Source organism: Mytilus californianus, unplaced genomic scaffold, assembly GCF_021869535.1.
Source record: "Mytilus californianus isolate M0D057914Y unplaced genomic scaffold, xbMytCali1.0.p SCAF_4, whole genome shotgun sequence".
NCBI classification, from domain to species: Eukaryota; Metazoa; Mollusca; class Bivalvia; order Mytilida; family Mytilidae; genus Mytilus; species Mytilus californianus.
Window position 1 is genome coordinate 75,477,068 of NW_026262690.1, and position 72,089 is coordinate 75,549,156.

At 32.4% G+C, this 72,089-nt stretch overlaps 3 protein-coding genes across 4 annotated transcripts; all 3 read left to right on the top strand.

Annotated features, from left to right (window-relative positions):
* Nucleotides 1-6,019: 6,019 nt before the first annotated feature.
* On the top strand, nt 6,020-12,374 carry LOC127738538 (uncharacterized). The gene is made up of 4 exons (XM_052249821.1): nt 6,020-6,786; nt 7,516-7,552; nt 8,305-8,367; nt 9,375-12,374. The coding sequence occupies exons 1-4, from the start codon at nt 6,133-6,135 to the stop codon at nt 9,761-9,763; spliced, it is 1,143 nt and encodes a 380-aa protein (XP_052105781.1). The 5' UTR covers nt 6,020-6,132; the 3' UTR covers nt 9,764-12,374.
* A 2,719-nt stretch (nt 12,375-15,093) lies between these two features.
* On the top strand, nt 15,094-32,931 carry LOC127738542 (uncharacterized). 2 transcript variants are annotated; one of them, XR_008000105.1, is made up of 5 exons: nt 15,094-15,263; nt 21,296-21,825; nt 25,653-25,692; nt 26,947-27,015; nt 29,453-32,931. XR_008000105.1 is itself a non-coding variant. In XM_052249826.1 (4 exons), the coding sequence occupies exons 1-4, from the start codon at nt 21,229-21,231 to the stop codon at nt 29,821-29,823; spliced, it is 1,077 nt and encodes a 358-aa protein (XP_052105786.1). In that variant the 5' UTR covers nt 20,764-21,228; the 3' UTR covers nt 29,824-32,931. The 2 variants fall into 2 exon arrangements, 1 of the variants encoding a protein (XP_052105786.1); XM_052249826.1 differs by lacking the exon at nt 15,094-15,263 and having other exon boundaries at nt 20,764-21,825.
* A 10,710-nt stretch (nt 32,932-43,641) lies between these two features.
* On the top strand, nt 43,642-48,521 carry LOC127738541 (uncharacterized). The gene is made up of 4 exons (XM_052249825.1): nt 43,642-44,503; nt 46,858-46,894; nt 47,425-47,505; nt 47,811-48,521. Exons 1-4 carry the CDS (start codon nt 43,898-43,900, stop codon nt 48,179-48,181), a joined length of 1,095 nt encoding a protein of 364 aa, XP_052105785.1. The 5' UTR covers nt 43,642-43,897; the 3' UTR covers nt 48,182-48,521.
* The last annotated feature ends 23,568 nt before the right edge of the window (nt 48,522-72,089 follow it).

Genomic DNA, 72,089 nt, shown 5'->3' on the forward strand with positions numbered 1-72,089 from the left:
CCTTAGATCAACTTTAAATTTTTTTTATTTTTTTTTATCTCAACTTGTAGTCATTAAAAATGCCATTTTTTGGAATTAATATTGATTCACTCATAGGGTCTTTGCATCGGGAATAAACACATTTATTCTAAAACCAGTTGTTGGCATGATACGGTTTATGTTCTTATATCGTATATTTTATGATGGTATGATACTAAACCCCCAGACGGGAGGAAATGTGCTTGATTATCATGTGATGAAGACAAAATCTTTCAATCAGTATGTATGAGGTCTGGAGCTTGCATGTCAATATAACTGCTAGTAGTCCTTTGTTAATTTATGTTGATTATTGTCATTTTGCTTAGTTTCTTCTGTTACCTTTTCTAACATCGGCCTCAACTTCTTTTAAACTGAATTTTACTGTGCGTATTGATGTGTGTTTGTTTATTCCACATTGGCTAAGGGTTGAGATCTCACAAAACATGTTTAACCCCGCCGCATTTTCAAGCCTGTCCCAAGTCAGAAACCTCTGGCCTTTGTTAGTCTTTTATATTTTATTTTAATTTTGTTTCATATATAAGTTTCGGAATTTAGTGTGGCGTCCATTTTCTCTGAACTAGTATACATCATAATTAGGGGCCGGCTGAAACCCGCCTCCGGGTGCGGGATTTTCTCGCTGTGTTGAAGACCCATAGGTGGCCTTGGGCTGTTTTATGCTCTTTGGTCGGGTTGTTGTCTCTTTGAGGCATTCCCCATTTCCATTCTCAATTTTATTTTAAGACGAATTCAAACACCTAAAATTTGTGAATGTGTTCAGCATAGACGAGACAACTTGACAGTATGGCATGGTATTGGTTGCAAAAATTTGATATTTTTCATTTAAATGCAATATTTTTCATTTAATTGGTATATTTTTTCATTTAAATGCAATATTTTTTATTCAAATGGTATAATTTTTCATTCAAATGGTATAATTTTTCATTCAAATGGTATAATTTTTCATTCAAATGGTATAATTTTTCATTCAAATGGTATAATTTTCATTCAAATGCAATAGTTTTTATTCAATTGGTATAAAATGTCATTTGAATGCGATATTTTTTATTCAATTGGTATAGTAGTTTTTTATTTATATGCAATAATTGCATTATGGGAAATTCTTTGACGTCATAAGGTCAAATTTGCAACAACGTTTGTGATTGGTCGGAAATTGTTTGGATGTCTCCCCTTTCTTTCTAAACATGGGTGACCAAGAATTAAAAAACGCGTCAGAATATCGCCCCTCTAACTAAATCTAACGTTCGTGCGAGTAATGCACTGGCTGTTAAAATAGATTAGACACCGTTGGTTTTCCCGTTTGAATGGTTTTACACTACTAATTTTTGGGGGCCCTTTATAGCTTGCTGTTCGGTTTGAGCCAAGGCTCCGTGTTGAAGACCGTACGTTGACCTTTAATGGTTTACCTATGATTTACAAATTATGACTTTGATGGAGAGTTGTCTCATCGGCACTCATACCACATCTTCTTATATGTATATTCAACGTAAACCAGACGTTTCTCAGACTGTTTTCTTTTTTTAATAAATCCTTTGCCGCGCGTTGTGTACTGATTGATAACTCGGTCTGGGAGAACAAGATTTATTTCAGTACCAGTTGTAATTAGGTTTGAGCAAACTTCCAGTAATTGCAAATACTCTTATGTCGGTGCTTTGTGTCTATTGTCTTAATGTTAGTTTTTGTGTGTGTCTCCTACCGATCTTTTGAGTAATTTGCTGATTTGTGCAGGTTGTTATTTTATTGTACCGTTACACCACTGTCCCAGCTTCGGGATGGGTTGCTCACAAACATGTTGTTGTACTGTTACACCGCTGTCCCAGATTAGGGGGAGGATTGGGATCCCGCTAACATGTTTAACCCCGCCACATTCTGTATGTATGTGCTTGTCCCAAGTTAGGAGCCTGTAACTCAGTGGTTGCCGTTTGTTGCTTTGTTATACATATTTGTGTTTCGTTCATTTTTTTGTACATTAATTCGGCCGTTAGTTTTCTCGATTGCATTGTTTTACATTTTTGATTTCGGGGCCTAATATAGCTGACTATGCGGTGTAGGCTTTGCTTATTGTCGAAGGCCGTACGGTGACTTATAGCTGTTGATTTCTGTGTCATTTGATCTCTTGTGGAGAGTTGTCTCATCTGCAATCATACCACATCTTCGTTTTTATATCCACCCTGCCATATTCTTTATTTGCCTGTCCCAGGGATGGAGCCTGTATAGTTTAATGGTTGTCGTTGGTTCCTGTCTCGACTCATATTTGATATTTTGTAAATTGTTTTGTTATGTATAATTAGGCTGTTAGTTTTTTCGTTTGAATTGTCAGTCACACTTTTAATGTAGGGCCTTTTATAGACGACTTTACAGTATCAGGTTTTTGTCATTGTTGAAGGCCTTACGATTGTCTACAAAAATCATTTGTCTACATGACGGCAAAAAGCTCTACAGAGCTCATGTTTGTAGTATTTCATGTAACCCGAATTAAAATAAATTTTTCTTATCTTATCTTATCTATAATTGCTTACATCCACTTCATATTTGAACTCCGGTGGATAGTTGCCTTATTAGCAATCATATTCCATCTCTTCATTTTTATATTATATACGTGACTTCTAAACTCGTGTTTTCCTGAACAAGCATGAAATAATTTTCACTGGGCGTTAAAATTAGCAACAAACAATCAATCAATTTAAACTTGTGTTAAATTAGAGGAAACCCATTTGATATTTATTTATTTGTTGGGTCGGGGGACAGAAGGATTTCATATATGAATATGGTTGCCTGGTAAGAGCTGAAAAATAGGCATGATTAGCGACAGATTGAAATGAATAATAATGCCCCCTCTCCCCTTCCCCATCCTTCATCTATAAATTTAAACTGACCACCACGGAATAATAGTGTTGAAAGTAGCGTAAAACACCAATCAATCAAAATCCCTTCCCTAGAATATCAAATAATCGTCCCTTAACTGTTATTGTCCGTGTAGTTCTTATATTTATCCAGCTTATCGTCCTACAGGGATGTCCTACTAAGGCTGTCATACCATAAAACGTTTATAAAACAGCTCACATTCTAATATATCTGCATTCATAAATTTATTAATTTCATTTAGACTAAACGACGCCATGTTTGTTATGTGCCTCTGCCGTCAACCTATCAAAAAAGAAGAGGTGGAAGAGAGCCAGAAGATCTTCCCAATGCAAAAAAAAACAGAAATGGACTTCTTCTGGCTCACTTCCGAAGAACAAAAAAAAACGCGTCCCACTGATATGTTTTAAAAACGCCTTGCCCCTACCTTTTTTCCAAAAAAATGGCATAATTAAATATATAAACATATATATAATCATCAAAATTAAAATGCTATTGTATTTTTATAAGACCTACTTTATTACATGACCTGGGACTAATGACATCTATCTATAAGTCCTAGCATACATTAATTATTATAATATGAATATGTTTCTTGTTTTAATAACCACATATGATGCTATGCATGAGTCACCATTTATCAGGACATGAATTGGGTTTACATAGAGAGGATAAGGGACGACATCAGAAAATCAATGAAGGATAAAAAACTTAATTCAAATAGTTGGGGGGGGGGGGGGGGGGGGTCAAAATTGCTGCAAGTTTTGTTTAATTAACATCGATTTTATATATATCCTTATTGGTCAATCAATTTTTCCCAAATTAAGAAATTAAATTAAGAGGGGGGGGGGGGGGGGGGGTGGGGGGGGGGGGGGGGAGGGGTAGGGGGTCAGTGAAAAAAACTATATGAATTATTTTTTTTTTATCCTACATTTAACTTTTGATGTCGTCCCTAATGTGCAAAAAAATAGATAAGGGGCGGGACCAAACCTATAGAAAACATAATAAAGAAATGATGAAATATACAGAATACGTTGATTGACTTTTGGTTGCCTTATGTCCAGTGGCAAATATGTCACGCATGTTTAGAACAAATATAATAGAGATCAAAGGATAAAGAATAGAGTGAAATGGTAAAAACTAAAAGATATAGAATTATAGAAACGATCTTTGATCTGAAACCCCCTACCCTCACACACACACCATAACCATTACTGCCAATACTCGCATATATACATCTCTATACAAATATCTTAATTTGAACCTACTCCCCCCCCCCCCTTTCTAGACACCGAGGTTTTGGATCCGCCCCTGTTAAATGTGTCTAATTATATACATTGTGTACGGGTCTAGATAATAGCTAAACGTACAATCATATAATTTGTTGGATACCTAATTATATTATATATTGTGTCACAAAATAAACTTGTATACCCCCCTTCCCAATGCAGTATTGAAAAGTAAATCATTTAAAAGTCCTGAAGATAAAATATGTTTTGAAATATGCCCTGCATACTTATTTATGCAAAGACATATAGTAATTATTGAACTACTGTGGGGCTTGAAAAAAAATCTATTTAAGGGATTCGGAGGCGAGAACAGTAAAAAAAAAGCTCAGCAACGAATCCTAAATGTAAAATGATTTGCAGCATAAGACATGAGAGCACATATCATAGATAGTATTAAATATGAAGTTCACGCCTCATATAGTGAAGTCCTATGTCATAGGACTATTGTTGTAACATGGGTTAGTAACTGGTTCCAATTTATCCTGAATTGTCTTTATTAAAGAATTAGTTCCGGAGTATAACAGCTTATTCTCTACTTGTGGGTTTCTAGTTCTGCTGTCGTAATTAGGTGATTTTTTTTCTACATGTAGTAAAAAAGAGGGGGCTTAGTCCAAATAATTGTAACGTCCTGGATGCTTTTTATTCTTTTTTCATGTGCCTTCCTGCAACGTCTCTGAGGATCAAGAAAAGTAAAAAATGATATAGCACTAAAGAACGTCATGATTACATGTATCTGGACTTAGAAGGGGAGGGGGGCTAGCTATGTATTTTTTTTTATTTCAATGTGTAGACTGTAGGAGAGTTTCTTCAGAAAAGGTTTTCATTGGAGGTGTTTTTGCCATGCACGCAGGCATCTGTTTCAGCGCTATCCATGAACAAGTTGTGTGTCAAATTAATTATTATTACTTGTCACTCGCATTTTTTGCTCGTCCTGGCCATTATTGGCATTAACAGCCAGTGCAGGACTCGCACGAACGTTAGATTTAGTTAGAGGGGCGATATTCTGACGCGTTTTTTAATTCTTGGTCACCCATGTTTAGAAAGAAAGGGGAGACATCCATACAATTTCCGACCAATCACAAACGTTGTTGCAAATTTGACCTTATGACGTCAAAGAATTTCCCATAATGCAATTATTGCATATAAATAAAAAACTACTATACCAATTGAATAAAAAATATCGCATTCAAATGACATTTTATACCAATTGAATAAAAACTATTGCATTTGAATGAAAATTATACCATTTGAATGAAAAATTATACCATTTGAATAAAAAATATTGCATTTAAATGAAAAAATATACCATATAAATGAAAAATTATACCATTAAAATAAAAAATATTGCATATAAATGAAAAAATATACCATTTAAATGAAAAAATATACCATACAAATGAAAAAATATTGCATATAAATGAAAAAATATTGCATATAAATGAAAAAATATACCAATTAAATGAAAAATATTGCATTTAAATGAAAAATATCAAATTTTTGCAACCAATACCATGCCATATGACAGTGACGTAATTAGCATACATGTACTTACGGTTAATTTTTAACAAAGACATTAATCCTGGATTTCAGGAGGATTTTAAAATACGATTTTAACAATACTTATATGAAACAAATAAAAACGATAAAACACAATTTAAATTATTTCATTTCATCAATCATTTTATAACATTATGTAATGTATGATCTCCCGAATAGTTCATTATTACCTCTTAGGCGCCTCAGTCTACAACAGTATACACTTACTGTATATATACAATGTACAGGTAAAAGGTCATACTTATATCCGGTTTCGTATCTATATATATTTATTTATGCGTCACAGGAAATTTAACGGAATTCCCACATTTATATGGTACATACATTTCACAACATGTCGGCAGTTTGAAGTTTACATGGCAATATTTTGACGAAAAATGTATTTTTCATGATTGTTAGTTCAAAAATGCCATCGCCAATTAATGGTTACCACCAAGACGAAACAGTGAAACCAGAAAATGAGATAATGGGTCGCGAAAATATCCAAACGACATCTGCAAGACCAACGTTAGTTCGACAGAGAAGTAATGTTCAGAAAGTTGAGGATTGTGCTGAAGACTTGTCAGATGGGGCCGATGGCACAAAGCCACATAAACCACACAGACCTGAAACGATAAACGGACGTTCAGAAACTGGACAAAAAAGTGTACATTTTGCCAACGGCGATTTCAACAATGGTGCTTGTGGTTCCGATGATGGGATAGACTATCGAAAACCAGAAACGCCAGAAGACGAAGAAACTTCACTCACAGACGATAAACATGGCAAAGTAAGACAAAGGCAAAAATGGAAAAAACAAAGGCGACAGCAATGGATAGCAATCTGTAGTTGTGGATTTTTTATTTTCTTAGTAGCTGCTGGAGCATTGTCCTTTGCCGTGTATAGTCATGTACAGCAAAAACAAAATCCCAACCACAAGCATGGTGTGTTGTTTTGTTATTCTTGTGATATTGTCAAAGCCGAAGACATCATTACATATAAAGAAGACTACAAAATGTGTTGTGTGGGAAAAGATGCCAAACTGAAGAACTCTGAAGTAAAGGTATGTGTTCTTTTTAATGCATGAATGTCAAGTTTTTATAATTGTACACAGACATTCACAAAAACAAGATAAAAAAAATCATAAGATAGAATTGAAGATTAACAAATCTTATTTTCTGGACTTTAGTTGTAAGTTGTTGAACGTCAAGGTATTATATGTAAATATTATTGTTATATTATTATAATTACACAACACTAGGTATTTATTTTAAAGTTTTACAGAAATGAAGAAAAAAAAACAATGAGACACAAAGCAACCAAAATATATCTTCGTGTCTAGAATTATCTGATGTTCTCTTAAATTAGCAAAGGATATACATTTGTACAACATGTAAAAATTAATGCAACAGACAATGGAAATGTAATACACTGATTTATTGAACAACAGATAATAATGTGTCAGTCAACAAACATTTCAATTCATGGGTGTATTATTTCCCATTCAAAACAACCTTGTCAATAGGTATAAGTCACCATACAAGTTGTTTTATGACCTTGTCGTTATTTTTGATGTCATGACATATTTAAACACTTGTTAGGGAGCAATTGTTTAATCTCCGTATTATTTTATGAGTTGTTTCTTCAAGACTATATGGCAGAGATTATTTAGCACAAATGTATTTATAATCAGAATATTCAACAAATTCTTGTCATTCATATATATTCTTCTATATATGCATAAAAATGTCAATATTTTTATATTCTGACGAAATTGTTATACTTTTTGTAGGCGTCACCATTAACTGCAGAGATAGAAGGAGAAAAAGGTAATTGAAATAAAAACATTACCCCCAACCCCTTTCCTCCAATATGGAAACATATATATATATATATTTAGATTATTTGATTATACATCCGTTCATTACTTGTCTGTCAATACCTTACAATGGAAACAAAGGGACATTATATATTCATATATAATATACATTAATAATGAGAGTTCCTAGAATTTAGTTTATCACAAACAATTGACTTCCAGGTAAATTATTTCGAGGTAATACTGAGAATATGTTTGTCATTATATTTTCTGGTAAAACAAAACAACCTTTCTGACCTTGCCCATCAGCAAACACACATGAAATCGCAAGAAATATGCAAATGTATAAGCAGGGGCGGATCCCGGATTTTAGGTTACGGGCGCAAAAAAAGTTACATTTTTTTTAGGTAAAACTATCGAAATATTCTTTATTAAGCTGAGGACAACCCATGCTTTGCAAATTTAAGGGGGGGGGGGGGGGCGCACGCCCGCCTCGCCCCCGCCTGAATCCGCCCCTGATAAGTAAGTAAGGAAGTAAGTAAGTAAGTAGTTTTTATGGAAATAAAGTCCGGACTATCATCAAATAGAACAATTACAAATGAACATATACATTCATGTGTTTGCAAAATGGAACGAAATTATAAAAACGACAATACATTGAACAGAACAGTTATCATCACTGATACCACTGCTGAGTCCCATGTTATGTATATGAATAGATTCCCTTCATCTATTGTACTCATTTAATTTTTTTTGTTCCAGAAAAAGAGAGCCACCGAGTGCAGTTCCAAGAAATTGGTATCGATGTAGCCCGATCAGAAGGAGGTTAGTTAATTGAAACCTTGACATTTACATGAGGGTGTGGGTGGGGCTTTATAAAAAAGAGAATAATGGGCAAAAAATATAAAGAATAGAGAAAAATGGACAAAAAAAATAAAGAATAGAAAATAATGAGGTGCTAAACTATAAAGAATAGAGAATAATGAGCAAAAAATATAAAGAAGAGAGAAAAATGGCATAAAAAGATAAAGAATATACAGAAATGAAAGAACCCATCCAGACCCTCTTACATAAATGATTCTTATGTAATTGATAGTGTAGTATGATCTGTGCAAGTGTGAATCTTTTAAAAATTTCTTTCTTGACAGATGAAAAATTTTAACAGGTTTATTTAGCATGTTTAGTTTTTTTAAACAACAAAGTCATCAGCATTGACAAATTTGAAAAAAAAATACTGCATTATCATTTTTCTTAAAACGATAGTGTACATCTGTGGAGTGTTTACTATACATATAATATGTATACAAAGTGTGACGTAGTCCTTGTAAGATTTGGTTGTTAAAGTATTGTATACCAATTTTAATCTCTTTTAAATTCTTATTATCAGGGTAGAATTGTGCATTTGAAATGAATATATATTTTATTATGATTTGGTTTTAAACTATGTCAGGCTAGAAATAAATAACACAATGTTTATTATTTTGATCCCCCCGCCCCAACCTATCTTTTATTTTCAGGTTACAAATCCATGAATTTGGTGGTTATTTTACTTTTAAGAGGATATATATAATTACAATTTGTATGTCAGTTTGTCAAATTGTATTACGACTAAGGGTAGTGTCAGGAAGCAATATACTTAAAAAAAAGTACAGTAAAACGCTATAATCGCAGTATATAATGATAGATCGGTAGCTATTTTCATGACCAATTTAACATTCATATTGGCTAAGAAATAGTTCAGTGGAAGAATAGATGATGAGTTTTGTTTGCCACTGGAAAAACTCTGCAAACTAGCGATTTTTTCGATTAATCATAAATATTTTTTTCTTCAGAATTCCTGGGTTTTAGAATGTTGTTTGCAGAATCTTCTAACAACCCAACATTTTTGCATTTAACGAACACTGCAAAAACGGAGATCTTAATCGAAGAATCTGGTCTGTACATGATGACAATGACACTGACAACACGTGCGCCAAGTTCAGAAAAACCAGGTAGTTACTTCCGGTTTATGGCTTGTCTGAAGTTCCAAAATGGCAACTTCCAAGATGATGAATGTCGAAAAATTACTCTGCTGCCCAATGTTGGAGACCCATTTGAAATTCACAAAACTATAAACCTTAATAAAGGAACAATTATACGGGCAACATCCACAGATACAAGCTTTTTAGAACGCAATGTTATTTTAAACAAAATGCAAATTGTTCAGTTGCACAAATCATAAATCATATTAATGTATTATATAAATTACTAGTATTTAGTTCGATTTTTCAATACCATCATATGGTAACAAATAGCGCTTGCAAATTTGCGACATGCCATTAGGAGACCGAGAAAGGGTTTTTGTATGTGTATAGGTGCTAAATGGAGTTGAATGAAAAGGGTCTTTGAAAAATGGTTTTCCTGTAAAATATCCTCCATGCTCTTTATCATGGCTGTCTGGTATTTTATTTGTCTTTGACTACTACAAATAAAATTTACGAAAGATGTATATCAGATAGGGCTATACAAAAAAGTATGTTTCAATGTGTTTATAGTTTCCGCCTGAATAAAACGTGTAAAAAAATGATATGTTGGCATTTTGAGGTATATTAGTACTGTTTTATTCAAGAAAATAAATTTGCGTTTTAAATTTTTGTTTTGGTCGAGTTGCATATTTATTGAAGTGTAATACCGCATATCACTTATTATCTATACTAATCTGTAGGACCTTAAAATAGTTATTCAAATGATTTTTGGGTATCATTAAACAAGTTGTACATGTACATAAGTTAAGTACATTGTATAAAGATATGATGTACCGTTAATGTTATTACAAATACCCAGAGCTTAGAGCCCAAAACAACCATCAAATCAAAATAAATTTATGTTTAAAAAAAAATGAATTAACTTTAGTTCGCCTCTAACTTGAATATTTTCATAACATTATAGCCCAGCCCTTCAATTAAACTTACAAATTTAAATGCATTGTCAGCTCCAATGTGCATGTTTTTTTCTAATTAAAAGTCTATGCATCTGATTACATAATTTCATATAGTTACGCTAAGAGGTTTTATGTCATGATTATAATACATCATATTTCTTACTTATCATTGAAATGATAACACACATACGAATACTTAAATACTCATTTTTAATCAAGTTTCATGAATTTTTATAATCTATGCATTTATAACACTTTTATAAAGCATTTATGCTGATAGCGTAAGGTATGTGCTTGACAATCTAATGATCTACAGATCTATGCAGAAATACATTGTTTGATAAAGAAGTCTTCCTAGTATGTGAATGCTCATTTTGTCATAAGAAACATTTTTATATAATAAATTTACAACATCCTAGAAGTATTTTGATATTGAAAAAACTGCATTCTGGGAAGAATGTTTTTGTTCATCATTTCTCAAAATAAATATTGAAATAATTTCTATTTGTATTTATATGTATATGTATATGTTCTTTCCAACATGCAAATGCCATGAGATTATCTGTGATATAATTATTGTGTTGTTATGGACAACGATTCCATAAAAAAATCGCCAAATATGAATCAGCATTTGAAAATACCATACCATACATACTATTGCTTCATTAAACTGCTTGTTTGATTTTTTTAAATCACAGTTTACGTTTTTTTTTATATATATTTGTAAATAATTTGTTACATTTTTGTTTATATTTGTTTGTTTATAATCATAAATATTAAGATGACTCAAGGGTGGAAAAAATGAAGTTGCCATTTTCGATCTGAAATGGTTGATAGATTTTTATTGAAACTTTCCATCTTAAAGTTAAAAATGCAATTCATTTGCATGCATTTTCCTTTATGAATTGATAGAAAAGGGAAGTTAACTCAGAGAATTAAGTTTTTACGTAAATTTACCTATTTCGTTTTGTTATGAATAAACGTGCTCGGTTATTTCCTTTTTTCTGTTTATTTTTGTGTGGAAGTATTTAATCATGTAATGACAACTATCTCCTTAAATTTAAAGTGCAAATTTTACTGTCAATTTCCTGCTTTTTCTTCTTATTCAAAGAAGATATATAAATTTCCTTATATGTATATACCAATTCATTGAATTTTGCTTGACCTGAAACATAAAACAGTTTGGATGACTTCATTGTCATTTTTGAACTGCATTGTTTAAACTACTTAAAAATAGAAAATGTTCTATCGTTTAAGTCTTGAAACCCCAATACAATGTTCAATGAGTTATCATTTTATATACTGGCTGTAGAATAGTTGCACCATGGTCATGTGTGTCAAGAATTGAGATCACTTTTTATCTATGCAAATTGGAACAAAAATATTGTTGAGAACATATTTGAAAGTGTTTGTTGCGTTCAAATTTGTTTGTTTATTTGATAAAGTTAAATGTTGACTATGATGGTAGAATATGCAATCATATAACATCTATATATCATCTCGTCCTAAAAATGCATGAAATATTTGCTACTGGACGTTAAGAGACCAACAATTAATCAATCAACCTTAAAATTATATACATTACAGGGTCTATTTCATTTGTTAGTCATATTTATTAAATTAAAAGGTTGTATGATATTTAACATTAGGAAATATACATCATAATTTTGAAAATACAAACAAAAACTAAAAATGAGCCGTTTCATTTATGCAAAGAATAGAGCTTTAACTCATAATTGTATACGTTCGTTAAACATTTAAGTTAAGGCATTTGCATTGTATCATACAAAGTCTTGTGACTGGAAATAAAGGATATGCATTTGCAAAATATGTCATAGGTTTTAGAAAACATTTAATGAATTTGTTTTATATTTTTATTGATATATATGAAATAAAAAGAATTTAATTTTAAGCGAGTTTATTTAATTAGTTGTGAATGTCCATGGCATATTTATACCTTTAATGCAGATGTGTATGACTGCAGCGAGGATAATTTTGCGAAAAATGACCTGAAGAGTGCGCTGTTTCTAACATTTCTCCTCGCTTCACTGAACAAATATATTGTCAATGTGATAACTCTCCACCAGAAACCAAATGACGTAGAAGTTAACAACTATATGTCACTGTATGGCCTTCAATAATGAGCAAAACCCGTACCGCATAGTAAGCTATAAAAGGCCATGAAATAACAAATGTAAAACAATTCAAACGAGAAGAAAACTAACGGCCTGATTATGTACAAAAAATAAAAAAAATTAATATATAGCAACAAAAAACGACAACCACTGAATTACCGGCTCCTGACTTGGGACAGGCACATACAGAATGTGGCGGGGTTGACCATTTTTACTATATCAGCATTAAATGTTGTTGTAGAATTCGTAGGAAATAAAAAAAGAGTGTGCTGTGAAAAAAGTTAATGTTAAAGTTGCCCTATATGTTTGCATTACTCTGTTGTATTAGAGTGGTTGAGTTAATATTTTAGTTGGTTTTCATTCTAAAAGAACGCAAAACGACCATTCTGTTTGAAAGCGAGTTATTCCTCTAGCTTTAACAATTTAGTAGGATTTTGGGCCAATTGATACAATATTGTAGAGCTCGAGTTTCATGATGTACGAATTTCTTTGATTGAGAGCTTTATTAATGAAGGAAGTTTTCAAACCGGGGTTTAGTTTTGTAAAGTTTTAAGTCATCTCTTCATTAGTTTACGGACACTATGATAACTTGATGGATTCGTTACAATATATTTGTGTCAAAGATGACCACGGATATGGATAATTTATCGTTACCGCAATCTCTTTCGCCTTCCTTCGCCAGATTTTAAATAATTTGTCGTGAGATTATCGACGGATGCTACTAGTGGAACATGATTGTCTTACTTCCGGAGCATCCTGAGTTATTCCAGATTGGCTTCGTATTGCTCAGTCTTAAGTATTTTGTACATAGTCTTTTGGATTATTGTTTTTGTAGACTTTGGGTTTTTCTCACGATCACGTTGCTGTCCAGACCCTTAGAATTTTATTCTTTTTTTCTATAGTATATAGTTTCTAATAAATTGGGTTTCTGCGGGAGTTCTTTGTACATTGTCTTTTCTCACGATCATGTTGCGGTCCAGATTTCTTTTATCGCCCCCTTGGTATCTTATTACTTTTTTCTATAGTAGTTACTAAAAATTTGGATTCTGATCAAGATATATTCGTTTATGGTTCGCCAATGCAAACACGATATTTTTTTAATTTGCGGTTATTTCCCTGTATTGAGTGTACGTTATGTGTTCTGTAATATTTGTATAGTCAATCAACATATGACTAATACGATACCAATGGTATTGTCCAGTCCGAGCATTGTTAAACGTTTCTTAGTCACAGCTTTCTTTGTGTAACTTTCTATGCATGTTGTACGTAAACAGATTCTTTTGTATAAATAATTCTCTAAGGAAATCATTATTATTAACTTAGGATACTCGAAGAAATATTTCCGCATAGAAAATTTGAATGAAAATAATTACCGAAAAAGGACTTAACATAAATAGAGACAAAATTGGAAATAGTCCAGGTTGTATCACTGTTAAGTATTTTGATGTATTACAACTATCAGTATAATGGGGAAACACCTGTCATTTATTAATCGAAAACACATATAAAGTGTAACCCCAGGGGTAGGAACTGTACACAAAAGATAACGGAAATTACTTCCGGTTTGTACATGATTCACCCTTAATTCTTTGACATCGTCAATAGTAAAGCTACACGTACTTTGTCCTTGATCTTAACCACAAACAGATAAATCAGATTTATAATTTTGGGGACCAGAAAATGAATGTGTTAATATGTCATTGGACCAAAAAATATGGAGAAATTGCAAAAATTAAAAAAAAAAATAGATAGATAAATCAGATTTATATTTTAGGGGACCAGAAAATTAATTTGTTGATTTGTTACAGTCTTACCAAATGAATTATTTTCAACTCGGGGTTGACTGGTTTATAGAAATATGGTCAACTCTGGACGTCTCCCATCCGACTGTAAACCCCTTCAAAGTGGGCGTTCGTTTGGTGATGCGGAGAGGTATAGATATGTAGCCACGTCCGATCGGAATGGGAAAACCCCCTGGAACAACTCTGAGCAAGACTGTTGCAAGGCAACATTTCTGACTATCTAAAATACCCTCTTTTTCAAATGGCAGACCATGTTTTCCACCCCCATCTCGATCGGTCTACCTTGCAGAATCTGCAAATATTGTATTTATTGTTTATTTGTTCTTGTTCTTATATGCTGGAAATGTTTGCTACTGGAATTATCCAATCAGTAAAGCATAAGCATTGCGTGTTAACTGATGTAATATAATATATCACAAAGTACCCGGTACAACAGTTTTACGTATATGCTTATGATTGATTAGCGTTAAACTACATTTAACATAAATTACCATTAAATGACTGATGTAAGTCAAGATAAATTTATAACTTTGGATTTTACGTGTGAATCATTTGATTAGATAAAAGTTCACTATATCCGTAATGCGTTGTTCCTAATATCATTGTGTCCTTGGTTACTTAGAATATTTACAAATTAAGTTAACCGAGTTCTATATTTTTACTATTAAAAATACTTTTAAATCTGTGTCAGATGTTCAACATTAGTATTAATGTTAACTTGATAATATTGTATTGCATTAAACAAGCAATAGGATTGGACACAAGTTATTACAACTTATATTGGTTTGGTGTCTTATTTGACCAAATATTTGCCACTGGACTTTAAGCAAGCAACAACCAGTCAAACAATCAATTAACGAAATTGTAAGTTATATCTTATTACGATTTTGGACTAACATGTCCATTGTCAGTTCTCCTTGCTAATATTGGTGTAGTATTGTTATTAGAAGTATAAGTGTAATTCTGACGTAATCATATATACGCATTGGGTTTTAAATGATTATGAAATTACTATTTTTGTTCTGACTTGTCCTCCGCTATCCCTTCAGATTTTGTGCTAGTATTCAATATTTTAAAATTGTGCCAAAAAGTAATTAAATGCCTCATATGGGTCTTGTTTCATTTGATTAACATAAATTTTATCTTTTATAGATATCATGTACATGAGGGGTCTCTAAATTCTGCATTCTTTAATTTTTGAAGCCATTATTCTCTATTCTTAATTTTTGAAGCCATTATTTCTTATTCTTTATATTTTATTGCCCATTATTCTCTTTTATTTATATTTTAACACCCTATTTATTCTCTATTCCTTAATTGTTCGCCTATTTTTCTCCTATTGGTCCATTATTCTCTATCCTGTAAACCCAATCCAGACCATCGTACACGAGAATTCTGCAATGCCTTCATGTTTCATATGTATAACAGTAACTGTTGTTGAGCTGATTTTGTATGTAAATGACATTACCGATTACGATTTATCACTGGATTTGTATTTGCATTAGCAACATGACGGGTGTCACATGTTGAGAAGGAACTGCTTAACTTCCAATCTAATTAGAATATAGATATCTGATATCATTATGCTCATCTTCGACGAGTAAGCGAGTTGCGATAGATCTAAAATCAGATTGCTTTCCATCCTGGATCACCTGAGTTCACCCCTTATGTTTGGTTGAATTCGTGTTGCTCTTTCTTCAGTTTTTTTGTGCAATGTTTTCTTGTTGTTGTTTGTCTTTTCATAATTTTCATTTTGAGCAATAATGTTGCCTGTTTTTATTGAGCTTATGATTTTTAATTGCTCTCTTGGTTAATCTCTTTCAATTTTTGCTTGGTAGAACATTTTTTTTTGTATTGATGCTCAAATGGTTGCAAACACAAATAAATATACATTTCGAGCCATATATTTTGTTTTTCCAGAAGTTTCCCAGACAGAATGCCACAAGATTGACTAGGTGTGTTTGCAGAGTGGGTGTGGAGGACAACCATTACCCAATTTTATGAATAACTGATTTATTATATTTTGAGATAAAAAAAGTGACAACTGCCATATTCTAATTCAGTGTACCACTAAGGCGTGCACACCTAAGTTCATCGTTGATCCATCAACTTATATTGCGATATTTCAGTATTTATTGGATTAATATTCTGATGTAATACAGGAGTATTTTTAATCATAGACGATTACACATTGCATCATCGAGAATTTTGAGTATTTTGTATTGCAATCTAATTAAAATTTCGACAATTCATAACTTGTGTCATATAAGTAAAACGAAATCAGAGATCTATTATATTTTAATTAAATTGTATGTATTGTTGGGTTATTGTCTCCTTAACATGTATCTCACATCTGCTTTGTTCATAATTTTTATTGCCTTCTATTTTCTTGTTCACTTCGGCAGTGGTCATCCTGTTGGTAGCTAGATTGGCAGTTGTTTTATTGTATATTTTAGTTTTGTGACATGCATATGATCTATTTGGAAATAAAGGGAACTTTAATACTATCCCTTCCTGAATCTACTCCTGTCCTCTGAGTATCAGGAATAGAGGATATCATTAAGAAAAGTTTCCCTATACGCAGGTGAAGTTGTTATCATTCTGTGAAAAGGGGATTCTTTTAAATCAGACAAAGAATCGACTAGATTGTCATATATTCTAAAACTTATTATATATTCTTTAATTTCCCTCTCCGCAGAATATATTTACGCCATCGAGAAAGTTCTATGGATTGGTAATGCAGAGAACTCAGTTAAATACAAGTTTGTTGGCATTAATTTATCTTTTGTTTCTTTTGGACAAAGTGTGGATTCGTATTTTAAACTAACACAGTTTTAAAACGTGTTTGATCGTTTCTTAAAGTATTGTAAGTGAACAATCATACAAATGATACATTTTTAACACAATCTTAGATGGAGCACAATTTGTTTTACCGAAAATATATTCAAATATAAAAAAAAACAAAAGTTTAATTTTTGATATATTATAAGTCATTTCATGAAAAGAGGAAGGTTTTCCAAAATTTCTATTCTACAATTTCCATTAATTACGCAATATCTTGACCTAATACTTATGCTGACAATACGGTGATGAAAATATATTAAGACAAGGATGTAGATCTTTAAGTACATGGTTTATGTTAATGAGACCTCAAGTATGTGGTTACAATGTTGATCCTATCTAATAAATAGAATCTAAAATACAGGATACCATATCTACCATGATTAAAAATAAAAAGATTTGGTATCACCGCCAACAAGACAACTATCCACCAGAGACCAAAATATGTCGATGTAAGCATTTATAGGTCACCGTACGACCTTTAACAAAGGGGAAAATCCAAACCGTATAGTCACCTATAAACGGCCCCGACGTGACAAATGGGAATCATTTCAAACAAGAAAACAAACGGCCTAATATTTGATAAATCAATAATTGAAAAAAAAAACAAACGAAAATGTCACAGACATCAAACAACGACAGGCTCCGGACTGTCGACAGCGTCAAGTAATTGGCGGGTTAATATAAGATATTGAGATGTGATATGATTGTCAAATGACAAGCACTGAATTACAGACTTCTGACTTGGGACAGTCACATATCTAATGGTACGAATTCGAAGTTAAACATGTTTCTGAGCACTCAACCCTACCCTAACCGGGGACAATGGTGTAACAGCACAACAAATTAATAAACTGAAAAAAATTTTTTTTTTTTTAATAAAGCATACATGTTATTATGGTTGCAGAAAACAAACAAAACCGATTTCGCGATTTTTAAGATATTTAAAAGACCATAAACTGCATGGAAACAGAAAAAAAATCTATATTTCTAAACTGAATTGCTTCAATTTTAAAAGGTTTGACACCTCATAAAATATATATCTAGAGGTAACCAAAAGACGTTCAGTGGTGTTGGCCCATCACGTGTGGGAATCATTACTTCTGCCGGGGTCAAGAAAATTTCAAAATTCGAAATCGACAAAAATAAACTACTGCACATGGCAAAAATATATTGGAAACAGTTGGCTTGCATGAATCTCAGATGGAGATGGAGTAGTGTGATTCATGAAGGTATCACCCGTCAAACAATTCCAGTCATGTGAACAACCTGACCAATGTAAATATTTAAATTATTTGTACAAAAAATTAAAAACAGCAAAGCAATTGTTGTGTCGATGGTTGTGTCCGTGTATGCGTGTGTACATTCAGATGATCTGACTTTTTATGAGAATTTCATAAATTAAAACCACGTTTTTGTAAACAGCTGATTTGTGGTTAATTTGAAAAGAAGTATTAACAGATTTCTTTTTCAAATTTTGAAATAGCGTGATTCATTGGATCATATTGACGACTTAGTCATGACCAAATTTTGGGTATCCGTTGATATCAACATAGTGCGGTTAACTCAAATCAAGTTCCATTTAATGACAATCTTGGGAACGTAAAGGTAATAAATGCTTAACAGTATATAATAAAACTTTTTCAGTTAAAAGAATAATTACAAAGTCATCAAGTTTTGTTTTGAGAGAATTATAAATCTATTTTAGAAGGTAAATAATAATGATGTTATATGGATGAATGATTTGAATATTTCTTGTGTAAATATTGCGATCACTGCGTTTCATTGTAACTTTTTTTTTCTATTCGTGTGGTTAACTTGTATAAAGGATGAGTGGTATCAACTTCAGTGTTGACATGAACTATCATTGATATGGTCATATTTTTAATGTAACTACTTTCAAAACTTTGTTTGAAATACTAAGGATTTTCGACCTTAGGAAAAGATTGCATAATTTAGGTGCATTTGCAAAAACTTTCGGACTTTTGGGTCCTCAATGCTCTTCAACGTCGTACCTTGTTCGACCTTTTAACTTTTTTATTCGAGCGTCACTGATGAGTCTTCTGTAGATGAAACGCGCGGAAGTATGGTGTACAACATTATTAGCCTGGTATCTTTGGTGAGTTCTCTTATATATATTTCTAAAAGGTCAATACGGCTTGCTCAAAAGATACCGATATTAGTCTTTAATTAATTTTTTTTTAAATACAAAGTTTTCTTGCACAAAACACCTCTTTAATTTTGCATAATGACGAATAATAAGGACAGATAAGAATTTGGAGCTGGCATGACAGTAACTGCTAGTTGTCCTTTGTTAATTTATGTTGATCATTGTCATTTTGCTCATAAACAGAGTTTTACTGTGCGTTTGTTTATTCCACATTGGCTTGAGGTATAAGGAAGGGTTGAGATCTCACAAAACATGTTTTATCCCGCCACATTTTTGCACCTGTCCAAAGTCAGGAACCTCTGGCCTTTGTTGGTCTTGTGTGGTTTTTTAAAAATTTTGGTTCATTTATATGTGTCGGATTTTAGTGTGGCGTCCATTTCGCTAAACTAGTATATATTATTGTTTAGGGGCCAGATGAAGCCCGTTCGGATGCTGGATTTTCTTGCTGCGTTGAAGACCTATTGGTGGCCTTGGGCTGTTATCTGCTCTTTGGTCGGGTTGTTGTCTCTTTGACACATTCCCCTGATTGATGCATTTCAAACTGTGTTTTGAAATTATTCAGTTTTGGTTTTAAACTTTTCAATGACATACAATTTACACAGCGATTATGTTTAGACTTCCAACAACACTAAATATAAATTGGACTTTGCTCCTATGCATTATTTGGTTGAAATTTAAAAAAAAAAAAAACAAATCCCATTATATACTGCTTTTTGAAGTTCAGTTGTTTTTTGTTTTTTGTTTTATTTTTTGTTTCTTTCTTCTTTTGTGCCATTTATATTTAATGTCCATTTTATACAAATGTTGAAATAATATGTCATGTAAGCAATAGAAAAACAAAGGATATGGGCATCATCCACAAAATCAGTATATGCATAGCAAAACAACTAACACCCCCCCCCCCCCCCCCCCCCCCCACACACACACACATAGAGAACGAGAGAGATACTAATATGTTAATTGGACTCCAAAAGTCTGTTTGACTTATCTCTATTCCAATTTGTGTTTATGCAGGTAGAATGTGTTTCAACTAAAATAGATAAAATTGAGGATGGAAATGGGGAATGTGTCAAAGAGACAACAACCCGACCAAAGAGCAGAAAACATTTTTGAATAAGGATAATTCAGTGTAACCAGGTTGAAGCTAGCGAACAATAGCGAATACATTTGTATACTAAAAATTGCATTAAAATTAATGCATGTCTTGTGTTTTCCAATTACTCAAAAATTCAAACAAATATGACAATAAACAAAATTAATCGTTTTATTTAATTATCTTGAAAGATGTATTTGCTCATGGTACTGATTCATGCGAAATATGTTTTGGCGACATTTGCTGTCATTTCAATTTTTTTCAATTCTATAGTGTGTTTTATTGAAATAAAATATAAGAATTGGCGCAATCGTATATTTTACTTTGCGTGATTGATACTAGGTATTTTCATTTTGTAAATTAGTGGCGCAAACGTATTAATATTATTATTAGTACAAATGAGTTGTGGTACAATATAGTATGTTAAAATATTTCTCCTACAACTCAACCGTCATAATTTTAATTTATCAAAATGTATAAAAGTATGACAATCCTTCTTTCAGTGTAACCTACTTGTCACCAATATTATAATAACCTTTCACCACCGCTGCAGGTCAAGTGCAAGCAATACTACGGAAATATATAAGGAATTTCCCTCCTCAAAATACGTCCGTATAACCACACACTTTGCTTAGATAAAAGTGACATCTTCAGCACGGGGTTGTATACTTTATAAACAAACTTGACAAGTATTAGTTTCTATTATCAGGACAAATATTGTTAAAATGACTTCCAATGTTAGCATACCTGTATGCAATGAATCTAAACATGAAATAATTTTTATTCGCCAAGAAAGCAGAGTTCAGGTGATTCATCCAGACGACGAACACGAACCTTTTCTAAAGACAACATCACCGAAACAATGTAGAAAGCTAACATCATTAAAGGAAAACGAGAAGGACAACGAGATAAATACTACAAAAGAGTTAAAAGTTAATGGAAACGTTGTTATTTATATGCCTCCGAAAGACGAACCATGTGCAGAAAATATGAAATACCAAAATGAAAGAGGTTTGGTAACACCGGTATCGTTTGACCATGTTGACGGGCCGCAATTTCCTAAGAAGAAATCTGCATCTAAATGTTCATGCTTAAAACAAGTTTTTTCAAGGCCCCAGACATATGTCAACATTGCCTTAGCCTTAGCATGTGCCATAGCACTTTTAGTAGGAGTATGGAGCTTTGTGAAGAACACTTTTGACAATGATGACACAAGCGACAAATACTTGTACTGTTATTCATGCAGCTCAACAACCAATATAAAGGAGAAATACAGGAAGGGCAACATGTGCTGCATTAAAGAACCTATACAAAATTTCAAGGTGAGACTGGAAATTATTTTTGATAAGAAATATTTGCACTCCACAAGATTTCTATTTATTGCCACTTCTTATTCAAATTACTAGACTTCATAAACATCCATGTTGGCTTTTGCTTTATACTTTAAAAATTCACGATTTGCCAGGCAATTTACCATTTGAACTTTAATTTATTTGTTCGAAGCCTGTGCACACAACTGATGACGTTATATTGAAACACGAATACAATCTTATATTGGCCGAAGTGTCGACGCAGTAAAATTTTGCACAATTTAGTCTGGATTTATAAATTATCACACTTAGCACACTACTGCTGAATTCTATTCTCGCGGTCGGTCGACACAAATTAAATTATAACATAATGCCTTTTAGCTCACCTGGCCGAAAGGCCAAGTGAGCTTTTCTCATCACTTGGCGTCCGTCGTCCGTCGTCGTCGTCGTTAACTTTTACAAAAATCTTCTCCTTTAAACAAACTACTGGGCCAAATTTCACTAAACTTAGACACATTCCTCATTAGGGTCTTTAGTTTAAAAGATGTGTCCGATGACTCTGCCTGCAAAACAAGATGGCCGACATGGCTAAAAATAGAACATAGTGGTAAAATGCAAGTTTTGTCTATTATCTTGAAAACTGCGATGAATATAGAAAATCTGACAGAGGCAGAAATGTTCAATATATTAAGCTCTACCTATTGTTCTTTTATGTCAATACTGTCAGACGACTTCTAATCGGCAGAAATGTTCAAAAACGACGAATTTTACCATTTAAAAAAAAACTTTTGCCTATTATCTTGAAAATTATAATAGATAGACAGAAACTTTAAAGCAAAAATTATCAGCAAGACAAGATCTACAAATAAGTCAAACATGGCCGAATCTTCAGTCGACTCCTTATTAGAGCTATTGCCCTTTAACGACGATTTTTACCATTTTTTTTTGCGTTTTTGCCTAATATCGAAAAAAACTATGCTAGAAAGATAGAAACTTTATATAGAAAAAAAGATCAGCAAGACAAGACCAACAAGCAAGTCAAAATGGCCGAAATCGTTAGAAGACTCCTTATTGAAGTTATTGCCCTTTAATGACGATTTTTCCAAATTTTGCCTCTTATCTTGAAAATTATTATAGATAGATAGAAACTTTAAATTGCACAAATGATCAGCAAAACAAGATCCACAAATAAGCCAAAATGGACAAAATCTCCAGTCGACTCGTTATTGGAGTTGTTGCCTTTAAATGATAATTTTTAACCATTATTGCATTTTTTGCCAATTATTTTAAAAAGTATAATAGTTAAAATGGAAAAAATTATCAGCAGAATAAGATCTACAAATATGTCAACATGACTGAAATTGCCAGTTAAATCTCAATAGAGTTATACCCTTTTAATGATGAATTTTACTAAAAAGTGGCCATTGTTGAATATGCAGGTGAGCGAGACAGGCTCTTTAGAGCCTCTAGTTTTATTTTATCATCGAGGAATTTTGTTGATTCTGTACAGATACCACTGGCACTTGTTTCTCGACTATCCATATATAATAGAAGATATGGATAGTCGACCTTCCCACGGATAGAAACAAGTGCCTGGGACAGATACATTTATTCAAAATGGTAATTTGCCTTAAAATAGATTCATAAACATGCTACATTTTTTTGCAGTTGTATCAAAATACATGAAAGTAAAAGTGTAGGCGTGCGGCGAGAGTTTCACTTTAAAGTTTACTAACCACAATGTACGTAGGTCGATTGGTTTTCCCCTAGGATTTTCCCCTGGATTTCACCTAAGACATACTTGACCCTGACTTTCAAACTCACTTAAAACGTATACATGTTGTTTTTGTACATGTGGAAAGGTATTGTTCGATGAGGAAGTAAAAAGAAAATATAGCTATAATAATATCTGTTTACAAAAGGAGTAGTGTAAATGAACCAAAGAACCAGGCGCAATCAATATGATAAATGACAACATTTAGCGACCGATAAGAACTATGTTAATTTTACTAATAAAATACACTTTTTCTAAAAAAAATATTATTGATTCTTTTCTTGAATATGTCTCAGTGACACATCTTACGATCATCTTAGGACTTGAATGAGGCTGCACATTACAATTTAAAAGCTTTTTTTTCTTATAGTTGTTCTTGAAAGAATTTACATAAATGAATCTAAAAGGAAAAAAAAATAGATCTTAGTTCACAGTTGGGCAGGGGTTAAGCATTTGTTGTTTAAGCATGTCACATTGTTGTAGAAATAATAAACTCATCATAGATACCAGGATTACGTTTTGTATTTGCGCCAGACGCGCGTTTCGTCTACAAAAGACCCATCAGTGACGCTCGAATAAAAAAAAGTTAAAAAGGCCAAATTAAGTACGAAGTTGAAGAGCATTGAGGACCGAAAATTCCTAAAAGTTTATACAGCTAAGGTAATCTATTCCTGAGGTAGAAAAGCCTTAGTATTTCGAAAATTCAAAGTTTTGTAAACAGTTAATTTATAATTATGACCAAATCAATGATAATTCATGTCAACACAGAAGTGCTGACTACTGGGCTGGTGATACCCTCGGGGAATAAAAACTCCACCAGCAGTGTTGTAGAAATAATTGAATATTTCCAATGCGGTAAGTGGTAGGGGTAAGTTGTTAAATTGGTCAATTGATGATTTTCGTTTTACATTTATCATGTATTTCGGTTAATTTGAAATGACTAAAATGCATAATACTGTTGATATTACATGTACAATGCATTTACTTTTCCATGGCTCTGAAAAATATCGGCAACTACTGAGACACCATCAATTAATCTGACATTTATCAATCATTAATAAAAAATACTAACGTCTATTATGTCAAATAATAAAGAATAAAGTATTTCATTTTCATTAGAAAGGGTGGAATATATCTGCAATGTGTTATGAATGTGTAACAAATAAAAATACAGTCTCCACTTCCGGAATAAAAACAGTCTCTTGATCAGAAAGCATTTCCATGCTACAATTGTATTGAACGATTCAAATAAACAGTGAAAGTAATTACTTTCATGAAGTCATTTGTGTTGAACTATTTCACTTAATTTTACTCAACATTATTATTATGAGAGAGAGAGAGAGAGAGAGAGAGAGAGAGAGAGAGAGGATGGGAAATCGCAAGCCTATGCGTTTAATTTTCCTTTCTTTTTGTGGATTGATGTTACATTAATTTATATCATAGTTAAAGCAAGTACAAATTGAATATCTACGTTAATATACTGATACTAATAAAGACAACATATACCGTATCATCACATGTAGATAGTACAATATTTATTCTCATGTGAATAACATTCAAACATACTGTTAAAATGTGACTGACTAATATTATGCAATTATCAATGATATTACGATAATAAGGATGTAAATAATTTTAAATTGTGATGATGACGACAAAACATATTGTACAATCAATCATTTCCAAACCTTTACCCCACATGTTTTACATGAGACTATTTTGATCAAATGAAATGTCTCTGGTTTGCTTTTATTTTTAGGTCACTTTGGTCATATATAGCTATTCACGTGTTTCGGTACTTATACACCATGGCTTTCAAAGTTTAGACTAGAAGTTCCTGACGAAAGTAAATCCAGAAAAGCGCTTTGGATGCATACAGTTTATAAAGTGTCATTTTATTTTTTTTTCTGTAATTATTTTCGTCTTTATTTCTATGGCAAGTAGCCAACTCCAGATATTTGTTTTATTTTTTTGTATTGTGGCAACTTGTTTATACATTTCGAATATTTGAAAATATATGAAATTACCAATCTTTTAAATAGTTATTCCAATATATTCATTTCAGGATCAGCAGAACTCTGTTGGAGATGGACTCGGTTCTCAAGGTAAAATATTTATAATTGTAAAGATGCAACACTACTATAAAATAATGCCCGTTTTTCATATACAGACATTAAACACAAATAACAGGTAGAAAATGAATAGAGGTGCCAATCAACTCTATCATAAGAAAGACTGTACACGTACATGACGAATCAAAGGCGACGAGTCATAACAGACAAATTTAATGTACAGACAAACAAGAAAGGACATACACTAACAGTGAACACTTGTGTTTGCTAATATACAGAAAGATTATCACAATCAGTGAGCACATCTATACAGATATACAAAAACAGTAAAATAACAAAAATTCCGAATTCCAAAGGAAATTCAAAACGGAAAGTCCATTATCAAATGGCAAAGTCAAAAGCTCAAACACATCAAACGAATGGAAAACAACTGTCATATTCCTGACTTGGTACAGGCATGAAGGACTTGCACTAACAGTGAACACATCTGTGCATACAAGGAGGAAAAGATATACAGAATGGACTTACACTATTAACAACTAACATATACGTAGATACAATCAAAAAAATATACACACAAATAACAAACAATTATGTACAGACAAAGACGGACGTACGCTAACAGCGAACACTTGTGTACAGATAAACAATAAATGACTTACATAAGCAAATTCCAGATAATCACGAAGTCTTCTTAGATTTGTTTTGATTTTGATTTTTACAAGTACCAAGACGTCAGGGTAAAAAAAATACCATACCATATATATGGCTTCATGATTATTTGAATTATCACAAACAGTGAACACAGGTTACATGTATCAACAAAAAGCGAAAAGACACAAACAGTGAACACAGGTTACATGTATCAACCAAAAGCGAAAAGACACAAAGAGTGAACACAGGTTACATGTATCAACCAAAAGCGAAAAGACACAAACAAGGAACACCGGTGTACAAAAAAAGAAAAAGATGAAAAAACAGAAAAAAGAAACCAAACATGCCAACATAAGAAGTAGTAAAGAATTTGGTGGCCTAGATTTCGTTAACATTAAGATCGTCACTAAGCCGAATGCTTGTAATACACATTATTTCATTTTTAATTTTGATATTAAACAGTAACTTTAAGGTAGAAAACAATATTTAATAATTCAACATTTACATCGCATTACGCAAGAAAGATGAGATTGTTTAGTGTTTACTAGGAAAATGATAAAAAAAGTGGAAAAGTTTATATTCCATTGTAATAATTTCAAATAACATATCTATATAAATAATGTGTTTTCATAGGTAAACAGTCATATAATGGTTCAAGAATCTTAGAATTTGAAGCAGATTTCCAGACAAATTTGACAAACAGTAAGTCTATCAACTGTAGATAAAAAGCGACGAAGTAAATGTATACTATAATTTAATGGTTACATTTACTTTTGATACATCAGGTTGTATTAAACTACCTCACTATCTTCAAGCAGTCATTGATACACTGCCATCTAATGTTTTAGGCTGGATTGAAGTGGTCAGAACCCAGTACCTTTTTAAATTTTATCTTTGTAACAGTATTCAGTCCTACACACAGCCCTCAAAATGAAAAGTTTTACACAAGTACTGTTGAGATAAAAACAACATAAAATTTAAGTGGCTGTCAACATTCATTTACTGAAATTTGTCAAATTTGTAATTTTATCAGTAAAATTAACATTACACAGGTTGGTTCAGATATCTTAATACTAGCTACAGTGATAATTTCTGCATCCTTTGTGATAAAACTAGTGTACATAGATGGCATAGTTTTTGTGCAAAATATGAAATATCATTTCAGTTGTATATATAATACACATTATATACTTTTATATACATATTTAAGAACAAACAATTTCATTACTTTTTGTTAGGGATGAAAAAAAAATAACCAACAGAAAGTAACTGTTTGGTATAAACATTTCAACTAACTAGGCATGTACTAAAAGGTGGAGTGGAGTGGAGTGGAGTGGTGGAGTGGAGTGGTGGAGTGTTGGAGTGGAGTCATGGAGTGAAATACTTAACATATCCAACAATCAATATTTGATTTTTCATCAAAGTTGGACAATATTTTGGGTAGCATTTTATGACAGCTTAGTTGGAGGTGGGATAATAATGTCTATCGTGTAATTTTCTGTACTGTCCTGAATTGTAGTGTATTTTTAATAAGAAGGGGGAAGCAAAGGCCCAGTAACCTATGCAGTTAAAATTGATTTTGGACGAGCTCACAAAACTTCTATTAAAGTACACATAGTGATTATGTTAATTTCCAAATTGTGGTAGGTTTAGTCCCTAGTTAAAAAATGTATGTCTTATTCCCGGCAAAATATGTTAGAATCAAACAGATGCTAAAAAATCATCTTTTGATAAAAATATTAAAATTATTAATATTTTTATTAACAATGGACTATGATATTATAAAATTAAATTGTCAATCAACATTTTCACTTAGATTTTATCTTACATGTTAATTTAATGACTGTACTATTTAAAATAGTTTGTTTCTTCCAATTAAAAATAGATAAGGAAAATGTATCTAGCCACCATCGCCTGTCCATAGAACCCATAAAACTGTCATTACTATAACCTCAGAAACTAAATAACTTAAATAGATGAGAAATGTTGTTGTTTTTGAGTAATTTGATAAAATAAACAGATGTTAAATCAGTACAAACCACACACTATATAGGTTCTGCATATTATGAAAACAAGACTGAAAAGCATAAATAAATTGATATATACATGTATATATATTTAGATATACCGTAAGATATAAGTATATAAAGAAAACATTTTCAACAAATTTTATTGTAAAATTAAAGCTTTATCTATTGTCCTGAACAGTTAACGTTGAATTCCTAGCGATTCTAGTAAAAGCAAATGCTCATCTGATAAACTTTGCTTTATTTCGTTATGGATTAAAACATCTTTGAATTCAAACTGAGGATCCTTTTTTCTTGCACAGTCAACATTTAAATGAAAATATGTGTTTTGTAGAGAAACAGATTGTTTCAAGATTTTAGATCTTGGACTTAAATACATTCTATGATCATATCTTTTTAACACAAGATCATTTGGAACATTTCTATGCTTATCTGAAAATGATTGTCCACAGCCGTAACATTTTCTTATTATTCCAGCTATGAAAGTAAGATGGAATGGTTGTTTATTTAAATCAGGTCTTTGAACTTCAGTGTCTTGTCTATACTCATTCACCTCTAATGACTGATAGACATTATAATCCCACCTCCAACTAAGCTGTCATAAAATGCTACCCAAAATATTGTCCAACTTTGATGAAAAATCAAATATTGATTGTTGGATATGTTAAGTATTTCACTCCATGACTCCACTCCAACACTCCACCACTCCACTCCACCACTCCACTCCACCACTCCACTCCACTCCACTCCACCTTTTAGTACATGCCGTTATAATAAGTAGGAGACTTTTTATACGCCCGTTTACGGACGTATTATGGTATAACGTATTACATTGTCATGATAGAAAATTAAGTATCCACATGTAAGAGAAAATAATATGAATATTGTATTTGAAAGATGATGTAAAGTTGTACAAAATAAAAAAAATGTGACAAGGACATGAAAAACATTTAATAAAACCACTTTATTCATTTTTCTCTCAGTTTATGTGTATTTTTAGTGTATGATTTTTGTCCCTTTTCATATGCAAATAATCTTTTCATCTTTAAGACTTTTGAATAATCAACCAAGTTTTGATACAATTTAACGTTTTATATTTTTACTTTTTGCAGAATTCATCAGCTGGAATCCATCATCCAATATAAATAATTCATTCATATCGCACCAGTCCGATAAAGGACACTTAACACTGACACATGATGGTACGTACGTCATTACAGTTTCCTTGACGACGAATACATTTTCTGCAAACACAGATACTAAATACATCCGGATTATTGTTTGTTTGGTGTTCGAGACCCACGAAGGTGAGAAAACTGAAGAATGTCGACCAATTACGCACACTGAAATAATGACCATTCCTTTCCAAATAATCAAATATCGAGAATTACAGAACGGCACAAAGATATATGCAACGATCAGTAAACTGGGAGTGCTCCATAATCAAGAAAGCCACAATAAACTTTTTATTGTCATGCTGTAGTGTAAGACATCCAAACAGTCTTCCACCAAAAGATGACTATATCTTTATATATAGTTTGCATGTGTTGCTTGCGATACTAACACAGACCCAGGTATTGAAAGACAAACTACTAACAATTATATTGAGTTGACAGGAAAACAGTATTCATTGTCGATAACTCGGATACGGCGTGTATATTCTTTCCAGAAAGAATTTGAAAAAAAACGTGACAGATCAAATTTAGTCAACTCGAACAGATACTATTTGTACCTTTTTATTTCAAAACGTTACAAATTATATAAGTAGTGTGTAGATTTTTTTCCAATTTCACTTATTAAATATGGACATCCAACTGATTAGTAACATCATTTTAAAGAAACAAGTGTATGCTTAAAATTCTAAAACTCTTTACAGCCGATTTCATTGAGTGTGTAGGGAAAGGTAGAATCCTTGGTTAGCTTGCTTGTTAGCTGAATCGTGAAGTCATTATTAGGTTAGGTAAACTTCCCTCCTTTAAGAGTAAACTAGTCCGACAGATAACCAATCTATATGTCTGTACGACTAAACTACTTCGAAAGGAGGGTAGTATACCTTACCTAATAATGACTTCACGGTTCAGCTAACAAGCAAGCTAACAAGCAAGCTAACCAAGGATTCTACCTTTCCCTACACACTCAATGAAATCGGCTGTAATTTTTAGTTGAGAAAACATTTTGAAAGAGTAAAAAAAGTTTTTTCATAAATTTTCTTTAGGTTTTTAATTAAGTTTTTTTTTTTTTAAACAATTGTCAAACTGCTCAATCGATTTTACTGATAACATTAAAAGAAATAGCCATGTTATTATTAACTCCTCACAAGTAAACGATAATAATATATACCTGTTTTATAAGGCTTCAATTTTGTAGTTTACCAACTCAATGTATTTTTTGTTGCACGATTCGAGTGTGTGTGAAAAGGGTTATACTGAGTAATTACAAAATGAAAGAGACGAACACGTGAAATTAAGGTATTTTGCTCATATAAGTTCAATTACTTTTTACTTAAAAGTATGCGAACATGGATTCATTTTGTAAATTTTGTATGTTTGGTAAAATGTCAAAGACGAAACAACAGAGAATTTGTCTGTGATACATGTATATTCTAATTATCATTAAACAAGATGAATATGTTTAAAGTGAAAATGATTGTTCTGCTTGTATACAAGATTATTGCCAAACTTTGTAGTTTTAGTGTTATAAATATTAAATTCTGTTGTTAGTAGTCACATTTGGCTCCTATGAATGATTGATGGCAGCACGAATACTCAAAACTATGCAATGAAGATAATAATGTTGTTTTTACAACAAAACATGTCTTTTTATTGTTTATTTGTTAGATTTATATTCATAAAGTCCCTTATACTGATACGGCGATGATCCGATTGCTCAGGAACGGCATATTTTTTCATTGAATTTATATTTATATCAATAAAAATAAATTTGGTGTATTTACTGTCTTCTAATTGGTTAAAAGTATTACCTTTATTTTCAATGTTGTCAATTTTTATGGCGACACGCCCACTCTGACGTTGTGTATTCATACGCCAACATGTGTGTACGTTGTTGTTGTTAATATAAACAATATAAAAAGCCTTTTTTTGATAGAAATTTATTTATAATGAATGGTTATTATTTATTTTGAATTTATTGAACCATAAAATTGATTTTTGACTCTTCACATTTTACATAATCCGCTTCGCGGATTATTCAATGTGAAGAGTCAAAAAATTTTATGGTTCAATAAATTCAAAATAAATAATAGCCATTCATTAAGTGAAATAACGTTTTGTTAATTTCTCGTGGCACAAGAGAGGCGGATGATACCGAAGGGATATTCAAACTCATAAAGTCGATGGCAAACTGACATCGCCATGACAATAAAGTTAAACGACCAAAAGACAAACATCAGTATACAAACCAAAACATGAAACACTGATCAACACGAACCCCATCAAAAACCGGGGGTGATCTAAGGTGCTCCGTAAGATGCAAGTATACGGTTCATGGTATACCTTCTATAGTCGCTTTGAAATAGTTCCAACTGTCTGGACACGAGGCGATGTAGAGCTTGACATATTGATGATATACTGTTGACAGATATTTACCTTTTGATAGATTTTTAATTGCATGTTTTGAATTGTAATAAATATAATAAAACAAAAAATGTACATAAAACAAATCTACTTAAATATATTCTAGAAGACATTTTTGTCAAACAATTGTAGATTATGCAGTTGTAATGTAGGCAGGTGAGTAGTAGGCATTGAGAAAAACAAAATGGCCATATACACAATACTGTCCGGCATTTAAACAACAACAACAAGTTATGTGTAGTTCTGCTTTAAAAATATGTATTAGTTTGAAAAATCTAGACACAGAAAACAAATTTATTTGTTTTTTTTCATGTGATCATGAAGAAATATGTAACACTGTGGCTTTGATTTGTTATTAATGTTTTACAATAAGAAAACAATTATTATAGTTAACTTCATATTATCATTATCATGATTGTTTCTCTACTTACGTCTCTTTATAATCATTATATGTAACATGCCCTTCATGGGCCGATGATTGGTTTAGTAAAGTATTCGTATTCGCATTTGCATACTAAACAATAGCACGTGAAAATACATTCAAGAAAACTGTTTATTTTCACTAGTTTATTGTCAAATAGTTCATTGTTATAATTAACACTAATTATAAACGCCTGGAGTATGTCAGTTATTTATGAAGTTTAAGGCATTCATCTTTCACATTCCACAAATATCCCATTTTATGTCTTAATACTGTAAAAGAACTAGTCTCAATATTAAAATTATATCTGATATCTCTTTCATGTTCATGTTTTGTTGTACTCAAATGTGTGTTGTAAATAGACTTTGTGTAAAACAACGTTTTCAGAGGCAGGCCTCTAAACCTTCCATGAGTCATCTTTAAATTCGTATACTGATGAATTCACTATTTTCAATATCCTTACTTTTTATTTATGAAATTTTACATGTGTTAATATTATATGTTATAATGCAGTATTGTTTTGTATAAGTATGCGATACTAAATTATTTTTTTTAATAAAATATGTTTCAAAACAAACGACTCTCTTATTATGAAAAAATGTCAGTCAAAACGACTAGCGCCCAGTATCATGAAATACCCTTACATGTATAAGTTACAGACGGAAAGGGCACAGGAAACACAAAAGAATGATGACGTCAAGATTATGTCTTAAAATGCGATTAATAGGAAAAGTAAAAAATGTATTCAAGTTCATATATTTTGCCGAGTACAAAGCCGTTATAAAATGGCACATCTTAACGTCTCCATGAAAATGGTACATTGTACCTGTTTGCGTAATCAACACCGATTACAGTTTTTTTTATCAAGAGCATATAATCTAACTATAAGATAAGGTATGATTGCAATAAAACAGCTACCAACCAGGCACTAAATTACACAAATGTTAGCAACCATGGGTCACCTTACAGCCTTGAACACTGAGCAAAACCCATACCGCATAGCAATCTATAAAACGCTCCGACAAGACAAAATTTTAAGTAATTCAAACTAGAAAACCAACGACCTGATTATTGTACAAAACAACAAACGAAAAACAAATAAGATGTACAACAACAAACGACTACTAATATGTACAACAAAAATAACAACCACTGAATATTTGCTTGCAGTTTTTTTCAGTCTAATACAACACCCTCCCGTTAAAAAAATATATTTATGGTTTGTTTTATCTCGTCTTTTTTTATGTTACTAACATATTAGAGAATATATGATGAAATAGTTTGTTTGACAAAACATCAAAATAATGAGATATGGTATGGTTGCCAATAAGACAACTATCCAACTAAGTTCAAAGGAAGAGGATTTATGACATTTTGATTGGGTGTGGATTTGCATTAATATTACAAGTAATGCATGCATAACAGGAGACGGGTACATTGTCTCGCTCCTATAGTTCATGTAATTCCCTCATCTTTTCACCTTGGTTTATGCCTTCTTACCAGAGTTTTAGGATTTGACTATCGGTAAACAACTGTTACTGCCTCTAATTAATGGTCTATTTTTGTAGATTTGATTTTTTTGTTTGAAAGTCATTTCATGGATTTACAAATTCTATAATCAGAATTATTCTGTCGAATACAATATACTATATGTAGAATTACGTAAATTTGTTTGTCCTGCAAACTCTTAAAAGCATTTGAAACACTAAGGTTTTTCTACCCCATGCAAAGACAGTCTTAATCAGATTTTAACTTTTAGGAACGTATGGTTTTCTCTTTAACTACGCTATTGATTTGAGTACGACTAATGAATCTTTTGTAGAAGAAACGCGTGTACTTAATTCTGAGCCTGATATCCTTGATTTGTTTACCACTTAGTCGATGCCACTGCTCGTAAACGTTTCTTCCACGAGGATGTCACCACACCAGTAGTCAGCACGTCTGTTGTGTCGACTATTATATTATTTGTTTGTACGTTTCCCTGTGATGAATGTTCTTGCGTGTGTTTGTGCTGTATTTCTGTCACGTAGTGTTTTCATTTTAGCGATATTTTTTAACATTGTCATAAAGCGGGAGGTTTGGCTAGCCATTAAACCAGGTTCAACCCACCATTTTTTCTTAAAATACCCTGTACCAAGTCACGAATATGGCAGTTGTTATCAAATAGTTCGTTTCTATGTATGTTGGCGTTTGTTTTTGTTGCACTTCAGTGTTCCTGTTGTTCCTTTGTTTTCCTCTTATAGTTGATGTGTTCCCTCGGTTTGAGTTTGTAATCCGGATTTGTTTTCCCTCAATCGATTTACGACTTTTGAACACCGGTTTACTCCTGTTGCCTTTATTTCTGTATCAAAATGAAATATCATTGATGCGACCAAGTTATTGTATAAAAACGATAAACTAAGGTTTTTCTACGTATGGCATAAATAGATAAAATTAGATTTGGCACAATTATTTGGATCTTTTTGTTTTCAATACTGAAAATAATAATATCAGTGAACTGGTAAACATCAGGAACCTGATGTTCAGTGGTTGTCTTTTGTTGATGTGGTTAATAAGTGTTTCTCGTTTCTCGTTTTTTATATAGATTAGACCGTTGGTTTCTTGTTTGAATGGTTTTACACTAGTCATTGTTGTGGCCCTTTATAGCTTGCTATTCGGTGTGAGCCAAGGCTCCGTGTTGAAGGCCGTACTTTGACCTATAATGGTTTACTTTTACAAATTGTGACTTGGATGGAAAGTTGTCTCATTGGCACTCATACCACATCTTCTTATATCTATTTAGCACTTCTTCAAACAGTATTCGATTAACACTGTTGTTTAATAGGTTATAGGATAATTACTGACTATTAAACATAATTGGAAACAATTAAGAGTAAATGATGCAATGCAGATGTCAACCCTTTCAAATTCAACAAAAGATAGCGAAGTAAGTAAAAAATAATATAATAAAATAAAACAAAAAGCAGTGTACAGGGAGTTAAGTTTTACTTAATTTCAAGTTTTTACGCGAAGTAGGTGTGTACAAGAAATACCCATTGGAAAACCAACAGTATGTTGAAATATCAATCGACAAAAGCATAAAATTATGTTATCGATCGAAAAAATCCAAGTTTTTATTATAAAATTGAGAATATATAATAGTCAATCTTTCAATTGCGAATGGGTAAAAAAGTAGTCTATATTGTAGAATAAACAAGAGTTTTGATATCATTTTGAAATTGTATAGGCTGTAATGTGAAGACTTTGGAGCTATTCTTCAGAATCCGCTGGTTGAGTATACATCATCACATTATTTTGATAGGGTGATTATTTAATAAAGAAAAAATAGTAGTACAAATATGAAACTAAAGCTCACCTTGGTCTATGTGCATATTCAATAAAGGACACTCTCCAAAATTGTAGACGAGAATAGAATTCATGACAAAAATCTATTTTGTTGATCTTGTATTGCTGATCATTTAGTCTGTTTAGTTTCTCTCTATCTTCTTTAGTTTTTGCTCAAGACACAAAAGAGGTAAAAAAAAAATCCTCATTTGAGGCCAATCACTCCTATAAAAAGTGACAGTCTACCAACTATATGGGCAAATTTGACTTGTTAGTAGATCTGGACTTGCTGATCATTTTTGTGATTTAAAGCGTCTATTCATCTATTATTTATCATATATGGCAAAACGAAAAAAAAAAAATGGTGAAAATCGTTTTTAAAGGGCAATAAGGAGTTGTTGGACGATTTCCTCCATATTGTCTTAATTGTAGATCTTGTCTTGCTGATCATTTTTGGTAATTTAAGTTTCTATCTATCTATTATAATTTTTAAGATATAAGGCAAAAACGCAAAAGAAATGGTAAAAATCGTCAACAAAGGGCAATAACTTTAATAAGGAGTTGAGTGTCGATTACAAACATGCCGACTTATTTGCGATTTAAAGTTTCTCTTTATCTGTTATAGTTTTCAAGATAATAGGCAAAAATTAAAAAAAAAAAAAAAAAAAAAATACAAAATTTGTCATTGTCATTAAAGGGCAATAACTCCTACAAGAAGTCGTCTGACAGTTTTGAAGTATATAGACAATTAATAGAGCTCAACATTCTAAACATTTTTGTCCTGTCAAATGTTCTCTATTCATAACAGTTTTCAAAATAATAGACAAAAATTGCATTTTACCCCTATGTTCTATTTTTAGCCATGTCGGCCATCTTGGTTGGCAGGCGGGGTCATCAGACACATTTCTAAAACTAAATACCCCAATGATGATTATGGCCAAGTTTGGTTAAATTTGGCCCACTAGTTTCAGAGGAGAAGATTTTTGTAAAAGTTAACAGACGACGGACGACGACGACGATGGACGACGGACGCTAAGTGATAAGAAAAACTCACTTGGCCCTTCGGGTCAGGTGAGCTAAAAAAAACATTTCAACTTTTTTGATTCGAGCGTCATTGGTTAGACGAAACGGGCGTCTGGCTTACACAACTTTAATCCTGGTATCTATGATGAGTTTATTCACAACTACTGGGTCGATGCCACTACTGGTGGAGGATTCCTCCCCGAGGCATCACCATCACAGAAGTGAGCACTTCTGTTTTTTTTTTTTAAATTTGAATTGTTCGAAATACAAAAGATTTTCTATCCCAAGGATGGATTACTTTAGCGGTATATGGCGAAACCTTTCGGAATTTTGGGTTTTCAATGCTCTTCAACTTCGAACTTTATTTTGCCTGTTTAACTTTTTTATTCGAGCGTCACTGACGAGTCTTTTGTAGATGAAACGCGCGTCTGGTATACACAATTTTAATCCTTGTGTCTATAATGGGTTTATATACTATACGATAGTTCTTTACTACAAGTTTTGTTGCAATATGTTCGGAAGGAAATATCAATTGTCTTTTTAAATGTAAATAAAAAAGGAGAAAAGGGCCGATTCTAACATCTCTACTTTCGTGAATGGAATAGCTGTATGTGTAGGATTGCAGATTGGCTGTAATGCAAAGTGAAGCAATCAAAATAAGGGAATTATACATAAAGCAATACGATCTAAGGTTTTAAATCTGTTTGAACAACCACATATATTTGTCGTGAATAGAGGATGAAAAATACATCATCGTACTGGATGTGATCTATTACATTTTTGTAACACGTTACATTTATAAGACTGTATGAAATAAAACGATACTATATTTACCAAAAAACAAGAAAACGAAAAATGTATATCTCGTCAGTTGTGAGCTGCATGTTGACGACTGAAAAGAAGAAAACATATCAAAACATTAATGATAACAATTGAATATAGTTCAGTTTCATAAAATAACTATGTTTGCCTTCTGGATTGTAAATGTTATTAATGAATATGATCTATCAAAACCACAGTATATTTCTCGTCGTCTTTTTTGAAGATGTCACTTAATGTTATGAATAGGCTCATTTGATGAAATGTTGGTTAAAATATGCGTTTTTTGTATATACTAATTATTCAGAAATACCATCAGTAGTGACATTATATTTTTTAAAATTAATTCCAGCCTAGTAGTCAGCACTTTTCTGTTGACATGAATATCATTGATATGGTCATGATTATAAATTAACTGTTTACAAAACTGAATTTTTCGAAGCACTAAGGATTTTCCAACCCAGGAATAAATTATCTTAGCTGTATTTGGCACAACCTTTCGGAATTTTGGGTCTTCAATGCTCTTCAACTTCGTACTTTATTTGACCATTTAAAGTTTTTTTTAATCGAGTGTCACTGATGAGTCTTTTGTAGACGAAACGCACTAGTATATATGACGAGTTTATTATTGAACAGAATCATTTTAGGCAGAGTAAATTTTTAGATGATGAAAAAAAAAACCAAAAAATGACATATTTATAAAACTGTCATGCGAGTTTCTTTTTCTTTACTTTATTAAATATTGTCATGTGTATTCTTATTTAAATATCTCTGCACAGTAAAATATTAAGATACTTTAAACTATCGTTTTCATTTCATTACAAAGATACCAATGGGTGGTGAATAATCACTAGGCATTCCCGTCTTTCATCGGTTTCTAAAATCTAAACTGTTAGCAACTTGCATTTTTATTTTGGCAGATATTAAAGTTTCATTGCGTGCAGTGTAAATACTTTCACACATTGATTCATTTTCACAGTAATTTTCTCCCCAAAAAGACAGTACCTTAAGGGTATTTTCGATTTGGTTGATCAACCACATGCAGTGAGGTGAAACATATAAACAAAATATTAGATGTACGGTTATGTAATCTGAAAACAAAGGTGAGTGTCCTATTATGTCAAATGTATATTATGACAATTTAAGGCAGTGGGTCGAAATTTTCTTCACAATTCTTGTTATCTCTGACATTTTATTTCCAACAAGGAAGTAAAGATGTACTGGTAATTTACATTTTATACATCAATGTATTTGATGGCAGAGATAGGTGTTTTATTGGGTATAGTGTAACTTGTTACTCATTGGTTCAACTTCGTTCCAAAGAAGACATTAGGGTATTCGATTGTCATAACCTACCCCAGTCTAAATACTTAATTTTTAGTTCATCTGTCAAAGAGAGGTCCATCATTTAATAAAAATATGTAGATGTAGTTAAACGACCCAAATAATGGGCGAGTACTCTCTCTCTCTCTCTCTCTCTCTCTCTCTCTCTCTCTCATACACACACACACGCAAGTGCTGTCGACCAGATAAAAAAAATCAAATTGTTTAAAATGTAAAAGGCAGTTGGTAGTAATTTGCCTTCATATTTCTTGTAATTTTTAACATCCGATCTCTCATTAAAGATGTACTGTTAATTTGAATTATATGCATCGATCTATTTGAAATGCTATGAAAACGAATTATGTAGTAAAATTCAAAGGCAGTATGATGAATTCGACTGCCATTAACTACTGCAGAAAGGTTACATGTATGAGGAATTCGACTACCATAAACTACTATACAGAAAATAATAAGGTTATGATGAATTCGACTATTATAAACTACTCCCGAAATGTTATGAGAAATTCAAATGCCATAAATTACTCCATCAATGTCATGAGTAAGAGCTACTGTTCTCTACTACTCCTACAATTTTACGAGAGAACGACGAGGATGACCTACTTCAGCAATATTATGAGGATATATTTACTTAAAGAATGGCTTCAGAAGTTCTATCATCACTTTCACATATTGATTGACCATAGCAGTTTTTTTCTTAACTTTTCTAGATATATAATAGTCTTGAATTCTAAATATCCACTCTTTTATTTGACATTATCAGCAGTTTGCTCCATTGCTCTATCTTTAGTTTTCTATGTTGTGTTTTGTTTACTGTTGTTTGTGTTTTTTTTGTTGTTCTTTTTTGGTCATGGCGTTGTCAGTTTAATGTCGACTTATGAGTTTGACTGTCCCTTTTGGTATCTCTCGCCTCACTGTTTAGCTTATCATTCTGGTGTGTTCGCACTTGGACTTGATATGATTATCAAGTTATATGACTAATTCTGCTTGCATAGTAGAAGATTAAGTTGCATTTGGTCTAATATTTTGGAGGTCATTTAATTTCGATTGTCACTCTTTAGTGTCGACTTTTGAATTGAACTATATTGTTCAGTTGGCGCTGTTGTATAATATCGTCAAATCAAAAACCAGACAGGCATGCTATAGAGTAAAGGGGTGCTTGCAAAAAAAAAAAAGGTTTCGGTGGATCTAATCTATATCAGCTTTTACATAAGGAAATGCCTGTACCAAGTCAGGAATATGTCCGTTGTTTTCCATTCGTTAGATGTTGAATTTCTCTTGGAGTTCGGTATTTTTGTTATTTAACTTTTTTCTACAGTTTTTGAAGAGTTTTATCGTGACTTTTTTTTCAATATGACTTTAATTTGAATTTGAGATGACAACTGACCAGCTGGTGACTAATATACGTTTCCATAGAATTCCTTCCATCAAATAATCATTATTGGTCATGGAAACTATAGAATTGGTCGGTAAACAGTAGGAAGGCAACATCTTCTTCTTTTTATAAACAACAACAAAATCAAAGAGCATAGAATTTTTTTTTTAAATAAGCTTCGAATATGTTTTCCCTTTCGAAGAACTTAAGAACATCCATAGTTTCTGGTTTAATTATGTTTCTCAGTCTTAAGTTTTCTATGAAGTGATTTTGTGGACTTGTTTGTCTTTTTATCGTCTTTCTGTTTTGCCATAAAGTATCGAATTTCTGATTCTTTTGGTGCCAAGTCTGGTCAATGCTACCTTGTCCCGAGGATAAAATCATTTCTGTTTCAAACGATATCAACGTTGTATAAACACAAAATTTACAGAATTACAACATCAATGAAACCGGGCAGGTAACATCGGTATCGAAGCGTTCCTCAACATTGAACCAATGATATCGACCGTGTTGTGGTAATTAAATAAGTCATCAAATTTATCAGATCAGGCTTAACATTAAGTATACCAAAGCAATATTCAACAGAAGACGGGAATCTAAATAGTCCTATGTATATAATTGTTGCAATTTAAAAGAAACAATCAAACATCTTCACCACCTAATTCTCTAAACAGCAACAACAACAACAACAACAACAAAAAAAAAAACAGAAATAAGACAATCCTGCACCGACGGGGTTCCTTATTTGGTAAGACACATGCTTATTTGACAAGATTAAACCATAGTGCTTTGAGATCTCAACTGTCTCCTTCTTTTTATGGCAACCACCCCATTTTTAAATTTGTGTCTGATGGTTTTTTTTATAACATCTTTAATCTAAATTAAAAAAAAAAAAAACAAAAAAAAAAAACATCAATACCAAAAATGCTGAACTCCTAGGTAGATTCGAGTAAGTTAATGCAAAAACGTCGAAACTATAAGTCCAACTAAAAATACCAAACGTTCGACTTTATCAACCAACAGAACAACTGTGTAAATATACATTATAGATATAAAACATAAGGGGAAGGCCATATACTATCATTTTCGGGGGGTTGGGGATGGGGGTTGAAAATGAATATCCTGGTCTGGCAATTGCTAAAAATAGATAACCTTGCATTAGACAGGCTGAAATTCTGCAGCACAAAATGCAAGAAATTGCGTACCAAAGTGCAAATAAATTTTCTCAGAAAAGCATGCGTAGCAACATATGAAAATATAAGTCAATCCGCAACTAATCTTCCTGAATCCACCCTCCCTCCAAGAATATCAAATGACCGTTCACCAATTGCATTAATTAAAGAAAACAACAAACAAAACAATCGTCAAGGATTACATACAAATCTAACAAAGAGGACAACAAAACAATCGTCAAGGATTACATACAAATCTAACAAAGAGGACAACAAAACAATCGCCAAGGATTACATACAAATCTAACAAAGAGGACAACAAAACAATCGCCAAGGATTACATACAAATCTAACAAAGAGGACAACAAAACAATCGCCAAGGATTACATACAAATCTAACAAAGAGGACAACAAAACAATCGCCAAGGATTACATACAAATCTAACAAAGAGGACAACAAAACAATCGCCAAGGATTACATACAAATCTAACAAAGAGGACAACAAAACAATCGCCAAGGATTACATACAAATCTAACAAAGAGGACAACAAAACAATCGCCAAGGATTACATACAAATCTAACAAAGAGGACAACAAAACAATCGCCAAGGATTACATACAAATCTAACAAAGAGGACAACAAAACAATCGCCAAGGATTACATACAAATCTAACAAAGAGGACAACAAAACAATTTGTGTAATTGCTGGTAAAACATACTATACTACGAAAATATTTAGCAACACAACTTCAGACTTAAAATAAAGTAACACAAAAATTCGATTAATATCTTTGAAGTTTATGTTTTCTTAATCTTCAATCATTTGTGTATTCAAATTTGTCAAATCTCAGAGAGCTACACTGTTCGCAAACTTTTAGGGAAGGGGTCAAAATTGGAAGTCACGATTTTAACAATTGTTTGGGTATGCTCTAGTTAAAAAAAAAATCATACAACGCTAAAAAATGACGAAGTGATGAATCCGATGGCATGTACATATGAACAGAAAATAACATTTCCCTCGCAAACAAAAGATGAAAAATAAATAAATAAATTGAGAGGGGCACCCCCCCCCCCCCCCCCCCCACCCGCCTCATTTTAACAGAATTTTTTATTTTTTTATTTAGCAAATCAACATTTTTTACCGGAATGCTGTTAATTTCAGATCATTTTGAGAATTTTCTACAAAACTATGAACCCTTAAAGTTTGGCCCCCATTATTCTCAATGGAAGTGTTGCTAAACTTTATTTGGGTAGTATATAAACGATAGGGGGAATTATTTTGTCCCAATCAATTCGCAACTATGCTGGTTTTTTCCAAATTAGTCAAACGTGCATTGAATATATAATTATATTTTTTATAAAGGAACAAGGAATATTTACTTTATTGTCATATCATGCTTTCTAATTGTTCTTTACATGTACGAAAATATTTATGAAAAACATTTTTCCTGATTGATGGCAAGGCGTATCTTTATTGTTTATATTTAGCTCCTATGTGTACAAGTATTCCAAAGTATCATTTAGTTGTCCTTTTGATTTTGTTGGTAAGTTTTTGTATTTATTTTGTTTGAAAAGTATTTATTTCTGTAATCAATGCTATTTCATTTTTATTGGCGGAGATTAAATGATAAACAAAATGTTTTAGATGTAAGATGTCAAGTAATACATTTTCACACCTTATATCGGTACTTCAACACATGCACACGATTGCAAAATCCATTGTATTGTAACGGCAATTGGAATGTCAGAAAATATCGCCTGGGCACGATAAAAAAAAAAAACACAGATCCTAGTGTGTCTGTCGTATAGTCACGTTATAGCCGGCTATACATGGTGCAATTTGGTTAATTGGAAGAAATATTTAATCGAAAATCATAATGTAAGTAAAAATATTCAGGTACTAAATATGGAATACCACAAATAATGCAAGTGTGATTAATGGTATCAACATGATTGTGATTGTGGTGATGGCATGAAATGTGTTAAAAGGTCAAATGTTTCCCTTGATTGACCCCGAGATTAAACCATATTAAGTAACGGATAAATACCTTTATCAAAGTATTTAGGACAGGAAATATATATACCGTCATTCTTTTGTAAACGACATGTACATGTGGCTGCATGTAAGCTATGTAAACATACCTATCTATATATATGTTAATGTGTATTTTAAATCAGGTAAAGTGGGATTGTTCAAGGTTGGAGGTCAGAGTTCGGTGTTATAATTTGGTGGGATTTCCCCAATGTATTTCACAACTGTCTCTCACTGACAACATTCAAAATATAGTTTTCATTCATGAAAAGAATTTGTGAGTCACCAGCAGTAGCACTGTTTTGCTTCGAGTTTAAAGTAGCTGTAGTCATGGAAAATATTATTTGTACTAAACATTAGGATTTTTTTGTAGGTTTTCTCTGGAAACTTTATCCCAAATGTAAAGCAACTTAATTACTCCATAGAAAGTACTGAGGGATATTTACAAACCAAAGATGAGTAGAAGTGCAGTTATGTTTCGTCAAAACAGTAAAGTGGAGAAAATTCCAGATGATGAAAGCGAAGAGCTTTTGTCGAAGAAAACAGACGAGGATGAAAAAAGTGACCAAACAGAAGAGGCTTCACTCAAGAGACCTAATTCTCAAATAACATCAAACAATTTTGTGCGAGCACTAAGTCGGACAAGTGAAAAGGACGAAAATACAACAGAATTAACCTTAAATGGCAACTTGCATATTATTATGCCAAATACAGACGAAACTTGTGGAGGAGCAATTAAATTACGAAAAGATAATTGTGATGATACCGAGATTGATATTGAACCTGATGAAAAACTTAAACGTAGGAAACAAAAAGGATGGTGTAGCCTTCTGAAATTAAATTGCTCAAAACAAACAATTTTGAATATAGTATATGGATTACTTATTATATCAGCATTAATTATTGGGATCAAAGCTTTAATCAAATACTCTGAAGATGAACATGACCGTTACTTCTACTGCTACCCTTGCCAAAATATGAACATTTATATCAAATATACTAAAAGAGTTGATAATATGTGTTGCACAGATAATCCTGTGGAGGAAACTGCATTGCCAAAGGTTTGTTGTTCTTATCAAAGCATATGTAGGTCAAAACATACTGTAGTACGTACGGGAATTTCCTATGTAAGCATTTCTTTAAATAGAACTAAAACGTGATATATTTTACCCGTTTACCACCTGACAATATTTGTCAAATTTTGAATGGTTATTAAGTTTGGTACTGTGCCAAAAGATAATTTCAAGTTAGATATTTTACGCCTTTCTTATTTGATTGGGTACATCTTCGTGTTTGTTTTTCTTAGTCCAAAATAAAAATATTTGCGCTTTGAGGGTAAATCTGCCTACCCTATTTATGCCTAAACATATCTATATATCCTTCAAATATCCATTTTATTATTGCTCTTTTCGTATCTCCTCCGTATACTTTTTAAATTCCCGGCCTTTTATATAGAAACTAGAACATTGATTGGGACATTATAAAAAACAGCATGGCTAAGTTTCTATTAACAATATTCATATAAGAAATCCGTTTGATTATGTCGTGATCTCCGTATACTTCCCCATACACTCACATCCACACCCACAAAAATGAATAGACGTTGCCTTCTTTAACATCGGAACGACAATCGAGCTACATTATATAATCGTGCGATGTATTGTTTATGCATCTATTCTTAAATGTGGTTCACATTTTTTCCGTTGGACGTTGCAGCAGACAAAAAGCCCTAAAATCCCTAGCATGGCCATATTTTAGTTAATTATAACAAACTTATTTAATAACTCCGAAACCTTGAAAATTGAATAGACCATGAAAAGTGATTTATCTACAAAGGTTTGAAATATCTGTCTTTAAGCCGAAAAAAATATTGATGTTGATTCGCTCTTTCCTGTGACCGGGTTATGATGACATTTCTCCCCTCAAGATAGTAAAACTTTATTTAACGTTTCAAAAAACCCAATATTAGCAATCAGAGGCGGATTAAGGTAAGGGGACCCAGGGACCCGGTCCCTTATAGAGCTCCATATGTATATAGTTAATGCATAAACGGTTTACATGTCCCACCCAAACTTTGGGTCAACGTTTGGGGCCCCCTTTTTTACAAGTCTGGATCCACATCTAGTCATTATGCTAAAATATAAATTCAAGAGTTGAAATATAGTGTACTAATAACTCTCGAGCGAACAGAAATGTTTTTTTTTATGTGTTTGTTAATTTAGTCTTTAATCACGTGCTAGCCCCCATAATCAGATATATATAGATTCTACCACTGCATCGAGTGTGATACGATATTTATTCACTCGAGACAGTTAAATTTTCAAATTTAAAACGCGAGGCTCGCCGAGCGTTTTAAATGTTTAAAATTTAACTGTCGAGAGTGGATAAATATCGTATTACACGAGATTTGGTGGTGGAATCTGTTTCTCTAATGATTTTCAAACAATATGCAGGCAAACTTATTCCTTCTTTTTGAATGATTTGCAAAAAGATGTGTTCTTTCTATGTGACGTCATCAGGCATGGTCGCCTTTTTTCATGCCGTCACAATAGGAAATTCAGAGGAAAGCAAGAAAATTCGACGTCATAATCGGATTTTAACCAATGAAGAACTGAGATCAAACGAACCACACGTTGATTAAATTTTTTTTATACAATGGGTGCAGAAAGGGATAAATTGACGAAGAATTAGAGAAATATATATATATATATATCACCTTAAAATGAACAAAATAAACTGTGACGTAAACAGTAATCCTTATATAACCATTCACTCAAAGTAGAAACAGGATATAAGGAAACAATTTACTATACAAATAAAGCAAAAACTAATGTTTATACCTGTTATTGTGTTCCGTATTTGACTGATGGCTAGATACATCGTGTTTACTGTCTATCTTGGCGTAGCATATAACAGTGTCTATCAATGGAGGAAAAATATATCTAAATAAGATCTGTTCCTTTTAAGGTTGTTTACATTTCCCTCCGACCATTTGTTGATACTAAATGTATACGACTATACCATATCATTTTCGCTAAATAAAGTTCAGTTTGTACATGATTTTCAGGATATCCAACGATGAACTAGTGGGAATTTTACATTGAGTTATCTAACATATTTATTGATTCTTTCTTTTTTTTTTTATTTATTTGTGATTTTGTCGCAAAACTTTATATTGTGTTTAGAAATACAAAAAAAAAAAAATGGAAGTTTTATACTGATAAAAATGTCACGATGAAAACTATTTCTTTAATATAGAGGAACAAATTCAATGTTTTTTCTGAAATAAAATTGTTGATATCAAGCTCTTGTGAAATAGAAAAAATAAAGATAAATTATGATTATAACATGTGGCCTTTTTCTTTTTATGCGTACAAGACAATAAGGTAATAAATAACCTTCATTTTTATTTCAGAGCAGTCCTCTTACATCACAAGAAAAAAAAGTAGTAGGTGAGAATTATATATTCATACATTATATCACTGCTTTTCAATAGCAGTCAAAAAGTAATGGTAGAAAAATGTATCTTCATAATCTTACTAACTTTACTACAAAAACCGTTGAATAAGAAACTTCTTAAAAGCAACAAACAACATGCATGGATTCATATGCCTTATTTCATTAAGATATCTCGTCTAAGCAAAAGTAGTTTAACTCGGACACACATTTATGTGCATTTCCCAAGTCGGAACCTCCGCGACTATGGTTACCTTAACGTTAAGCTATATACTGTAATGATTTTTTTGTTTTTTGTTTTTTATCATTTTAGAGATTTAATGTTGCTTGGCAAATCTTTGAAAGTCTCTGTTAAATCTATTCACAAATTTTCTCAACTCCACTGATATATTGTAAACACACGTTATATTATGTTGGTCCATATTTGTCTAATTTTGTGTCGTTGTGTTGCTGTCTCAATCAGTTATACCACTCATCTCCATTAATTCACATATTATAGTATAGTTATTGTTTATTTTCTTTCCAGATACATCATCATACAATGGCACTAGGATCCTTGAGTTCCAAGCTAATTTTGACACGCAGTGGGAGAGAATCGGCAACAAAGGTTTGTCAAAAAAAATTTGTGATATGATTGAGTTAAAAAGAAAGACATAAATTGCAGCTATTATAGAAACTTTCTTCCATATCAACATTATTCAAATCGTTCTTTTTTCTATTTGATTTTACATAAACATCGCATGTTTTTAACTTCAGCATATTTTGATGACCTTAAAGAACATGCATTATTTAAAAAAAAAAGATTAAAAAAAGAAATAAGAACATGCATTCTCATATAGCAATAGGTAGACATCATAATTCTATTTTATGTAGCCTTTTGGAGATAATACAAATACTTTTTTCTTTTATCAGATATCATTCCATGGACTCCAGTCACCAATATGGACACCAGTTTTGTAACTTTCATTAAAGGAAGAAGCGAATTGGAACTGCTACACGACGGGAATTATGTTATAACGTTGTCCCTGACTACAGATACTTTCAGTAGCAAATCTGTTGACGTTCGAGCGATGGCATGCCTTGTTTTCCAGCCACCTTTTGGAGAAAACCCAAGGGAGGAATGTAGACAAATCACACATGCTGACAAGATGGTCGTACCTTTTCAGATTTTCAAGTTTGATAGTCTCAGAAGAGGGACAGTACTACATGCTTTCATATTATCATCGAAGGGCGGCTTCAAAACACAATCAACACATAACAAACTGTACTTAGTGCTGTTGTAAAGACCGTACAAAGGGCAGTAACTCAAACTAGAAAATAAACTGTGATATGAATGTGTGTTTTACATGGTTTTTGTTGACCACTATAATTATGAATGAGCGATTGATTGAAAGCGACGGAATGAAATAAGTAAAGTATGAAATAGATGAATGATTCATGAATGTTTAAAAAATAGTTACTCTCAGAGTAAACATTTTGCATCCTCTGTCAATGTTTTATTTGTCATGTATACATACAAAGATAAATTTATAACATACATATATGTAAAAATAATGTATTATTTAATGTAAATAAACAAATATGTATATAAATGTAGATACAAAATAAAATATTTATATCTAACTTGATTTATGTACATAAATGCACACAAACAAGAAGTTCAAGGTCATATATACTATAATTATTTATACAAGAATGACATTGAAATGTAGTGTTGAAATATTACCGAAATAAAGACTACTGTCAATCTATCCAGCAATTCTCTTTATAAAAAGCTATCCTGCAGTTCGTCAGCCTGCAATTGCGTTTGGAAAACTACTTGAGCGACAATCTTATTTTTTTTCAAAATGATGGGTTTTGACTTTTTGGTCGAAAAAAAGACTTACATAGAAAATCAAAGATTTTAATATTCCATTAACACATTTCTAACTTTTGTTTACAGATTTCTAACTCACATTTACGGTTTTGTAAGTAGCATTTACAACAAAGTAATCATGATGATGATTCAAACTAATTATTATCTGTTAAAGTGCCTAACAAGATTTTGACCTTAAAACGATCGTATTGAATTTTGATGTCCAAAAATAGTCATCCTGCCTTTTTTTTTTTTTGCAAATAATCTCATCCTGCCTTTTTTTTTACTCAAAACTCCTGTCCTGCCTATTTTTTTCAAATTTCATCCTATAGCCCCCCCCCCCCATAAAAATCAAATGGTAGCTCCCTAACAACCAGTGCTATTAAAATAATGCATGATTTTAACCAATTTGTTTCTTTTCTGTTATTTTTCCTTTTTTGTCAGCCCGCAATAGGAGGCAACTGCCTACATGCCTCCATGTAATTTACGGCCCTGGACTGGGCTACTAATATAAGGAAAGAAGTGCTAAAAAGCTGAATGAAGAGGAAAAAGTATCTGAAAAAATAAGAGACAATTTGAATCAATTGCCGACAAACTAATTCAGAACTACATCTCTACATTCCGTATTTGGTCTAACGTCTTGTTAGGACAATTAACGGAAGAGCAGTGTAGGATGCCAACCAAAAGATAAAGTACAACAAAAACAAATCCAACAGCAGATCAAAGATTCCGCGTTTTTAAAGAAAATCAAAAGGATAGATGTATGTTCTCTTGAATTAAAAAAAACACCAAGACGATTCTTAAGATTGGTAGCCTAAAGTCTAGACATTAAAGCAGAGTCTATAATCTCTAGCCGTAAAGAACTGTCAAGACAATGAGTTGGAAAGTGGGTACCCCTAAGCGAATTTTATAGAATGGCTTTTTTCCATGTTTCGGACGAAACTTTTTCTGTTTTTAAGAATACTTACCCCATAAATTCGATACTATCTCGCTATAGTACTAACTTATAGCTATTCATTAAAGCAGAGTCTATAACCACTAGCCATAAAGAACTGCCGAGACAATGAGTTGGAAAGAGGGTACCCCCAATGCGTATTTTATAGAATTAGGCTTTTTTCATGTTTCGGACGAAATTGTTCGGCCTTTAAGAATGCTTACCCTAGAAATTCTTTACTATCCAGTTGTAGTACTATCCAATAGCTATTCATTTAAGCAGAGTCTATAATCCATAGTCAGAAAGAACTGCAGAGACAATGGGTCGGAAAGTGGGTACCCCTAATACGCAATTGATAGAATTTGAATTTTTTTCCATGTTCCGGACGAAATGTTTTGGTTCGTAAGAATTATTTTGACGAAATTACGATACTATCATACTGTGTTATAGATAAAATACTTTTAAGACATCTATAATGTGAATTACTGGTCAAGTATGAATTTCAAAGTTGCAAGTTTTTGTTTTGACTGAATATTGTGAGTTGTTATGTCGTTAACCATTTTCAAATAGTCACAAAGTTTTGATATAAGCATAAATTTTATTGTCGGTAATAGATGTAAAAATAAGTTTAACATCGTTTTAATACATTTAAGTCGTAAATATGGGTTAAAAAATCGCAAATGTGAATTAAGAAGTTGAAAGAAAAAAATTTTATTTTCGTTATTTTATGTAACGATGGATTTAGATATTGAATTTTGAATTTTCAGTCAAAAATATGAGTGAAGAAATCGCAAAAATGAATCATGAAATTGTATGAAAATGTTAAATTGTCGGTATGACAAGTGAAAAACCCTCATTTTTGATGAAAATAGAATTGTCGCTCAAGGAGCTTTCCAAACGCAATTGCAGATGACGAATAGCAGGATAGATTTTTAAAAAGAGATTTATAGGAAGAGAATTGCTAGATAGCTTTACACTAGTAAACAAAAGTACATTATGATTTTGTTAAAAATGATATTAATGATAATGAAAAAAATGGTAACCATCTAAGGCTGAAATATCAATCAATACACATTCAACATCAACATACATGCACGAGGTAATTAGCACAGAAAGCTAAGAAAGCAGCATGAAGAATCAATCGTTTAAAAAAATGGTGTAGTAACTGGTAATAATTTGTAAAACACCCCAGTCGTGTACGTGCATATCGTCAAAAGCTTTGTCATGCAGAGAATTGTATATTATTCATAAGAACGAATAAGAGTTTGGCACTCATCGCGATACATCCAATCAAGACTGTGAGTGAAATCACGACATGTAAAATATGGTTTACTATTAATAAGATATACATGTACGTAGGTAACTGGCAATAAAAGACGGAAAAGGGCAAGTGATACTTTGAACAATTTCTGCCGTAATGTTTTTAAAAATAATTCAGATATCTTGGTAGTACAGTAATACATTTAAAAACGGTATTTACTTAGAGCTAGGCAACTAACCTTACAAGACTGATAAGACCTGTGCGAAAGAATTTAACGGGAAACGAAACATAACATGATAATGGTAAGCATAGAATTTAGAGCAATGACATATGTTGAAACTAGGAAAGGCGGCTTCATTAAAGATAAATCCACGGTACATGCAAAAACGTCTGGTCCTACCCAACACACACTCTATTTAAAGTGATCCTGGTATATACCCCAACATAATCAACTAATTGTTTATGAACGACATATTTGACACTCGACGTGAGAGGATCTGTACTATTAAAACGTCAGCGTGTAAATCTTTGTATCATCCGATTAAACGGAACGGTGGTACTTTGATTAGGGATTTTCAGTCATGTAGGTATTCTTTCCTTTAATGATTTGTCTCTTAGACATGCTTTGTTAATAAAGGTCTATATTTAACTAAAAGAAACTTTAAAAAAACAACGCAAAAAAGATTTAGTTACTACAACCAGAAAATATTCTTCGGATATACACTAAAGTATTTTAACTACTTTGTGATATACCATTTTTGCAGTCATAATATCATATACTACAACCATCATCAAATTGCCGATGTGATGGCTGATGAGCTCGATGGAGTCGTTTGGAAATTCCGAGAAGGAAAAACAAGAGCATCGCATTTTTTTTCTCTTCAAAGGGTTACTTTCATTCACTATATTGATTCTGAATGAAAGATTTACAAAAGATCGAGCTACTGGCATCGCAAATTAAACAATTTATGGAACTATTAGAGACTCATAGGAATGCAACTTAACTTTACCTAAGTACCCGATTTACTCGGTTTGAAATGTTTTAAATTTAAGTCATTTTTTTCTGATGAACGGGAAATAACCCCGATTGAATCATGTTCCATGTACATCCCGGATATCTATACAATCCAAACATATCATGATACAAATGAATACTTAGAAAATTAAACATTTTCATGGTCAGTTTAAAAAAAAATCCAACTTTGAACCGAACTTTTAATACGAAATGTTTTCTAGTTAAGCAAGTTTCTTGTGTTAAATATTGACCTGTTAAAACCACATTCAATTGACAATATTAAAAAATAAAAAGATGCGGTATGATTGCCATTGAGACAACTTTCCACCAGAGTACAAATGACGCAAAAGAAAGCAACTATAGTTAACTGTATGACATTCAACAATAAGCAAAAACCCATACCTCAAAGCATACGATAAAAGGCCCCGACATGACAAATGTAAAACTTTGCAAACGAAAAAAAAACACAACCTAATAGCCTGATTTATGTACAAAACAATAAACGAAAAACAAATGTGATTTACAGTAACAAACGACAGTCACTAAATTACAGGCTCCTGACCTTTGACAGGCTCATATAGAATGTGACAAGCTTAAACATTTTTGCGGAGCTCAACACTCTTCCTAAACGTTGACAATGGTGTTACAGCAAAACATAAGACAACCATAAAATGCATATATACAAAGACTAATGTCAGGTGTTGGTGTCTGATGTGGTCTTTTGTACTGTCATGTTTTTTTTGTATAATTCCTTTTGTCCGTTTAAGTATAAAATAATGAATTACCTTTGCACCAACACATTTAATTATAAAATACTATATAGATAGAATTGAGAATAGAAACGGGGAATGCATCTCTTTCAACAACCCGCCAAAAGAGCAGAAAACAGCCCAACGCCACCAATGGGTCTTCAACACAGCGAGAAAATCCGGCACCCGGAGGCTGGATTCAGTTGGTCCATAAATAATAATGTATACTATTTCAGCGAAAATGGACGTCAAACTTAACTCCGAAACATATAAATGAACCAACATTACAAAACATACGAGACTTACAAAGGTAGGAGATGCATACAGTCCTTTAATTTCAATTTCCAACGCCATTCCATTATCTTATACATTCTATTAATTAAACATATGAATTATTTTGCGCCTAGAATATTAGCTTATACGATACACAGTAAGCATACTTTTCTTTCCATTCATTATCAGGTAACCGTTTGTTAATGGTAGGTTAAAATTTTGGTATAAGGTAGTTTGGGGTTACATAAACTTGAAACTTTATATACATCTTCATTATTACGGGAAAACTGTTTTATATATGCAAAATTAGGGTATTGAGCAAAATGTCCGGATGCACAAAACATGTAAATGCGATAGTGCTAGCGGTCATGGTGCCCTATGGACACATATTCTTGTTTTCAATAACTTAAACTTCAGAGCAATGTTATCTGAATAACTTATGACATATACCTAGATATACTTTGATTCACGTTCAAATCAAATAGAACTGGCATTGAAGTAATGTAAATACAAAAGGGATAACAACCAATTAAATTTCATTCATAACAATATAACCGACTGCAATATTCATCTGAAATGAAATTGTTGCTTTTTTGTTTTTATTACGATTAAAAATGGGTAGTCCATGATGCGTTGCTACTGTAAAAATCGTATAGTAAATTAATGGATTTAGATATGTAAACCAAATATGCTTCGTCAGGAACATTTGTCAATCCATCAAAAGTAGTTATTATAAGTGATTTTGGTATTTCCTTTCTTTAAACATGATACAGATTATGACCAAGCAACAATATAAACATTACTGTTGTATGAGAAAATCATATAGATAGCCTTGAAAAATGATCTATTCATTTGAATGAATTTTGTAGAAACATAGTTTCTTCTTTTTTAATTCAATCATACCCTTCTTCTTTTAGAAATCGGAAGCATATTATTACAACTTGACCTTTTAAGGAGGCAAAATATTAGTGTAATAACGAGGATTACGGAAACACAAGTTTTTAATATCCCCTATATAGGAAATCAATTCAACTTCCTGATATATACATTATATTTTTACAAAAATTCATGTATTACGTAATTTTTTTTTATATCTCCTTTCCTACAGAAAATTAATCAAACCATCAGATTTATATTAAAAAATGTTATGGTGACACTACCTTATAATAATATATGTATATATATATGTTCATTTTACCTGGTAATAGAGTGAACTGAAAGTGTCATCGGATATACTCTTTTCAACCCTCTCAAGCAATAATCCTTTATTTGTCTAGGAATCCCATAATATCCAAAACCTTATTGATGTATTGGATGATTTCTCATAACGACACAAGTTGAAAACATTATAGTTACTATGTCCCATGGAATACATCATTCAAAACGCCTTAAATTCAATTATGATCTTAAATGTATGAATAATACAATATACCTGTCTTTTCCTTGGGTAGGAATTCCTGCCAAGTATGCATTATAAAAAGGAATTGCTGCCTTTAAATTATACTATTTGTCTTCTAAATGAACTGCATTGAGTTTCAGGTGTACTGCAATTAGTATGTACCCCCTGAGGTACCGTCCAGTTATTTTGGTTTCATCAGGTATAACAGTTCAAATTATCTACTTATCGAAAAAAAACGAGGATGTCTATTTACTGATTGATCAGTACCAGAGTTGCTTCACTCGGAGATATCAGAAAACTAACATTTCAGTCAAATTGGTTAAAATGATTTATGCTGTTTAAGCAGCAAAAATCGTTTTGGTCTATAGTGGGAGTACATAGTACATATTAAGATTTATCTGCCTTTCATGCTGTACAAGAGAGTCGGAAGATACCAAAGAAATACATAGAAATGGAAAGATCACAACTAGGAAGCTGAAATCATCTTGTTGTCGTAAAGTTTTGTTCTCAACCGCCCCTCATTGTCAATTTTATATGTTTGTCAAGCTATGCGGCAGATATATCCTTTATTTCTAGTAAATGTTTTAATGATCAATTATTCCACGACTAATCAATATCCTCTGAAACTCTTCTTGAGAACGCAAATGTTCCAACCCTTCAAGTGAGACGCATCAGGACAATGGCACTTGAGACATACACAATTTTGAATAATTTGGCTCCTTAATGTTTACAAAATTTACTTCACATTAAACACACTAAATATTCTTTTAGATACAGTAACATTTTGGAAATACCACAGGTAAGAACTAACTCATATGGAAAGAAATCTTTTAGCTTTGCTTCTGCTTCTTTGTGGAATAGTTTACCGGACCACTTCAGGACTGTAAACAGCTTCACACATTTTAGAAGTCTTGTTCAGTCTTGGAGTGGAACGGACTGATTTTGCTCTGCCTGCAGGTCATTTTTGATACATTACCTATGCATGTATATGCTGCATTAACTGCTTGCATTGCAATTGAAATTTTTGTTATTTTTACGTTTTGATAATTACAAGAATTATAGATTTTACTTTAAATTATTTACTGAAAATTTTAAGCTGCAAATGTTTAAATTTTTCCTGTCTTTGTCCTTCATATATATGTTTTAGTGTTAGCACGATACAAGTATATGCTAGAGTTAATGTGGTGCTGTTTTCATTACTATTTATTTGCATGCTGCATGCCTTGTTTCATTTGTTATTGTATATGTTTTTATATTCGTTGAAAAGCTCATTAGAGCTTATGTTTAATATGTTTGTCAAATATGCCAAATCCAAATAAAGTTTTACTTACTTACTTACTTTCCACATTTTGTTAAGTTATCAAAATAATAGAGGTTTAATTATTCAGAATGAAACACTAAAAAATTAATAAATAGTTTATTATAGAAAAAAGCTTTCAATTTGTATCGCTTATAGCTTAATTATTACATGGGACTAGTTCATAGATTTTTATTTATTTATATAATGTGGTCCCAGTTATCACAAGGAATACTTGATTTATGTTTCAAAGGGCTTTTTAAAATTTTTGATTTGAGCGTAACTGATATTAAATTGAGAATGGAAACGGGGAATGTGTCAAAGAGACAACAACCCGACAAAAGAGCAGAAACAGATCAAGGCCACCAATGATCTTCAACACAGCTAGAAAATCTTGCACCCGGAGTGTAGCTGGCCCCTAAAGAAAAATTTATACTAGTTCAGAGAAAATGAACGTCACACTAGACTCCGAAACATATAAATGTACGAAAATTAAAAAAAATATACAAGACTTACAAAGGCCAGAGGTTCCTAACTTGGGACAAGCGCAAAAATGCGGCGGGGTTAAACATGTTTTGTGAGATCTCAACCCTCCCCTATACCTCTAGCAAATTTAGAATAAACAAACACACAGCAATACGCACAGTAAAATTCAGTTTAAAAAAAAGTCCGAGTCCGATGTTAGAATGTCTTTTATAGACGAAACGCGCGGTTGATGTCCAAATATCAAGTCTAGTATCTATGATGAGTTTAATTATATACACGTACATTATTGTTTTTAAAGTACACGTTTTCCTTCTTCTTTAGGTTTATAGTAGAGCTTTACATAGAAAATATTAAAAATGAACAGGTTGCAATATGTTGAACATTACCTTCAAGTGCTGCAATAAAACAAACAAAAGGTGTAAGGTTGTCGCAAAACTTAAATGTGACAGGCTGTTATGTTTTACATAACGGAACTATAACATTGTGTGCTACAGGCGGAGGCGGTAAATATTTTGTCAAAAATTACAACTCCGAAGGATAAATCCTGTCATTTATAGAATTGAAGTCAGAAGGTTGTAATGATGTCACGTGTATAGAAAACAATCGCGTAGCTGTATCAGGAGGAGACCCTTATGACATTTCTATATTAGATATGAGAAATAATAAAGTGGTGAAAACAATTAAGACGCATGGAAGCTGTTTCGGCTAAGCATACTATGGAAAGGGTCTCTTGTTTTTCAATATATATGATGGTTTACAGTACTGCAGTATTGTCAACAATGATATCAAAGATGTGGAAAGTAATAAATAAAGGTAACACTAGTATACCGGGGTTCAAAAGTCATAAATCGATTGAGAGAAAACAAATCCGGGTTACAAACTAAAACTGAGGGAAACGATACCTCACAAAACAATCATATACAGCGACAACTTGGGATATTACGTATTACTCTTTGTCCTCATTACACTGGGTTAAAACATTTGGTGAGGTCCTCACAAAAGGCTCATTAAAATTCACGAAGCTACCTTGATTCAGCACTCAGTAGGTGTAGCGATTGATGAGCAATAATATATACCTTGAAGGGTCATTCACAAATTATATGATCTCCTTATGGAGACGATCATCACCAGGTCCTAACCAATAAAGATAACCTCTGTTTACCTGCTACTATAGACTTTTAGATGGAAACAAAGCACGTTATAATGACCGATAATACAGATAATGCCTTAAGTAAGAACAACATATTTATAGTTTACAGAATTAACCTTGAAAACGCACAGCCTTCAAAGACGGATAACCTGTATTTGGTACTGTAAATATCATCTGATTTTATTTAGCACTAGATAAAACGCTTTTCAATCTAAACTTAATTTAATACACCATACCGACCGTGCGAGACCCTCATGGGTATTTAAGGTCGTTAAACACCCTCTAGTAGTAGTAATAGAGGTTTCTCAACATCTTACGAACGGACGAAAATCGCCTTAACTTGACGTAACTTGCCGTAACGAGAAAAGAGGGAGTACTCATTTATTGAATGATTTTGGACTATCGGATGTGCACTTCCTTTCATTAAGATATGCATGTAGGGTTCTTTTAAACCATTTTGAGTTGTGGACATATTATTATATTGAATGCGAGTTCTCTCTGATGTGTACTTAGTGACTTAGTGTCCTTTTTTGTTGAGATTGGAGGGGCAATGAATATTTTTGAAATTTATCTAGGCTCAGATCAAAGGTAAAAAGTCCTGCGCATAAAAGAGGTAAATTTAATCTAGGAGTGAACGACTCTAGAAAAAAATCGGTTTTTAATTTGAAAAAAAAAATCCTTGGGTCCGAGATAACTTTGTTGCCTCAAAGCTATAAAATCCAAATGGTCAGTTCTTCACCTTACATAATTATTATTGAACTATTTTCTACCTAAATTGGCAAGAAAATGAATAAAAGGAAATACTGAAATAGATATTTGAGAAAAAAAATTTAACTTGAAAAGATATTCTGTAATGTATTGTTGATTTTTGTTTTATTTTCAAGGCCTTTCTTATCCTTTTTGTCTATGTTTTGATTATCGTACACTTATTAGTATATTAGTATAATTTAAATTGTTTCAATGTACATTTTAATATCTATATTACAATCAGTTCTGTTGGTGCTGTAGCACTCATACTTTCCATTATAATACACACAACTCTATTAATTACAATATAACTAACTCCCCAAAAAAACTTTTAAAATACATATAAATAAATAGCGGTTTTAACGACATATATATCAAAGATACATAAAAAATGCCGCCTTTTCTTACTGTTAGGAGTGGTTCCCAATATTTATTATTGAATACTATCGAATAAATGTGGAGATAAATGAAGAAATTAAACTGTTTTAAACCACATCTTATCTCTTTATGCGTTATAATTCAATATGTATATATATTTATCGAAGTTGTTTTACACTTATACATGTATTAACATTAATCAGAATATATGAAAAATGGGTTATGGTTAACGAGTTTTTGTGTTAGACCTTTCTTGCAACCTTTGATTTGTTTATGAAGTGACCAAATTTCATTTCTCTGTGACTTTCAAAATTCAATCTTTATTATTTGTCAACAATTATTAAGGATAGGAAAAGATTAGTCTACTTTGTTTGAACTATAAGAACTAGTTAAGGCCATATGCACTGCTGATATATTAGTCTGAGTGGCCTATAAATCCTCGCAAAACATCTCTATAATACAGTGATCTGCTGGTCTCACGCAGATATAGAGTTGTGGTTTTTAAAGTCCAGCGCGCTGGGGTGTAAAGTCTAGCGCTGTAGATCTAAAGTCGAGCGCTAGAAATGTTAAAGTCATATGAAACGAGTGACTGGTGAAAAATAATGTTTATCTAATTCTTGAACCAATGCATATATATATCATAAACTTAGTCTTCTGTACACGATTTTATCATTTTTTACGCAAACATATCGTATAATCGTCAATTTTTTTTTTCTCTCTGTCTGTTATGATGTGAAAATATGGCAGCTCCTTAATTGTCGTGTTTTGAAGCCGTAGTTTACCGATTGTCACCTTATAGTAAACAATTAACAAAGAAGCATGGATATTGAGCACGTGTATAAAATGTACAATCAGATAATAGTTCATTTTAATGACAGATCCATGCGTATTGCGATCACCGGAATTTTACGAGGAGGGTCACGCTAAGGTCACTTGCATACGGAAAATATGTCGGCGAATTGCTTCCAGGAAGCAAGCAATTAAAAAAAGTAAACTTCTTCTAAATGTGGACAATTTTAAAAAATTTCTTCAGAAAAAGTATATGTACACAAGTTTTATAATGAAAACTATCCATTTAGTTATAAAAAACATATGCATCATTTTTTTTTTAATTTGAGGTTTCATATGAGGGTAGTGATGCCCTTTACCGTCAGGCGTCAAACGGTCATTTTCGGCTACTGTTAGCGTCAAATTGGTTAAAATTTTACCGTGATTCGTCAGGGGTCTCAAATAATTATCGTTACCGTTATTTTTGGAAAAAAATTAACGTGATTCGTCAAAATCAGTCGAATTTTTTATCGTCTAAAAGAAAATGTACATTTTATCATCATGCACCAAAAGTTACCGATAACGTCATTTGGCAAGAATTTTTACCGTTATTCGTCATGAAGGTACCCCCATTACGACCATCTCATATGACTTTATGTCCAGAGTTGGAGATTTAAATATAAAGGTTGTGTCCTCTCAACCTCTTTTCAATCCTTTATCAAATGTTAATATCGTCGTGAAATGCATGGAATACTCGCCACTGAACGTTTTATAAAAAAACATCCAACAATCATTCAGTCAAATGCAAACCAAATGCGCAGATTTTTTTTTTAACAACGACTATCAAAAACATTGTTCTTTTTAAATGGATAAAGGAGATAAATCGAACGTATATTCAACATGTAAATAAACGAAACTCAACGTAAGGTTACGCAACATTCAATAACACAAAACCAATTGGAACACTAATGTTTAACCACAACAATAAATTACAAGGTTGCAAAATGAATATTAAATTGTTTACTGTTGTCTTTAAACACGCTGCAATATCGGTAGAAAATTTAACTGCATAAAATTACAGCTCCCTAACGAAACGTTCGTCGAGTTTTGTCCGTTCGTAAGATGTTGAGAAACCTCTAATAGACATTTTCGAAAAGTCATCTACACGGACACTTATACCGACACCGATACCTACACTGACTAAAAAAATAGAGGGACCGTATCAAAATGTCAAAATGCACTAAATGAATTTAATTTAACATTTATAACTATATTAACGAGGTAAATTATATTTAAAAATAAACGCATGTATTATTAATATGGCGATCCTGCAAATACTATAGGATGGATATCCCATAGAAGAAAAAGACTCCCCTCGTAAAACTTTGTTTGACTCAGCAGAGGTAGAAAAAAATATAAATTCATTATTCGTTAGTTGGTTTTCTATAATTTTTAATTCAAAGTATGAGCTAGAAACACAAAGTTCTCTCATCAGTTATGGAATTCTTTTAGTGATGATTTGTGATATTCCAACTGTTTTCTTCTAATTGTCGAATTATACTGATTGATCTTTTTCAAGCAGTAAATTACATTTCATGTAGTTTTTGGGGTGAAATAACCAAAATGGGTATTTATCTCATCAAAAGAGAAAATTTAGGTTCAAGCGTGTTAGAGTTGACTGTTTTGTCCTGAATACGTATAAAGCAAAAATATTGATACACCAGTCTCGCTTCAGATCCATTTTTTTTTATATATTTAGGCTACATTTTGATATAATAACATTACACATTCACAGTACCAATACAGGAAATATATGGGTCAAGTGAAATACCTTTCAAATGTGTCATAACAACAGAGTAGGTGTGTTTGAATAAAATAAGAAAAGCTTCGTGCTATTTCAAATGTTTAAACTGGAAGTGTATTTCTTAGTTGTATTTTGTTTTACATTCGTTCACTCATTTTTTAGTGAAAAATTTAGGCATATTAATTATTTTATTTATGAAATGTATAAAAAAAAAAGTGGGACAAATGTTATTCACTAACTCCTCCTTGGATTTATACAAAAAATCCATGACTTTATAAGTGGATCTTAAAAATGCATAAATGAAACAAAAAAACATTTTAGTTTGTGTAATCTAGGTTAATTATTCTTCAACCTCTGCAAATGTTTAGTCTGCCCTTCTACATAATACTTGAATAGAATTTTTTTAATGTTTTTATTAACTTTAAAATCCCCCCCTGACAACCAACCAGACAATAGTTTTTTAGATGACAAAAGGTCTAAAAGTACATGAGATGCTTTATAGCTAGTAGATACATTTGTTTTTTTAAACTTAACTGTCATGTAAGGATCGTAATTATGCCAAGTGGATAAATTTATCGGTTTTCAAGAGCTAAGTTGACAGCGCGGGTCATCCCTACAATGGCTTCCATTTTCACGATTGAAAAAATCAATCGGCGTTATTGAGAGATGATTTTGACGAAGTAGAATCCTGACTTTCAGTGGAAAGTTCTACTAATTTACACAAAGCCTTCCCCTTTTTTTAAAAATTATAATATGAAGATCGGTCAATTCTCAGCTTCTAAGCAGAGCCAATAGATCAACATATCATTGAAAATATTTTTTTATACAGTATTTAAAGTGTAAATTATATATATATTTTTTTATAAATGCCTGTGCTCATTGTACACCTTGAGATGACCCCACCTAAAAAGGTTACCTGTCGTCCTAGGCATAGGTGTAAGCGTCAGTGTCGATAAGTTTTCGAAAATGTCTATTTAATACAGTATCACTGTTTCCTCAGGTTCAGATAATAACCTGACTAGGTCGTTCATTTGAGCATTAAGAGCAAATTCAAAAGACTTCAAAATTATCCAAAACAATTATATAAATGGTCCGGCGAAGCTTAATAACACCTAACACAAGTACTGATAGAAGCCACACAAAAAAAAATCAAATAATTTTACAGTTATCTCCCCTTAACTATTAATTTCCTAATAAAAGTGTAGTATCTCAACTTTGGGAGCAGATACCACCGCCCCCGTATCAATTATTAAACTTCAGAAAAAGAGAGGCAAAAAAAAAAAAACAACAACAAAGGGATATTGGAACTCAGTCGAAAACAAAGTGACAATTTCATGGCAAAAAAAAAACCGACGAAAAGACAAACAACAGGTCACAAAACAGAAAACTTAAGACTGAGTTACACGACCCCCACCACAAACCGCATGTAATCTCAGGTGCTCCAGAAGAGTAAGCAGATACTGCTCCACCTGTGGCACCCGTCGTGTTGATCATGTCCATGTAAATATTAAACCGGTGATTATTCTAATTTGTTACGTCACATTTGAGGAAATGAGGACGGGATTATGGGTGCGACAATTGGAACATATCCGTCGTCATCTGTAAAACAGATACTCCATAACGTTCAACCAACTCGTGGCGTTCGTAAAGTGTTTGAAAGGATGATTTCATCTTCTTCACTTGGAACTCTTGGTTCAATAGCTACTTTGTAAGCAACACTCCTGCATCAAGGAAATAACGATAGGAAATGCAAGCTCTGGAATAGCGTATCAACTGGGAGATATATACTCCATATGCAGGCGCTGCTGGGATGCTGCAATCATCTCTTTTGTCGTAATATTTTGTTTGTTTTCAACCGATCCTCATTGTAAATTTCTAGATGTAAGCCAAGAAATGGTCAGACTTCACTGTATCTGTTGTATTCTTTATTTCAAGTTCGACGGGATAAATACGTTCAACATAGTTACCACACTTATTATTTAGTAATATGATATCAACTTCATAGCGGAACGTGAAGTTAAAATAGTATAATTGTAGTTCTGATCATTCTGTCAAAGAAGCTCCTGTATGAAATAAGGCCCATATGAATAAAGGAACGAGTCCGCAAGAAAAGGAGCACAAATGGTTCCCATGAGAATGTCGATTGTTTGTTGAAAAACAAGTCCTCCAAACATAAAAAATATGTCAAGAAATCAGCATCTTGTCAATGATAGTTTCAGAGAATTCTTTGTTTAAATCAGAGTGTTTTTTTTTTTTTTACAAAGTACGATATATATCTCCACAAGACAAGATACTTGTATCTACGTTGGCCATTCTATTTTATGAAACAAAGCAGGACCAATTTGTCTTTTAGTTTAGAAAAGGGAATACTTGTGTAACGGGTAGAAAAGTAAAATGTTTAAATACTATTGCAAGAGGAAAGAGACTTAGATTGTATCTACTCTAAAAGATCGTTGGAATTGTTAAGTATCTACATCTGATTTACGCCTCCCCTTGGGTAGGTAGTTTCACGATAACGTTGAAGCCCAGCTTTGATTGATCATAAAATTGATGTCAGTAATTTAGAAACAGGCTGCGTGGAGCACTTGGAAGATCCAACAACATAACGTTGTGTGTAAGGATACTTGTGTAATTTAGGTATCAAATACAGTGAAGGAAGATCCAGTTCTTCATCTTTGGTTGAAATGTCAAAGGAACATAGACCTATGATTATTCAGGATTTCCTCCTTCAAAGAGTTGTGGGGGTATATATTAAATTTCAATGTGAACTGTCAATACCTAATTCCTTTATCAAGCAGTTTATGTAATGTGATAAACACACAAAAACGATGTTGTTTGGGATTTTATCTGCGGGGACAATAACATATTTGTCATGGAGGACAGGTGATTCGCAATATATGAATTTCATTTAAGACTAATACCCATTTACAAAACTATTTCCTACATATAGCTAACATTTACAACCATTATATAAAACACCACCATAAACGTCTTCCAAATAAAACATAAATATTTCATTGTACCATAAAGTCACGTATACTGCACATCAGTGGATATATATAGTTTTATGAGTATGGCACGTCAGCTATCAATGTGAACGAACGCCGTCCTGTTAATATAACATTTTCAATATTTAAATAAAAGATATTTTTATGAAACCGTTTGTTTATTGTAAGAGATTGACTGATTGTTTGATTGTCATTATATTTTACCATGGATGACATTATAAAAGAGTAACAACATCCACACTCTGTGGTAGCTGATTTTCATTTTTGAAATTTAAAAAAAACGCTAATCATAACAGGAAGGCCGAAGAACCATGTTAAGAAATTGGCGCAGGATCCGGGACAGTTTGCTTAGGTTTACACTACGTTTATACACATAAATAGATTAATTCAAACATTAAGACATAGATTCAACTGGTGGTGTCCACTTGTGCCTCTAAAGCAAATAAATGTGAACAAACACTCATAAAATCATGTATACCGGCTGTATGGGCAATCGCTGTTTACAAAAATTAAAACGTTCAAATAGTGAGATGCTGAGGACAATCAGAACACTTTTTCTCGGGTATCCCATGGAAGCCTTTAAATTGAAAACAGAGGGCCGAAGGTTCGTTCCGTTGATTTAAAGTTTTCATCTCTCAATAATTTACTAACATGTATTATATTCACAATAACTTTGTTTGAAAAGTGAATATGGTTTTGATGTACAAGGAAATACTCAGTGTAAAATTTACAGCATTCATAAAACGGAACGTTTTGATTGTTGTATATATTTTGTATGCGATTTACAGTAGACTGAGTGACTTACACGTTGATGTCTTCAGTTCTATTCAGGATTCAATTTGTCAAGATTTTGTGGTGAGCTTGGTCGAACACCAATCAATACGTTACAAACTTAAAATTGGTAATTTGTAGGAATCGGATTATTTGTAGTAATCGTAAGATACCTCCCATTTTGCACTCTACAATGTTCAATTTGAACGAATCAAAATTGCATAAGGCCCATATGAATAAAAGAACAAGTCAGCAAGAAGAGGAGCACAAATAGTTCCCATTAGAATGTCGATTGTTTGTTGAAAAACAAGTCCTCCAAACAAAAAAAATTTGTCAAGTAATCAGCATCTTGTCAATGCTAGTTCCAGAGAATTCTTTGTGTTCAGAGTGTTTTTTTTTACAACGTACGATATATCTCTCCACAAGACAAGATACTTGTATCTACGTTGGCCATTCTTTTTTATGAAACAAAGCAGGACCAATTTGTCTTTTAGTTTAGAAAAGGGACAAGGGAACGTCACCATCTAAAAATGGATAATTAACAATAGGATATGAAAAATCATCTCTTTTATATTAAATTTTGGTATTAAGCTTCCCGTTAAAGATATAGACATCAAGATCCAGGAAAGGGCAGTGTTCATTGTCAGTATTAGCTTTATTTAAAGTCAGTTCAGCAGGATAAATCTCTTTAGTGTACATACTAAAGTCGTCATTATTAAGAGCCAACATAGCATCCAAATATCTTAAAGTGTTATTTAATTTTTGTATCAGATGTTGTTTCGATGGGTCTTTGTTGATTTTAGTCATAACTCATAACAATACAGAAACAGGTCTGCAATAAGTGGTGCACAGTTAGTCCCCATTGGAATTCTGACAGTATACGGAATCTCCATAGCGAACAAAAATGTTTTCTAGTAAAAATTCAAGTTAAGTTATCGTATCAAAGGCTGCGTGCATTGATCAATATAAGATCCACGAAGAACTTATCCCTTTTTATTAACAAAATAGTAAAAAGTAAAATAACAAAAATAATGAACTCCAAGGAAAATTCAAAACGGAAAGTCCCTTATTAAATGGCAAAATCAAAAGCTCAAACACATCAAACGAATGAAAAGCAACTGTCATATTCCTGACTTGTTACAGGCATTTTCTGATGTAGAAAATGGTGGATTAAACCTGGTTTCATAGCAAGCCGAACCTCTCACTTGTATGACAGTCGCATAGAATTCCATTATATTGACAACAATGTGTGTGCAAAACAAACAGACATAATAGGTAAAAATGTCAATAATTGGGGAACAGCAGTCAACATTGTTTTATAATCTTAGTCACTATAAAACAAATAGCTATTTTAACAAAGAAAAACAAAAAGACATACAGACACTATAGACAAAGTACATACGCAAACAAGAGTGCACACGCTGAAATGTCTCGCCTGTTTTACTGACCATAAATGTTATGTTGATTGTCTTACAGATAAAGGTTTTACTACAAGTATCACATAAACTTGACATTTTTAAAGACCCATGACCATGAGGTCAAGTTCAGATGAAAACTGCCACACAGACATGTACACACTACAATTATTCCATACACCAAATATAGTTGACATATTGCTTATGGTAATTGAAAAACAGACAAAAACATAAAAACTTAATGTTAACTAATGAAACATGGAAATGAGGTCAAGATCAGATGATACTGGTTAGACAGACATATACACCCTAAAATCATTCAATACACCAAATATAGTTGACATATTGCTTATGGTAATTGATAAACAGACAAAAACACAAAAAATAAACATTGACCAATGAACCATGAAAATGAGGTCAAGGTCAGATGACACCGGCTAGAAAGACATGTACACCTAACAATCATTCCATAAACCAAATATAGTTGATATATTGCTTAAAGTACTTGAAAAACAGACCAAAACACAAAAAATTAACAATGACCAATGAACCATGAAATGAGGTCAAGATCAGATGAAACCTGTAAGTCTGACATGTACACCTTACAATCATTCCATACACCAAATATAGTTGACATATTGCTTATGGTAATTGAAAAACAGACAAAAACACAAAAAATAAACATTGACCAATGAACAATGAAAATGAGGTCAAGGTCAGATGACACTGGCTAGACAGACATGTACACCTAACAATCATTCCATAAACCAAATATAGTTGACCTATTGCTTATAGTACTTGAAAAACAGACCAAAACACAAACACTTAACATTGACCAATGAACCATGAAAATAAGGTCAAGGTCAGATGACACCAGCTAGACAGACATGTACCCCTTACAATCATTCCATACACCAAATATATTTGACCTATGCTTACAGTTCTTGAAAACAGACCAAAACACAAAAATTTAACAATGACCAATGAACCATGAAAATGAGGTCAAGATCAGATGAAACCTGTCAGTCTGACATGTACCCCTTACAATCATTCCATACACCGCTTATAGTTGACCTGCTGCTTGTAGTATATGGGAAACGGACCTTATCACGTAATTTTAACCTTGATAACTGATCCATGAATTGAGGTCGAGATCAGATTAACCCTGTCTGATGGACATGTAGATCAAATTTATTTGTTCAGTGTATGTTCACTGGTGTTAATATGTCTTTTGATTGAGTAAAGCCATTTCAATTGATATTTTATAGTGTGTCTTTCTATGTTGTGATGTTACACTATTGTTTCAGAAAGGGTGAAGGTTTGGTACCATAAAAACGTTTAAACCTGCTGCAATTGTTTGCACCTGTCCTAAATCAGGAATCTGATGTTCAGTAGTTGTCGTTTGTTGGTGTGGTTCACAAGTGTTTCTCGTTTCTCGTTTTTTATATAGATTAGACCGTTGGTTTTTCCGTTTGAACGGTTTTACACTAGTAATTTTTGGGGCCATTTATAGCTTGCTGTTCGGTGTGAGCCAAGGCTCCGTGTTGAAGACCGTACTTTGACCTATAATGGTTTACTTTTATAAATTTTGACTTGGATGGAGAGTTGTCTCATTGGCACTCATACCACATCTGCTTATATCTTTGCAAGGAACCCATATACTAAATATAGTTATCCTATTACTCATAATAAGTGAGAAATTCACATGACCAAAAAAAAACTGTATTTTTTTTCAAGCAGTCACTGAACCATGAAAATGAGGTCAAGGACAATGGGCATATGACAGACGGAAAGTTCGTAACATAAGGTATCTGCATACAAGGTATGAAGCATCCAGGTCTTCTACCTTCTGAAATATAAAGCTTTAAACATATAGTTCACGCCGCCGCCGCCGCCGCCGGATAGTAATACCTATGTCTCGCATACTGCGACTTTCGTCCCAGGCAAGACAAAAATAAAGGACGAGAATACTAAAATGACCATAGCACAATAACACAATGGCGGGATGAATAAATACCTAACCACGCCTGATGTATATACCAAAAATGAACTATACAGTATAGGTTACAAATATACAAAAATGAATAAAAAGAACACTATAACACGTAATTAAGATGATAAACAACGTCAGTACCTTGAATCTATAGCCTGTAATTCAGTGGTTGTCGTTTGTTGCTGTGTTACATATTTGTTGTTTGTTCATTATTTTGTACATAAATTAGGCTGTTCGTTTTCTCGTTTGAATTGTTTTACATTTGTCATTTCGGTGCCTTTCATAGCTGACTATGTGGTATGGGCTTTGTTCATTGTTGAAGGCCGTACGATGACCTATAGTTGTTATTTTCTGTGTCATTTGGTCTCTTGTGGAGAGTTGTCTCATTAGCAATCATACCACATCTTCTTTTTATATTCAAGACCATGATGTATTATTTGTGAAGTTGATACGGAATATTTATCAACAAGGTCTTGGTATTTTCCGATAAACTTCTTTTTTTTTTTTTAGAAATTGGACGAGACATTCTTTGACATAACCTTGGTTCATCAACTTTCTGCTCAGACACTGGTGACGTTTTTTAAAGTCTGAGTAGCAGCTGCAAGCTCTTGAATACCGAAATGTATATCCCATATGCAGGTGAAGTTGGTAAGGTGGGGGAAATTTATAATTTCAAAATTAAAATCGTCTCGCTTGTAGTAGATTCTGGTACTGAGATGACCACTTATTTCACATTTGAGGTATAAGTCTAAAAATGAAGCGGATGAAGCCGTGTCTGTTGTTTCTTTAACTTCTAGTTCTAGATGATATATAAATGGAACTCAATCGGAAAAGTTTGGATTGTTAATCGAAAGAACATCATTAATATATCTGAATGTGAAATTAAATGATCTGGCTTCTTTGATCTTCTAGTTTTTGATAAGTGTCTGATGGAACTCAGACTCATATAAAAATTATGCAAGGAGAGGAGCACAGTTCGTTCCCATAGAAAGGCCGACAGATGGTTGAAAATGTCTACCTCCAAATTCAACAAAGATGTTGCCAATAAAAAAACTCCAGCATACTGATCACTTGATACTCTGTAGCATGTTTTACTTTTATGTTCACTTTTAACAAAATATGCCGTATGGTATCCTAAAGCAATACATTTATAGCGTATGCTACCATTTTTGTATTGAAAAGCATTGTGGATTATTTCTTTTAGACGATTTTTCAATTTCACATAGGGAATGGTGGCCATATAGGGTTGAAAAATCAAAAGTTTTGATAGAACTAATTTCAGAGAAAGATCGAGATTTAAAATTATCCAGAAGTTCTTTAGAGTTTTTAGACTATTGTTAATATATTCTGATTAATATAATTATTAGTAATGATTCAAAATATTTGCAACCTATATTCATATTCGTTTCTACATGTGTGATGATTATGTTCATTGTCTTTTGTTACACGTGCATATGTGTCTAGGTGCTTCTCAATGAAGTTTTATGATATGGTATGCTATAGATGTGACCATGTCACTGTTAAAGATTAGCCTGTTTTGTTTTGAAACAGAACAAACTGATATGGTCAATATCCAAACTTAATGCAGACAAGACAAAATCTTATAATTATGCTCTAAATTGTATTAAAAAAGGTGTGTTTGATACCTAATGATTCCACAAGGACATGTAAATTTATATTTTTTAGCTCATGATAATAGCACATGATGATAAACGGACTTATGTATTTTAAGAAATCATGAAACATAGCTACATTCATTGACAAACACATACACTGTTTCAACTGTGAACTTTGAGTCTTACAAGATTCGTAGTGTACATCTATATTACTATAAAAAAAAAAAAAGGAAAACAACACGTTATGTATTTCATGCGTTGAGGAACGCTCAAAATCTTTAACGTTCCGGAATGAAAAGTATATTCTTGTTTGTTTCAAGGAAGAAGTATATATAGACAAATTGAAAATGTTTATTTCTAAAATATCTTATATATAACATGAGACAAAATTTAAGTTTCAGTAGGATATCAAATGTGATGATTATATGTTCTTTTCATAATTATTTTTTCGTGTTTTTTTTTTCTTTTTTCAAAACAGTAAATTTACCAAAATAAATTAAAATGCCATCGTTTGTCCTCACTTTGTTATGTTTCTATTTCAAAATAACTTTCTTCCTGATTTTTGTTACAAATTTTCTCATAGAGTGCACAAATATAAATGAAAATTCACCCACACTTAAAACTGAAATTAAAATAAACCATAAGTTATTTTTAAATTGACGGTTTTCCTGTTTTCATTTGTTTTTATTCATATGGGGAGAATGTGAGAACCCTGGTTTTATTTTGTGATTGTTTTATTTTGTCTCATGTTATATGTCGAAATTTAAAGCAGTCAAAGAATTAATATCTAAATAAAACACACTTAAGGAAATGATTTAAGTTGGATATTCCGCATCAATTCATCAGCGCAGATGAATATTTCGTCAGACAAATAATATGTGCATTACAGTGCACAACGTCAGCAATATCATAATATACTTATTATTACAAGTTTCATAAGCTTTTGATGAAATACATGATGAACGTTAAAGAATGACCGTTAAACGTTGTGTTTTGGGTCTTGATTGTTGCTCATCATCTTGTTGCATAATCGTATATTTATAACAGACTAAAATTTAGTAAAATGGTATCATATACACAGTTTGGGGGTATTTCTTATTTCAAATGTGACCAACAAGTCACAAGCTGAATTATTCATTGAAAGCACAATGTCCATCTCTATCTTATTTAAATATTATAATTGATTATGAACGCAAAGCTATTTCAAGGATCATTTTATCATATTTTCACTTTTTCAAACGTCCCTATACACATTCTTCATCATACGAGTAGTCAATTTGAGATATAAGGAACAGAAATTTAAAATAAGTGCTTTTTATCTGTAGTTTGGAAAAAAAAGAATGCGTTATCCTGCGTAGTTCAAATCAATTTTTACAGTAGAACTTCGATATATTGAGCTAAAAATTCACACAAGAACGTCATGCATGGTACTAACAAACATTGGAAAATACCCAGTAATATATAATTAGTTGAGCCAATTTTTGATGACGTCAGTATATTTTGTGGCCACCGTGTGTTGTTAGCACTTTTCTGCATATCCATAATCGAATTGGACCTGTGGTATCCTTTGTCAATAATGTTGCAACACTTGAATGAGTTAATCCGATGATTGAGGTGGTGTTCGTGTTGGCGGTCAATCATAACAAGTTCGTCCCATAGATGTTCTATTGTGTTCAAATCAACCAACTTTGAGAGTCATGGCAATACATGATAAATGTTGTTCTGAGTTAGTACTTGCATTGCTATTATTACTTCATGGGACCGTGTGTTGTCATACAAGTAAAAATCACTTATCCCTCTGTCGATCAGTAACATTCACCATACGTGACTGCTAAATATTGTTGAGGTATCAATTTTCCTTGAACACGCACTAGGTTTATTTTGTTCTGCGGTTTCAAGATTTTACTGTTAACATTAGTGCACTCAGGGTCTCTCATCGCCAAATCGGTTAAACGTCCTGTATGCAGGAAAGGGACAAACCGCTAATTTTGACGCATGTATACGCGTGTTTTTTCATCACAGCTTTCCATCGCTGAAACAAATTTAAAGCCAGTTCCTCAACTTCCATGCCCACTATGTATGCCACCAACAAACACGTGCACGTCTGTGAGCTTGTGTCAAAACTGGTCCAATGAAAGGTCTTCTTTGCCGAATTCTGCGTTAGCGAATCCTGTTTTGGACTGTCTACGCGAAAATTTCAGGTAAACAGCATTTGTTGTAGCAGTGACTGTTACGAAGTTGGAAGAACCGGATAAACCGATTGCTGGTGCGA

Coding starts and splice junctions, on each gene's coding strand:
- LOC127738538 (XM_052249821.1), top strand. CDS start 6,133: ATGATTGTTAGTTCAAAAATGCCATCGCCAATTAATGGTTACCACCAA. Junction 7,553..8,304: donor AGAGATAGAAGGAGAAAAAG/GTAATTGAAATA, acceptor TTTTTGTTCCAG/AAAAAGAGAGCCACCGAGTG. Junction 8,368..9,374: donor TGTAGCCCGATCAGAAGGAG/GTTAGTTAATTG, acceptor TTTTTTCTTCAG/AATTCCTGGGTTTTAGAATG.
- LOC127738542 (XM_052249826.1), top strand. CDS start 21,229: ATGACTTCCAATGTTAGCATACCTGTATGCAATGAATCTAAACATGAA. Junction 21,826..25,652: donor AACCTATACAAAATTTCAAG/GTGAGACTGGAA, acceptor TATTCATTTCAG/GATCAGCAGAACTCTGTTGG. Junction 27,016..29,452: donor CCAGACAAATTTGACAAACA/GTAAGTCTATCA, acceptor TACTTTTTGCAG/AATTCATCAGCTGGAATCCA.
- LOC127738541 (XM_052249825.1), top strand. CDS start 43,898: ATGAGTAGAAGTGCAGTTATGTTTCGTCAAAACAGTAAAGTGGAGAAA. Junction 44,504..46,857: donor AGGAAACTGCATTGCCAAAG/GTTTGTTGTTCT, acceptor TTTTTATTTCAG/AGCAGTCCTCTTACATCACA. Junction 47,506..47,810: donor GGAGAGAATCGGCAACAAAG/GTTTGTCAAAAA, acceptor TTCTTTTATCAG/ATATCATTCCATGGACTCCA.